Source organism: Sapajus apella, unplaced genomic scaffold (assembly GCF_009761245.1).
Source record: "Sapajus apella isolate SASKATOON/1434 unplaced genomic scaffold, GSC_monkey_1.0 scaffold11, whole genome shotgun sequence".
Lineage (NCBI taxonomy): Eukaryota > Metazoa > Chordata > Mammalia > Primates > Cebidae > Sapajus > Sapajus apella.
The window spans coordinates 34,519,198-34,587,234 of record NW_022436951.1 but is presented as its reverse complement, the minus strand read 5'-3'; the positions used below and the strand labels follow the sequence as shown (position 1 = coordinate 34,587,234).

The following is a 68,037-nucleotide window of genomic DNA, read 5'->3' as shown; positions in this document are numbered from 1 at the left end:
TCCCTTCCCCTCCGTTCCCTTCCCTTCCCTTCCCTTCCCTTCCCTTCTCTTTTTTCTTTTCTTTTCTTTTTTTCAGACAGAGTCTCACTGTGTTGCTCAGGCTGTAGTGCAGTGGCATGGTCTTGGCTCACTGCAACCTCTAACCTTCTAAGTTCAATCAGTCCTGCCTCAGCCTCCCAGGTAGCTGGGATTATAGGTGCATGCCACCACACCTAGCTAATATTTGTATTTTTAGTAGCGACAGGGTTTCACCATGTTGGCCAGGCTGCTTTGGAACTCATGACCTCAAGTGATCCACCACCTCAGCCTCCCAAACTGCTGCCATTACAGGCATGTGACATCACACTAGGCCTCACCTCAGTGTTTCTAATGACAACCTTTGTATTATGGGTTGTGCAACCTCCAAATCCCATTCCAGAATCACAAATTTACACAGGCTCTCGGAGCTGACAGTCTGTGAACCATTTTGCACCGCTCTGTTTAGGCTGACTGAGTGTGCCCTGGCCATGTACACAGCACAGCGATGCCCACCTGATGGGACTGCTGCTGCCTGCATCTCTCCAGTAGGTCATGTGAGCAATCCCTTGCAGGGGCGCTAGCCTATCAGCAAAGGAAAATAGTTCACAAGAGTTCAGGAGGTGCCGAGGCCACCCTGCAACTGAAATTCCCTGCCATTTCTCTTGACATCTGAACAAAACGGAAGCTTTTGAAGTGCTTTTCCTATTAATGTGAGGCAGGGAAGAAGAAACCAGTGAAGGCAGCTGTCATGTCCCATTAGCTGTGGCTTCACTACGCCTTGCATGGCGTATATGTTATATTTATACTGAGTTGACCTTAACCCATAGACTTTTCAAGCTGGGAAGACCCATCTAGTTCGTAGTGCTGTTGAGGAAACCAACATGAAGGGAGGATAAGTGACTTAGCACAGGTAACATCGCCAGTGGGTGCTCCTGCTGAAAGATGTACAAGTATCTCCAAAGTAGGGGCTGGTATGAGGGTTCTCAGACTACTCTGAGGCAGAACCATGGCCTGAAGGAAAGGATGCTTTAGCCGGTGACTCTCAGCCAGGCACCTATCCAGCTGGGAAACACAGCAACAGCCAGATTTCCTGCTTCACCCCACCTTGTAAACCTCTGTTAGCTGTGGTGGAACCAGGAGGGAAAGCAACCTGCGAATACATTAAAATACCACTGTCTCGCTACCTACCCCCGACCATTTAACTCTTCTGTTGATAATGTAGAGGTTTTAAACATAAGGTTAATGTCTCCATTTTAAATTTAAAAGCTTTTGCAATTATTTTATTTTAAAATTGCTCTGTAAACTCACTTAACGGTTCTACTGTAATTGGACTTTAATTTACAGGATCTAAAATATCTTAAAATAATTGGAGTAAGAATTCCTCTACATCTGGTATGTTACATGATGGTGGAGAGGAAGAGGGATGTAGAAACACAGGTTTGTAACTAGCTAGGAGGATGACTGCCCTCTATGTGTCTGTGATAGTTAATAATACTGAGTGTCCACCTGATTGAAGGATATGAAGTATTGATCCTGGGTGTGTCTGTGAGGGTGTTGCCAAAGGAGATTAACATTTGAGTCAGTGGGCTGGGAGAGGCAGACCCACCCTTAATCTGGTGGGTACCAGCTAGTCAGCTGCCAGTGAACATAAAGCAGGCAGAAAAATGTCAAAAGGCGAGACTGGCGTACTCTCAGCCTACATCTTTCTCCTGTGATGGATGCTTCCTGCCCTCAAACATCAGATTCCAAGTTCTTCAGTTCTGAGACTTGGACTGGCTCTCCTTTCTCCTCAAACTTGCAGACAGCCTATTGTGGGACCTTGTGACTGTGTAAGTTAATACTTAATAAACACCATATATATATATGGCATATATATAAAGGATATATATATTCTATTAGTTATATATGTTAGTTATATATTATCCTATTAGTTATACAGTATTATATAATACTTAATAAACATATAAACTATAAAAGCATTATATAATAAACTATGTATTATATGTTTAAATAAACTGTACAAGTATTATATAAGCAAACTATATATGCTTATATTATAAATAAACTATGTAAGTATATATATTATAACACTTAAACACATAAATAAAAGGAGATATATATATATATATATATATATATATCCTATTAGTTCTGTCCCTCTAGAAAACCCTGACTAATACAGTGTCCCAGAAATTTTTACACATTATGAATTCAAAGGCACAAGCCCAAATAACCTACTGGCATTGGTCTTTGTTGGTGCTATTTAACAGTGAGAATAATAGCATGACCCTGGCTCCTAAAGCAATGAAGCCATTGTCCATCCTGCAAAAGCATCTTAACTGCATCATAGGCTGGGGAAGCAGTATGTGGTGGGATTAAACAAGGGCTTTATTGGATGCCTCCTCCCTGGTAAAAAGACATAAATATCTTCAGGAGACTTAGAAAGCATGTTTAGCATTGGGTTTGCCCTGGAGACAGCTCAGCCAATTGATAAAGTCCCTATGGTGAGTAACTTTAAGGATCAAGCTTATGAATTGAAACTTACAAATAAAAACTTGATTTTGTTTTATTTACCTTACTGATGTTGAAATAAAAATGACCAAAATGTTACATCAAAACTACTGAAACTCTAGCAATGAGCGCCACTGCCCTGCAGGAACCAGGGTGCCTTAGAGAGAGGACTGATCCCAAGTCTAAGACCAGAAATGGATAAAGTGAGCTGGGACATCCTGTTCTGCAAAGAGAATACCAAAAACTAACATGACAAGGTCAAAAGGACAAAGGGGACAACCTGAAGGGTATCCCACTGTCCTAAAATGGAACAATCTAAGCATCAGGCAGAAGACTGCAGAGGACTGATGCATAAGAAATCCACAGAAGTTCCTGAGTTCACAAACATCCTAGAGCAAACACAAAGCTGACTAGACCACCAACCCCTTATTCTAAAAATGCATACAAAGAAGGAACTTTTTTTTCTGAATAAACCTTGATTTCAGGGTACACAAATAGTTAACGGGAGAAATTCCTTCCTTGTAGAAGACTACAAGCTAATACAAGTAGAATAATAGAGTTAGGAAATGGTTTTGTTTTGCTTTTTTTGTCTGTTTGTTTCATTCTGCAGCACCTAGTAAAATAATGGATCTTGACCACAAATGTCAGGAGAGAGGCTGTGGGGACCACACAGTGGAGGGATCAAGCTGACAACACAGGAAATCACTCATCCATCCTAAAGACCATCACTAACAAGAAATGATGGCAATGCAGAGGAAATACTCCGCACCCCTCTCAAGTATCATTCCCAAGTCATTCAAGCTGAAGTGAAGCAAGTCTCTGGACCTGCCCTTTGGTTTAATAGGAAATACAGCAGATAGATGGAGAAATGAGTTAGACACCACCAAATGTGTTGGTGGGATATTCTACAAGGCAATTGATCTAATTTCTCCAATAACTTAATGGCATGAAAACTAGGTGAGAAAGAGTGGCAGTTATAGAAATAAGAGACTACATTTAGTGGTGGAATCTCTAAAAGTCATATGTGGACTTTGGATCCTGATTCAAAAACATCAACAGTTAAAAACTATTTTTTAGACAGTACAGGAAATTTAGAATATAGACCGGACATTAAATGTTGACAGGGCATAATTATTAATTCTGTATTTGTAACAATGGCTGAATGATTCGCTAAAAAAAGAAAAAAATGCTTATCAGTTATAGATGGATACTGAAGTACTTAGGATAAAATCATATGATAGACTGGATTTCTCTAGAATCATTTCAGCAAAAAAAAAAAAGAAAAAGTTATAGACTAGATGAAACATGATTGGAAAATCATGATGATTTTTCATGCTGAATAGGGGGATTTGTGAACTTATTATGCTTTTTTTTTTTTTTTTAAATGAGATGGGGTTTTGCTCTGTTGCTCAGGCTGGAGAGCAGTGGCATGATCTTAGCTCCTGGCCTCAAGTAATCCTCCTGCCTTGGCCTCCCAAAGCACTGGGAATATAGGCATGAGCCACTGAACCAGCTTTTCTTTCAATTCTTATACTTTTCTTTAAATTCTTATGTGTGTTCAAAATTTCCTGTAATGCAAGCAAAAACATTAGGGTTATTAAAAGAGATTGTTTCTTGTAAACATTAGAACCCAAAATATCAGCTTAGCCCACACACACTGTGAGCACTCTGTATCGGAGACTGTGGGAGTGAGAGGGAGATGTGTGCTTTTTTCTGAGATGGGATTACAGTACTAGATGAAGGTAAAATTTCTTTTGATGGAGCCCAACACGGGGAGAACATCAACATGAAGTCAGGTTTCCTGACTGGTGCAGCAAGGGAGACTGCACACCCCAGGAGCCAAGAGACATGGAGCCAAACACAGGACCATATAGGGCTGTTATGGGGAGGGGTGAATTTAGGTAAAACTTAATGAAGCTGGGCTGGAGAGACTCAAGCACAGCCAGTTTGTGTGCCAAAGAGTTAGCAGTAAGCTTGGCCTATGAAGCTGATTCAGGTCCCTCAAAGGGAAGACAAATGTAGAATGCTGTTGCAAAATTCCCACATCTAGAGCTCTGCAATTGAGGGGGATATTGAAGCTACTTCTCCATTGGTCAGATTGGGTCATGTGGTTCAGTTCATATAGACAATAGTTTGATGTTCCAATTTATTGACTTGATTTCAAACAACAAAGTCTTTAGAGAACAAAGTTTCTTAGCACTATGTCCTTGATAATTAACAAAAGCAGTTGTCAAAGACTCACAGTGGCACTCCTGGAAGTCCTTATCAACAACTCAGCCATGTTCCTTCTTACAAACTGTGCCTTACATGAACCCTCACCATGAGCTGTGTGATAAAGTTTAACTGAGAATGAATGAATACACATGTACCAATAACAGTAATGGCACTCAATGTTCACTGTTTACTATTTTCCAGGAACTAGGCTAAACAGCTTACAAGACGTATCTCACGTCACTATCCACACCAAGTAATGGAGCTGGGTATAATCCCAGTTTAGGAGATCTCAGCCCTAAGGGGATAATTTGCCTACTTCCTCACTGAGCCAAGATTCCTCTTGGATTTGCACACAACATCATCTAGTAGGTATACCTTTGTTAGAAGGAACCGACTGCTTCCCTGTTTCCCCAGAATTCTATCAAATTGAGAATTTTGCTCCTTCCTGTATTTTCTTTCATGTAACAAATACTAAGTGTACCCATGTACCCAAGAGAAGCACATTTGTTACCTAGAGGAAGGTAAGGAAAAGTAAAGAAGACTGGCTGTTTCATTCAGGCAGAACTGTCAGCATGCTCTTCCACAGCTCCTGCCTGCTTACCATCTGCACACAGTCAGAGGATCCTCTTTTTCCTCCAGAGATCATCTAGTGTCAACCGCAGCAGTGCAATCAAAGTCCTGAGCTTTGCTGCCCTCTATTGATAGGTCCAAAGACTATCACTGTTGCTGCAAGACATGCTAGCAAGTAAAACAATTTTTCACTCATTTTTCTTGCTTTGCTTTACTTTTGAAAACAAATATAGCAAGTTTATGCAATTATTAAAAATACTGTCAAACATATATTTGCAACAGCCATCATATTGGATGTGTAATTGCAATGACATATCACTTTTGTTTGTACAGGTATAAGACATACAAATTCATCAGCATGAGAATTCAGTTTAAAAGGACTTGGCTTTATGATTTGACAAAGCTTGTCAAAAAAAATTCGCACGTTAGTGAAATCAGCAACCTTATGTATATCTATTAGCCTAAACTATTTTCATGTACTTTATCAGGATTAAAATTTGAACAGGGCCAGAGGCAAGTCTAGCCTCCCTCCCCAGCCAACCCTGTATGCTTTGCACTGGGTGTTCTAGCCATGGCAATTGCACCCCCAGACCCTCCTCTCTTCCTTCTAAAACTCAGCTTACAAATCACTCTGAGGCTCTCACTGCCCAGGCGGGCCTGCAGTCTTTGCTTTCCCAGAGCCTTGTCTGTGAGTCAGAGGTGCCGGAGGCCTCACCACTCCCATTGCCTGCTCATGAATCTGTTAATCTCACCCATTTCAAGTCCCCCACCAGGGCCAGGACTCTTTCCTACTTGGCCCTGGAGCTGGAGTATTGAGTGTGCCCAGTGTGATCAGAGCTGTGAGTGTCTGCTGAATGCATACACGAAGAGGGTTGGGGAGAGTCAAATGAGACAGGCTCAGCAAAGGCTGTAAGTGAAAACTGCAGAAGGAAGAGCAACTGATTCTCAGCAGGAAAAGGGTTGCAATGGATGAGATGGACTTAGGTCAACAGCACACGTGAAGAAATGTTCGGGCTGTATTTTTCTTCATAGCATTTATAACAGACTGTCATTACCTCTTCGTGTGGCTGTTAAGTTGGTTAAGTCCGTCTCTGCTCTTTAAACTGTATGCTTTTAACCTCACACCACATTTCTGGTTCGAGTCTCACACCAGGAATTAGCTGAGTCATGGGGAGAGTGTACAGCACAGTGAGGGTGGGCCAGAGGCCAGGGAGGGAACTGAGTTCACAAAATGCAGAAGACGACACAGGACTGGAGACTAGCTGCAAGGAGGTGTGAAAGGGATTTCTGAGGCCTGATGTGATCTGGAACAGATCTTAGGCTGTGTCAGGAACACCTGTTTTAAGTCATCTAACAGCTGTGAAAAAGTGTCAATCAGCTAATGACCTAGTTTCAGAGAGGTGTGACAATCCTTCCAAGCCAGGTCCCAAATGCGCAGCAAGGTCACCTAGGTATATGAATATATCAGAACCTACCTACCTCTCATTCAATCTCCATTTGCCTCCATTGTGTCAAGCTTTGTCACTGGAGACAAGAAGTGATCTCAGCTCATCTAGTCTCCATTTTCTATTATAATAGGCCCCCAAAGCTAAAGTGAAGTAAGAAGTATGATGGGGTGGACATTCAGACTAGTACTAGCTAACTGGCACTGTGTGCTTACTCTGCAGAAGGCACTTTGCTAAGTGTCTTATATAATTCTCATCTCAACATGTTACAGGTTCAGCATGATTGTGTCCCTTGTCCTTCCTTCAAAAAAGACATGGCAATCCTGACCCAGTATGTGAGAATGTCACCTTATTTGGACATAGGGACCTTAGAGATGTAATCAAGATAAGGCCACTAGAGTAAGCCTTCATCCAGTATGGCTGGCATCCCTGTAAAAGGGAAATTTGGACACAGCCAAACCAGAACACCATGTGAAGACAGAGACACGTGCACATTAACGGCCACGTGAAGACACAGGGACACACACACACACACACACACACACACACGGGAAGACGGCACGTGAAGATGGAAGACGGTTATGTTCCCACAAACTAAGGAATGTCTGTCGTCATCAGACGCTGGAAGCAGCAAGAAAGGCTCTCTCCTCAAGGTTTCATGTGGAGCACGACCCTACTGACACCTTGATTTTGGGTTTTTCAGCCTCCAGCAATGTGAGAGAGTAAATCTCTGTTGTTTTAAAACACACAGTTTGTGCCTTGCTGCAGAAGCCATAGGGCCGTGACAGAAATTCCATTCCAATATTAAGAGTAGCTCTCAGGAAACTGAAGCTCAAGGTCACAGTTAGTAGGCAATAAGACTGAAACTCAAACCCAAGCTGTAGGATTCCTGAACCTAAATTTTTAGCACTGTTTTATTGCTTCTTAGGGACAGATTCAAATCTGACATTCATCACTCATGATGAATGATCAGGTAGAACATTCACCATCTCTGAGCTGGCCCACTACTCTGTAAAATAGGAAAAGTACCTAAATTAGAAGGCATGTGAGAGCCACACAAGCGTCATGCTGAAGTGCTCAGCATGCGCTCAGCACAGTCGGTGAACGCTACACAGCAGCTGCTTGGTCCAAGGTCACAGCATGACTTGTGGTGAAGCCTGAGTGTCCAACCCCAAAGCTCTGCTACTCCAGTCGGCCTCATTGTCCTCTTCTCCCCTGAAACTGTAACCTGACTGTAAGGAGGCAATGAAGCCTCTGCAATGAACTACAATTTAATTCATTCTTGATCTAAAATTTAGAAGATCCTTCCTACAATCAAACACCTCCCCAAAAAACCTACCTAGATTGCTTTTCCACTTTTCTCTATTTTTATTAAAAAAAGTTCCCAAACTAATATATCGTATTAACTAAAGGATTGTTTCTGTGTAATTCCATAATATTTATATCCAAAGCACTGTACTCTGTTTTTCATTGCTCCCTTTCCTTATGGTACATCTCACTTCCACTCACAGAATACAGAGAGATAACTTTCTTACGTCTGCTAGAAAATAAAAGGTCTCTAAAGAGCAAACTATTTTCATTTAGCAGATAACTATGACAAAAGATTTTAAAATAAAATTTATTCACTGAATACCTTTATCGCACATGATCAATTGATGTATAAAAAGTATCTATGACGCCAGTATTAAATTAAAATTAAAATTTTACCACAACAAATGTACACATGGTATAAGGAAAACTACAGACCCTTCCAGATCACCAGTCTAGAACATATTCTGCAAAGTGGCTAATTCACATTATATTCTTTTTTTAATATTGAGTTCCATAAAAATGTAAGTTATTTCACTGTTTGAGTTCTGAAGCCAGTATTCCTTCTTGTCACCAATGAACAGTGTTTTGAGAAAATAGTTTTCTTTGTAAATATTCCACCACTTCGAGTCTTGTTGTTAGCATCTCAATCTCATGATAGGGCATCTGTAAAGGTAGAAAAGTAAAACTGGTTAAGATCTTTCAAATCTGAGGTTACTCTGGCTGTTGATTACCTTGTTTCCTATATGCTTCCCCACAGCAGAATGTAAGCTCCTGGAAGGCAAATTTCCCAACCACCTTCTTCATCCTGTATCCCCAGTGTCTAGAACATTGCCTGGCTATTTTCTCAAAACACTGTTCATTGGTGACAAGAAGGAATACTGGCTTCAGAACTCAAACAGTGAAATAACTTACATTTTTATGGAACTCAATATTAAAAAAAGAATATAATGTGAATTAGCCACTTTGCAGAATATGTTCTAGACTGGTGATCTGGAAGGGTCTGTAGTTTTCCTTATACCATGTGTACATTTGTTGTGGTAAAATTTTAATTTTAATTTAATACTGGCGTCATAGATACTTTTTATACATCAAACAATTGATCATGTGCGATAAAGGTATTCAGTGAATAAATTTTACGTTAAAATTTGTTCAAGCCTGGCACTGAGAAGGGGCTTGGTAAATATCTGCTAAATTAATATGTAGAATATGTAAATAAGAATTAAACATGATCCCTTGTTTTCCAGGAGCTTACAAGTGAGGTGACAAGTTAAATTACACAATAAATATGAAAAACAAGCTGTAGGTTGGTGATCTAGTGCTGACAGGGAGTGGGCATTTCATTAGCTAAGGGGGATGCTGATGAACCGCTGGAAAGTAAGTATTCAGAGAGCTGGTAGATGCAGCAGGGGCAAAGAAGGAATGAAGAGAGGGAGCAGGAGGCTCAGTAAAGAAGTGAGCTGCTCAGCTGGGAGCAGAGAGGCCGGCTAGTAACCACGTGTCAGGGGCCTGGCTGCAGGCTGACCACGGAGAGTTTGAATGTTAAAATGTAGAGAAGTTTTTACTTTATTCTGTAAGCAGTAAAGAAACAATGAAGTCTTCTGAGCACACACTGGCATGATTAGTTTTAGGAATACTCAGCTGGGGAGGTGCAAGATGGAGAAAACAGTCGGCAGATATGAAATCAGAGTGCTGCCCAGTATTGACAGCTTAGAGAATTAGGGCAGCTTCATTCATATGCACTGTTGAGCCCTCACATAAGACTTTATTACATTATCCACAGTGAAAACACTGAAGAGGTCTTAAATAGGAAGTGTTGGTGAAGCTCCTCGTTATAATAGATTATCTTGTCCATTATTATTTATTAAATCAAGAAGAAATTAAAACAGAACACATATTCCGACAATTGAGTAATTCTAAAAGCAGAGTTAAGCATATAATGAATATAGGTATGTGCCACTTTTGACAAATCAAAGCTCTGAAAATGCTGTATTTCAAAATATAAGACAAGAGATTTAAGCCGAATTAACAACGTTGCTATTTAAACGAGACATAAGATTGGTGGTCCACTGGGCTGGCAGGCCAGTTAGGACTGCTAAAGTAAATTAAAATGGAGCCTGTGCCTGAAAGATTTCTGAGCAGACCAAGCCAGTTAGGCCTTGGAAATAACCTTCATATTGTTTAAAGAGCAAATGTTAAACACAATTTAATTTGGGATATTTGTTGTAAAAGCTTATCCTAGAGAAAAATAGAACTTATGCTTAACCAATCAGAAGCATCTCACAAACTCATAATTACGTAACTACAAACTGTCCACAGAATAATTCAAACAAAGCAACAAGAATATATAACTGTAACCAATCAAGTCTATTCTTTGGGTCTTTGTGTTCTTTCTATAAAAGCCTCCCTCATGTGTTCGCAAGCCATTTCTGTGCTGTCCAATTCATTAACTGCTGTTTCATCAAATTCTTTAAAATGTTATTGTGGCTCAGTTTACTTTTTTTTTTGAGATGAGTCTCACACTCTGTCGCCAGGCTGGAGTGCAGTGGCATAATCTTGCCTCACTGCAACCTCCGCCTCTCAGGTTCAAGCGATTCTCCTGCCTCTGACTCTGGAGTAGCTGGGACTACAGGTGCATGCCACCACACCCAGTTAATTTTCGTATTGTTAGTAGAGGCAGGGTTTCAACATGTTGGCCAGGATGGTCTCAATCTCTTGACCTCGTGATCTGCCCAACTCGGCCACCCAAAGTGCTGGGATTACAAGCATGAGCTACTGTACCCAGCCTATTTATGATTTAACAGTCACCTGGAAAAAAACAAGTTTTAATTAGGATTTCCTTTTAGAAAAAAAAAAATAGGTGAAATTGTACCTGAACAACTTGATAACCGAGTAACCGTAGGTGTCTTTGTTTAACAGCTTCTTTTCCTAGTAAGTGTTTGCTATTAGAGCAAAATCTTTGTGGACCATCAATACACAGTGCTATCCTGAAAAATCAAAAATAAAGAAATTTAATTTTTAAAATAATCCAAAATATTTACTATATATTTTAGTTGCCAAAGTTTATTTGGGATTTGGCTATTACTATATGCCAACATTATTTTCAAATACCTCATGAATTTGATCTTATTAATATTAACGTTTATAAAATATTACAAGGAATTTCCAAAAATGACATTCTGAAAAGTAGTATTTTAATTTCCAGAATCGTATCTATTTTTTTCACCTTCTTGAGAAAAAGATACCACTGCTTATTAGCCTCAACAACACTTGTAATGTGAAAAACACAACATTTTTCTGTACCTTTTATGGACATCTTCATTAACTGTGAATGGCAATACAAATCCTTCTTCATCTAATTTAATTTCAACATCTGGTGAGAGAAGAAAGGAAAAATTCCTCTTGTGATACCCTCATAAACACTATCTTCCTGTATTCATTTCTTTGCTCTGTTTTGATTCCTTCCACATTGCATTGGTCAATTGGACTGAAGGCTGCAAAGTAATGACCACAACCACACAATGGTGAGAATTGTAATTTAATTGGCTTTTATGATCAATCAAGTCAGCCTTTAATTAAGAAGGCTCAACAATGCTAAACCACAGAACGTGTTCTGAAGTTACCTGGGGTATGACAAGAACCATGCATGTTTTATCTTTCCCCTTATAGCAGGGCAGAGATCCTTTGATCCAGACTGTGAAGAATACCCTTAAGCCGTTAGACACCTATGCAACTCAGAACTTCCATCATTCCAGCTCACAGTGCCTCCACGGTAGGTAAAGAAAGTGTGCTGTACCCGGACACCTGGTGTTCGAGCATGGAGGGCTTCCCTGTCCTTCCCCTCTGGTAAACTGCAGTTCCCTTTGTAAAGAGAAGTGACCATCTGAAGCCTGTGAACTCATGTCCTTTATGAGACAGCTTTCTTCTACTCAACGATTTAGGAGAATTGTAAGGACAGAGAACTGGGAGTGCTGTCCAGGAGAAATTTCTGGGATGTGGAAATCTTTGTAATGGCGCTGTCCAATCTGGTAGCCATGAGCCACACATATGGCTACTGGGCACTTGAAATGTAACTGAGGAATTTTTTTAAACTTTTAATAATTTAAATAGCCACATAGTTTAGTGGCTACTATAGTTGGACAGTGCAGGCCTGGGTTTTAGTAGTAGCTAACAATTAGTGAGCATTTCCTATGTTCCAGGTGCTACTTTAGACCTTAAATAAGACTTTGAAGTCACTATTACTCTTATTTTACAGAGGAAAAAGCAAGCAGAAAAAGGTTAAATATTCTGCCCAGGACATTTTGCTATGTGGCTAACATGTGAGACTTAAACCCAGACAGTCTTGACTCTACAGTTCTGCTGCTAACCACCTGCTTCAAATTGCCTTCAGGGAGGGGACCATTCCATTTTGCATTTCCAGAGAACTTCTATTGCTTCTAGGTCCCATATATCTCCAAAATCGAACAGGATGCTTAGGTTTAAAACAACAAAACTCCTTATACTACTTACCTATTGTATAACAATAGGGTGTCAACACTTTTGAAGCAAAATATAATCTTGCTCCTAAAAGGTCAATCAGCCCAATCTTCACAGAGCTATAAAGATGAAAATCCATAGGGGTCTCCATGGAACAGCATGGGGTAAGAAATGATTTCACTTGATATTTAGGAAGGAGTTTTGGACCCTAAAAATCATATGTGCAAACATGAGAAAGAAAAATGAGATATAAAACCAGAGAATAAACTGAAGATTACCTAGGTAGAAAAGTTTGATATAACATTACCTTACAGGCATGATACTTTTCCAGGAACTGGGACAGGCATCTCTCTCAAAATGACGACGCAAACTTCTATTGTTACAGTTCAAGTCTAATAGTTCAAAATATCTTTTATATGTGTTTTTAAAGTAGTCACCATAAATAGAAAGAAAAGTAAAGAAGGAAGGTAAAAAGGAATGGGGAGGGAGCAAGAATAAACTGGATTTCAAATTTTTGAATTAGGGATGCTGAACTGGTAAATATTATGAGAATATTTTAAAATATGAAAAAAGCTGAAAGCTGAAACACTTCTGGTTCCAAGCATTTTAGATAAGGGATACTCAATCTGTAGTGGAAAAATGTGATAAAAGTGGCATTCCAACTTAGAACGAAAAGGATAGCAATATAATAAACAATGCTGAAAAACTGGTTATCTATATGGAAAACAGATTTGGAAAAGAACTAAATTAAAATCCTGTCATCCATTACAGACTCTAATAAATTCCAGGTGGTACAACATGCTGACTACGGTTAATAAGAATGTATTGTGTTCTTGAAAATGGCTGAGTACTTTCTTTTTTTTCAGACAGTTTCACTCTTGTTGCCCAGGCTAGAGTGCAATGGTACGACTTCAGCTCACTGCAATCTCCACCTTCTAGGTTCAAGCGATTCTCCTGCCTCAGCTTCCAGAGTAGCTGGGACTACAGGCATGTGCCACCAGGTCCAGCAAATTTTTTGTATTTTAGTAGACGTGTGGTTTTACCATGTTGGTAAGGCTTGTCTGGAACTCCTGACCTTGGCCTTCTAAAGTGCTGAGATTACAGGCATGACCCACAATGCCCAGCGAGAGTACATTTTAAATATTCTCACCACAAAATAAAATGATAGGTATGGAGGTGATGCACATGTTAATTGGTTTGATATAACCATTCTACAATGTGTACATATTTCAAAACATGAACACAATAAGTATATACAATTTTATTTTATTTGTTAATTAGAATACGTATATAAATAGTAAAAATAAATTCGATTTTTAGATCAAAGATCTAAATAAAATTTTAACTAGATTATTTTAAAAAATGTTGTAAAATATTCATGCTCTTAAGTGAGACAGGAAAATCAGAAGTCATAAAAGACAGATTCGACTACAGAACATTTAAAAAGACATCATAAGTAATATTAAAAAGTAATATGAGTACAAATTAGGGGAAAATAAGTACAACATTCATAATAGTTAATATCTGTTTTACAAGGAGTCCTTATAAAAAAGACAAATCATCCAACAGAAATAAATTAAGGTGTAGAAAGGCAATTCAAAAGAAATGCAAATGGCCAACATATATTTGAAAATATGCTAAACTTCATTAATGCTCATTAAAATGCAATTTACATATATGGTACGATACCCTCTTTCATTTAGTCGAGGAACACAAACGAAAGAGACTACTAACACACTGTAATAGAAGTGGCGGAGACATGGCCACCTTCATTCATTGCTGAGGGAATGTGACATCTATAGCTATTAGTGAAAAAAAATCTGCCAGTATCTATCAAAAATTAATCCAGTAACCCCATCTTTAGGAATCTAGTTTATATATGAAAAAAACCAAAAGGGCTCCAGTATGACAGGATTTGCAAGAATGTTTATTACAGCATTCCTGATGGAGACAATGTTGGGGAAAAACCTTAAAGTGCATCAATAGTGGAATAGTGGAATAAACACCATGAAATCTCATGGTTTTCTAAAAAGAATGCATGTGACCTGTGTGCACTGGTCTCAAGGAATGTCCATGATATACTGGGCACAAAAGCAAACTGTACTTTGATTAGTCAGTCTCATTCCTTGACAAGAGAAAAAATAGACAGTGTTTATGCACCTGTATATATTTGGGCATAGAAACCGCTTCTAATACTGTTCCTTTAGCGATGGTAAGAGATTGGGGTTAACTATTATTTATCTTTATATAACTTAGGACTGTCTAAGCTGTTTAAAAAGGGGGTATTTTTCCATTCTTATACCTTATTTCAAAAATCAGATACTCTATGATTCAGAATCAAGTATAGAGAAGCAGAGAAAGAATGACAGAGTCTGGTGTGCTATTTCTGATCCCACATAAGGAATGTGATAGATATTAGAATGAATCTTTATAGTACTTTATGGGAAGAACAAACTCTAGGTAAACTAAACTCTATTAGATAAAAGTGAAACTTCTGGCTTGGCTTAAAAATGTACTGCCCTTGCAAATAATTTAGGTATTTGTTCAGTCCAGACATTCATACTTTGATAACAAACAGCTATGGGAAAGCTAGTACTAAACCTAGTACTAAAACCCTATAAAACCTTCAGAGAGAGTGGAGAAATACTATAACACACATGCCTGCAGCACCTGATACAACCTCCTAAGAAATCTTACATAGAGAAAATTGTTCCTTCCAGAACAAGAACACAAAAATGGGGTCAATTTATCAAAGAAAAGCCTATCTGGGGGCAACTAGCTCCAAGTAAAGGAAATTCTGCTTTTTCATGATGTTATTGAGACAGATAAAAAGTAAAGGAACTTAAAAAGTTTCAGGGCAGACAAAAGGAAACTGCACCCATAAAGAAATAAAGCCACACACAGTTCATACTTTTACCTTATAGAAAGGGCATTCTAGGATTGAGGTTAAAAAAAGTTGGGTCAGTTGTGCCCGACTCAATCTGTCCAAATGAGATTCTTCATCTGAAACAGAAAGCATCCCAGTTATAGTTATGTCTGAATTGAGGTATAGTTATGTCTGAATTATAAATATGTACGCGAACATCATGAATATTGAATATCGCCTTATACACGCTAGATAGAAGTATTATACTTTTAAATGACACTATGAAATTAACTTGTTAGAATTAACCATGCCCCCTCTCTTGCCACAGATGAAACTGACTTCTAAGAACCCAAGTTCCTCGCTACAGAATACAATTAAAAGAGATAAAAAATGTTCAGAGAATTAGCGAAAATTTCCTTTAACTATGGAGTGCCGGAAATTTGACATACTTGGGTGGCCTTGAATTCAGATGAAAAAAAAGATACAGTTGCTCATTCATCAAAAGTTCTAACATGTTAATGTGGCTAGTTCCACTGCCATCAGCTCACCATATCTCATAAGAATGCTGCAATTTCTCAGCTAAGGCAAAAGTCACTTTATCTGAGACAGCTTTCCTCCCTCTATGCAACATCCTAGCATGCTGTGTTTACGCCAGCATCTGTTAACTTCAGATCTTATCACTATGGAAGAAAAAATAAAAGCAAGGCATTGCCTCTTTAAGAGACTTGAAACCACCGCCAGTACAAAGGTTAATTTTTTCCTACTGTCAGAAGTTATAACCAACTCACCTTGTAGCCGTTGAAGGAAAAAGGGGTGGAATATTTTTGCCATAAAGTTGACTGGATGGCATTCAATAAGTGAACATGAATGAAGAAGTTTCAATAGTGCTTTGGGTGGAAAATAATTGAAATGAGTGAATAGCATACTTTCCAGCTTTCGAAATAAAGCAGAGGCATTTGGTGGCAAATAATTGAGCTTTCCAAATGGTTCCATTAATGTAGAAATCTGACTAGGTGAAAATTTTTCTGATTGGCAAACAAAAGTTTCTGCCACTGCATTGAGGATGGGTTTTGAAAGAATCAGTTTTCTACTGCAGTACTCCATGATTCTGCTGACAACTTCAGGATCCAGCGTGAGATGGAGTGCAGCTACATGCTGCTCTAGGGCTTTTGTCAAAAATCTGTCATGGTGCCCAAAATATATGAACGCCTCCAAGACTCTCCCAAGCTCCTTGTGAGTGAAATGTGGGATATGCCTCACGACATATTTGCCCAGTTTTATAATCAGAGGAAGTGCTTGACTTTGATCAAGAACCATCAGGGCAGTGAGCATTTGGCTCATCAGTTTAGGACTCAGGTTGGAAACTATTGCAAGGGAAAAGTTGTTTATCTTATTTAAAAATGGCTGGTGTTCATCCACTTTTTCAACACATGCCTGCAAGATTCTATAAAGGGCCACAATATCCTCTGGGGTAAATGTTTCCAATTTTTCACCTTGCAGTTGACTTATAATCAGTTCTAGTGTCACACAACCTGGACCGTACAGTCTAATCAGACTTTCCCCAAGGATACAAAGATTGTGAACTTCCAGGTCACCTTTTTTGAGACGATTTTGGCATTCTGCCACCAGGTTCAGTAACAGGCTACTTTGAGGATCCACATGCAACAGAATCAGAGCTTGCAAAGCAGTCACCAAACTTCTGTTTGACAGCTCTGAGGGTTCCTGTTCAAACTGAAAGCATAAAGCTTGAAAGATGCTATTCTCCAGTATTTCTTTTGGCAGCCCTTGATCACCATCTTTTTTTTCCACTTCACAGATTCGTTGTAAAGCTCCTGCTGCCACAGTGTCAGGCAAGGTTTTCATCGTGCTTATAAAACTTAACACTTCTTCCGATGAAGTCAAGTTGCTTAATCTCTTGTAAAACCTCTGACTGTCCTCATTTTTAATATTTTGGTCAAGCCTGTCCCAGTCAGATACTTGAGAGAATACTGGCCCACTGAGTGGATGAAGGTCATTTCCATTTTCCAAATGAAAGTTTTTACAACGGGCATGATGGAACCTGACCTTGAAAGGCTCAGGTTGCCATGAACAGAACCAAGGGCACAGATGGTCCTTGACTACCTTGTGAACATGCGTTGGAGGCTGATTTTTTAAAGTAGCCAGAGTTCCATGCATCCGAAAATCAGATAAACGATAAAGGTTCTTCCTCAAGATGATTAAAGCCATGCCATCCGATTCTCAATTTGATAACTAAACAATTTAAAAAGACATGGTTACATACATTGAGAACATGATTGACCCAACATCAATGTTTATGAAACTACAAACGAGTACCCGAAAAAAAAGTGGATGAATAACATATGAATACCAGAGGAGCAAGGTCTCTGCATCCTAGAGTTAGAAAGTGGCTGACATCTAACAATCACTACCACTTGCTAAGCACTGTTGTAGGTATTCTATTAACCTACACAGATTAAGTACATTTACCATCTTTTTACGCAAAGAAGTTGAAGCACAAAGTCACTTTGCCCAGTTTATGCAGGTGGTTAAGTGGCAGAGCTAGGGTTCAAACTCAGGCAGTGCAGCTCTTAAGGGTGGCTCTTAAACGTTGGTTGAAGGAAGGAATTACATTTCGATAAAAATCAAACAAACCAAGAACAGGTAAAGTAGGCAAAATGAGGGGAGGTTAGGGCAGGGCAAGGGTAAAAACGCGTGGACTGGCCAACATGGTGAAACCTCGTCTCTATTAAAAATAAAAAATTAGCCGGATGTGGTGGCATCGCCTGTAGTCCCAGCTACTCGGGAGGCTAAAGTAGGAGAATCGCTTGAACCCAGGACGCGGGGGCTGAGGTGAGCGCAGACTGCGCCGCCGCACTCCACCCTGGGCGACAGAGCGAGACTCCGTCTGAAAACAAACGCGCTGGAAAGGCCCTAGGCTGTCGATTTCCCCTCGGTGATTGGAGACGGTCAGGGTTGAAGAAACAGCTTACTCAGGCAATCGAAAAAAGGTAGGAAAAGCAAAAGCAAAACACAGATCTATGAAGGGAGAAGGTGAGGCAGCCAGTCCAGACCTAGAGACGCCGCGGGGGGATCTGGGATCAGGAGCGTGCAGGACAGACAGGTGGGGAGCCCCGGGGCGCGTCCTCCCAGAATTGAAAGGGATTCGTGGGCCAAGCACACCCAAACCCAGGGCCCCGGGGACCTGCGCTGAGGCACGGGCCGGGCGGCGCAGCCTGAGGAGAAAGCTGGCGAGGTCTGTGACACCCAGCTTGGCCAACCACGCCGAGAGCCCGCGGGGACACCTACCGCGCACTGCCCGCCAATCACTCCAGGTGGCCGCAGAGCTTCCCAGGGCCTCGTGGGCCTCCGTAGCAAACGCGGGGCGGGGCGGAAGCACGGCTCCCGGCTCACGGCGGAGCAATATGATTGGTCCAGGTCCCCTGCGGAACTTCCCATTGGTCCTAGGTACCGAGCAGGGCGCTACGTCAGTGTGCTCGGGCTCAAGGTTGGTGGAAATCGCGCTGTGTTGTTTAGTCCTAGGCTGGCGGGGCGCAGGTGAGCGTTTCTGGTGGCTACAGTTCTCGGATTCCGGCCGCCGGCCAGCCCTGCACTAACGCCGAGAGAGAGTCGGCCCGGGTTGGGGAGCGTGCGCCCGTGGTTCCTTCGGTCCTCAGGTTCTGGGGGTCGCCGCAGGCGTCGGGCGCGGGCTTGGCTTTGGTGCCCCTGGGAGCGCGTGCCTGGCCCCCTGTCGGCCTCTGCTCGGGGAGGTCCCTGGGGGGTGTGGGGCCCTCCGCCTGTTCTGCCTTTGGTTCTAAGCGCTACAGGCCTAGGGAAACCGCACTCGGAGACGTGGGGAACGGGGGGCGTGCCGGGGAGGGGCGTCCGCTAGGGACGTTCCGAGCGCCTACCCTGCGGGATGCGGCTGTGAGCTCTGCCTACGGCCTCTGCGCCGCCCCTGGGTTTGCTGGGGCCCCGGCCTCTGCTGAGAGTCGTGGGAATGCGGTTCCAGGCTGTGGGCCAGTAGCAGGGGTGAGGGGTTGATTGATCCTGGGAAGCCCTTAGGATGTGTGTGTTTCATGGGAAGTGACAGAAATTTTAGCTGTAGTAAGGTTTACATTATCGTTCCCACCATTTTCTGTAAGCTGTAAATGTGTAGTGTTTTTATATTGTTTGTTCAAATGACTTATCGAGTATCTGTTTTATGCCCGGTGCTGTTCTTGACGGTTCATTCACCAAAAACTAAGATTTTGGTTTGGTTTTCAGTTTAAATCTGTCTCTACAAATTGACAGCTCTCCAGTTTTAGCCGTTAGATGAGTATGGGGAAAAAAAATCTGTTTGTGTTGTTTTACTACTGTTAATCTCTTCAGTAAAAACGTGTTAGTAAAATGTTTAAGTGGATTGGAAATATTTATTCTTTATGTGCGCTTGTATGTGTATATTGTACTGAAGCGAGCATAGAAAGTCAACGCCAAGACAAAAGTATGCCAAATTGCAGGGCCTTTATTGCTGGCAGCCACAGAGGACTCCTGTCTCTCCAACCCGTGGTCCAGAAAGGAGGGTGTCAAGACCTTTTATACCTGTAAACCACCTCGGGGGGTGGGGGTGAGGGGCTTCAGACATTCTGAGGGCCAGTGGATTCTGTAGATCACCTCCTGGCAGAGATGAGGGTGAGGACTCAGGACATTCCAAGGGCCAGGGGATTTAGGACATTCCAATTGTTACTTAAGTGGTTCACAGAAGTCAAGATAAGCGTTAGTTTACACATTGCCTGGGTAGGGTGGAAATCACAAACCTTAGTTACTTATTACAAGCCGCAGGGGCCAAAATGGCGTGGGTTTGGACTGCTTGCCTGTCACATCAGGGTTACAGAGAGCAGTTTCAACGGAAAGCCGAGGTATGGTTGAGGTGTGCAGTTTTATGGGGCTTTTACCATGTCACACTTATACGCCCATACACTCACATATTTTTGATTTGCATTAAGTAACAAAGGAAAATACGTGCATCAGTTACCTTTAGTACTTTGATTAGTTTAATGTTAGGATCAAATAGGAACCAAGAATCCTGTCATTTGAATATAATTTTTACTTTTTTTTTTTAAAAAAAGAGGCAACAGATATTTAAGACTGGTGAGCGATACGGTGGCCTAAGCTTTTTTCAGGTTGTTGGCCTGTGTTGCATCCTTTTTCAGGTAGATGGTAATAGTCCCATTTTTTGGGTAAAGGGGCTGTGGTAAAGATCATTTGGGGAGCTTGCCTTAATGGGTTGCACTTAACGAACCACAGATTCAAGCCCAAGTAATTCCGAGCTGGTAATCTGATTTTGAGCCATGGAATTAAGAGTTTCATTCCTATATTCCTTAATTTGATGAATTCTTATTTAGGCTCATTTAAGATTCGTGCTAAAAACAAATTTAGAAAAGACTTGCATACCCGTATGTATGTGTATTGTTGCAGTTTCTTAAAGATTGAGGGAGAATTAATAACTTCAGGTTGTTACTACTTCATTAAAAAGATGATCTCTCTTTTTTCCCTCATTTTTCAGTTTCTCTGTTACATGTCTTGGAGTTATGAGGAGGTTTCTGTTATTATATGCCACACAGCAGGGACAGGCAAAGGCCATAGCAGAAGAAATATGTGAGCAAGCAGTGACACATGGATTTTCTGCAGATCTTCACTGCATTAGTGAGTCCAACAAGGTGAGAGCCGTTACTCTGGGTTTTACTGTTTTGTGCTTTGAAGAATTTTGGTTGGGAAGTGATGATTATGAAAAGGACACTAAATACCACCAGATAATCTTTGTTTTTTTAACAAATTTATTTGTTCAATAGTATGGTAAGATTTCAGCAGCTTTTTTTTTTTTTAAATTTAGAAGTGTGCAATTGAATTAAACTAAATGGCCTCAAAAATGGAAGCAAGTAGAAACTCCTTAACTATAAATGGCAGAAGTAGCATATGCCTTGTTTATTTCACAGAGTGGCTGTTGAGAACAAGTGAGATGTGTGAGTGCTCAGATGTGCTTTCTGTCTCATGAACCTTAGTGCCCCACTTTTTTCCCCAAAAGAAAGGCCTTGCCATTCCTGTTAGAGTTCCTCCTAATGAAAGACTGCCTAGATTCTTTTGTGAAATAGAATTTAAAGCAGTAGTGTTGGGATCTAGATGAAACTCTTCTTCAGGGACTGGTTGTTTAAGTTCAGTCTCTGCAGAAATTCCTACCTTAGGGTATATGCAACTTTACAATCCTGTGTTCTTTTATTTAGGTTGCCACCTCCAGATTACACTATTTCAGACAATTCAGGTGTTAACAGTTAGCAGGGGCTTTATACCACAAGATGATGTGCCAACCACTAAGCAGTTCATATCACTTCAATACTTCAGAGATGTTGGGTACTGGCCCCAACCCCGTACGTGGGTGCCCTTAGTCCCTGTGGTGAGGAGGAATTGAGGAAATACAGACAGACATAAGAGTAGAATTTACAGCATAGGTCTAGGGGATCAATGCAGCAGTGGGAAATGCCTTGGCCCCAGCTCTGGGCTCGAAACACTTTTATTATGGGCATAATCTCATTGATCTTATGGGCATAGAAAGGGAGGGTGAAGGGGTAGGTAAGTGGCGGGGAGCACTTGTGATCCTTGTAAGACATTCTAAACTAGTGCTCTGAGCATTTAACAGCACTTGAGATTCTTCTAAGACATGCTAAACTAGTACTCTGAGTTTATCACTGATTATTACCAGGGTGCATCTACATCAGAAGTATAGCCTATGAGGAGCCACCCAGTCTGACCACACCCGATGCATCAGGAGCTTTTGTCTCCCTAGCTTTGAGGACATAGAGCAATTAAAATCACTCCATATTCCCAGAACCTAGGCAGAGCCTGAGGCATTCCGTAATCTCTGCCCTGCAGGGCTTTTCTCCTCCTTGCCAGCCCCCATCTGCAAAGACCCTCCCAGATCTTGTGAGCAAATGTTGCCTCCCTTCTCAGAGATCTTTGCATAAGCCCTCTTTATGAGACTCTCATGCAGTCTCCATGTTGAGATGGCATTCATGGGACCAGAGCAGTATTGCCTGCTCTGCAACCACTCCTCGGTGTTCCCAGGTGTTAGTGCTCTCAGATTGTCTTCACCGTAGGCCTTCTGTTACTGCTCGATTTCTAATTAACTGCACCAATAATATAGTTTAGTTTGGTATACAAACTTCAGTGTACTCTGAACCAAGCAAGCTTATAATTTAGCTAGAATTAATATAGGTCTCCCCCTGGCCATCTTGACCCACAAGAGACTGCCCTGCCGGTATTCTGACTCAAGTACACAACCCCCTCTGGCCTTTCCTGAAACTCTAGTTCAGAATGCTAGACTGTGTGCAGCTGAAGTGAATTAAACCCAGCTCATAGGAGGCTCACCCAGTTCCTTTATGCAGCCCTGCCATGGTGACTCTGGAGGTAGACAGTAGAGAAAAGGGAGCTTCCTGGACGAGACCACCAGTCAGCAGGCCCTGTCATTCTACAGTAACTTAAATTCACATCGCAGTGCCACATGATGAAATGTAATCTGAATCTGTTACTTTGGACAGAACCAAGGTCATCAGTATCAAAACTACCCCTGATTTGGCCCCTTGTGGTTGACCTCGGTAAGTTGATCAGCAGGTGTTTGACAGTCAGTTGAACAGTGAAATTTTTTTTTAACACCAAGTTAGTCATGCTGTTTGTTCTCCCTGACTGAATGGTTTCTCTAGCTGTTTATGATCTAATCTCCTTCCTAGTTCACATAGTCCTTTTTAAAGGGACCGACATTACTTATACAAACTTTATGCATACAGAGTTTAACACAGAACTGTGTAGACTCTTGGAAGCATTAAATGCCTTGGTAAAAAGTTAGCTCAAGTTGTTAACTCTATTACCAGCATGAAAAATAAAGTGAATTATTTGGAGCCAAATTAGATAGCGTTCATGGGCAGCAGAGCTTGTGAAGTCTTTGTAAGTAGGACAGGGAAGTGCTTTATTTGAAATATTTAAATTTAACATGAGAATAAGAATAAAGAAACATGATTTGTAAGAGTTTATAACCAGACTTATAGCTAATTATATTCTCAGCTCTCTAGAAACCTGAGAGAATAAGGAGCGGTTCTTGATAGCCAAGTCCCTGATTTAGAAGGGGTAACACTTTTAATTTCCCAGCTTTAAAATGCCCTCTTGTCCCTCTGCCTTAGTGTCACATGCAGTACACGTGGCTGGTTTTATGTTTTGCTGAAGATTTCAGAGCTGGTGTGTTTTTATGGCTGCCTTTCTTTACCACAGTATCCTGTTTGTTACCTCCATGTCTTGCCATGTTAATCCTGAATGCTTATGTATCTGTTCTGTTTATCTCTGAGTCTCCCTATCCCCATTTTAACATCTCTTTCCCTGCTTTTTTTTTTTTTTTTTTTTTTGCTTTCTTATGAAAAGATGTTTACACTCTGTTAGCTGCTGCTCTTCCTTGGCAGCTCATCACAGTGCCTAGCTGCCTGATAATTGGCTCTTAGCAGGGCTGGTTTGCTTTGCATATTAGAGCTCATGTTAATATTTGGCCAATGACTTAGTTGCAAAGAGTTGACTATATCCTGTTTCCTCTGATTTTTCTAAAAATGAAAGACTAGACTAGATGGAAACCTGGGATGGGTCCTGTCTCTGCCTTTCTGGTCTCTGCCTCTGGTATATCACATAAGAGAAAGACCTGTTAATCCTCCCAACCTCTTGATGATTGAGCAACAAATCAGATGCATGGTTTCCTTGAATGAAATCCTGCATTAGGAAACTTGATTAAGCTGAGAGCACCTAGTCATTGGGTTGGTCACTCTGGCATACATCTCAAAAAACCTGGCAAGGAGGAAAATTGAAATACAAGACAGGAAACTAAGGTAATTGCTTTGCTGCTGTGTTAAATCAAAAACGCCTGTAGCGTTAGGTCCTTGACTTGATATCCTTGTTTTGTAGTATGACCTAAAAACCGAAACAGCTCCTCTTGTTGTTGTGGTTTCCACCACGGGCACCGGAGACCCACCAGACACAGCCCGCAAGTTTGTTAAGGAAATACAGAACAAAACACTGCCGGTTGATTTCTTTGCTCACCTGCGGTATGGGTTATTGGGTAATGGACTCTCTCTTCTGATCTTACTATACTATTATTATCTCTGGTATCTGGATTATTTTTCAAAACTATGAAGTGTGATTATATAGGTTTTCTTTTTAATGTAGATATTGTATATATAGTATATATAAATGCATATAATATACTACCTTTTATGACTCTTTCCCCAGAGCCACACCTCTGCAGAACCTCTTGAGCAGCATTTTAATTAAAGCTACACTTCAGATGCAGCCATGAACATTTTCAGAATAGTAGTGGCTGGGCCTCATCCTACTCCTACTAAAGCAGTCTGTGAAGGGGCAACCCCTCATGCCATTTCTTTGTTTAGAAAAACAAAACAAAACAAAAAACTCCCAAGTGATTTTGATAATTTCTTTAAGAACCTAGAATGGTGATTTTCATCCTCCAGCTACGCATCAGGATTAGCTAGGGAAGTTTTTATTAAATTCTATTACTTAAGCCCACCTCCAGTGATTCTGATGTCATTATTTCAAGGTAGGGGTCTGGCATCATTATTTTTAAAAGCTCTCAGGTGATTCTAACATGTATCCCAGGTTAAGAAAAACAGACCTAGGACTCTGAAGCACAGTTTAAAAACGTTAAAGGATCAAAAGGATCAGATCAGCACAATATGATAGCAGAGGGGAATTGAGGGTCCGCATTCCTGACTTGTGACCTGTATTGGCCTATCTTTGAGGATTATTTTTTGGAGAGGGTAAGAGAGAATACATACTTGTTTGAAAATCTCTCAAAAAGAGTATAAAGAAAAGACAGAAGCCTATCCCTCTGTTCTAGTCAATGTTAGGCCCATGTATGGAACCACTCATTTCTCACCCTGTTGTAGAGAAAGAACATGGAGATGACTAAACGACTGAGGAATTTAAGTTTATTTTTTATCATAAGACATAGAAGCAATTCCTAATTTCCCCAACACAGAAACATTATAGCACATTGTTATTATGATTATTTATATGACAGGTGTACCTCTCTGTATCAGGAGTCAGTAAACTCTATCTATAAAGGGCCAGATAGTAAATAAATGTAGGCTTTGCAGGCCTGCTCAAGTCTGCTGTTATAAATAATATGTACACAAATAGACTTGACAGTCTTTTAATAAATCTTTATTTACAAATAAAGGCAGTGGGTGTGATTTGACCCAGAAGCTGTGGTTGGCAGACCCTTGCTCAGTATCAGAAAAATGCACAGATAACAGAATTGTGGTTTTGCAACCTGTCCAATCCTGGTTTTAAGATTTCCGTATTTTTACACATAGTCATGAAGATGAAAATGTGAAGTCTTTTCTTCCAACAGTGGCCAATAAGTATTTTGTTTCATTATGTCTGGTACTTTTATGTTGTAAAATAAAAGAAAATTGTCTGCATGCATGGTATTAATCAAGGAGAATAAAAGTGAAGCTGTATGTTATTAATTCCATCCATAAGAACATGGAATAGTATTGTTTTAGATATTTTATTTACCTATTCTTTATGTCCTTAAATTTAAACCTTATTGTGCAGTAATTATGTATTTGGACTCTAGGTCTCGGGAATTCAGAATACACCTACTTTTGCAATGGGGGAAAAATAATTGATAAACGATTTCAAGAGCTTGGAGCCCGGCATTTCTATGACACTGGACATGCAGATGACTCTGTAGGGTAAGGGCTGTGTTCTCTGTTTCTTCCAGTAAACCATCTACACGATGAAAGTTTGTTAATTTATAAAACATGTTGGCTTTTCATTTAACACTGAAATTTTCCTCGTGTTTTACTATCGTTAGCTGTTTTAGCTTTAGGACCCATGAGTGTCAGCCAGAGCTTGATTTAACTATTTTGCTGATTTTCTTTTGTGCCTGTTTCATCCTTCTCAGTATATGCTAATGGCAAGAGTTAGAAAAGGTGCTAGTACAGTTATCTTTAAACAGTGTAGGTATTTGCAGAAATTACCACGTTTTTTAGGGACTTTAGTAGTGCATGCACTTCTCTCTGCTGTACACACGGAGCCATTAGATTGGTGTCTTCACATGGAGGGAGCCTGGCGAGCCTCTCTTTGCTGTTAGAGAACACGGGTCTGTGGGCCTTCGCTGCAGACTGCATTGCTTGGCGCACTCTTACCCTCTGAATGGCCATTTGCCATCATGCCAGTCAGACATATACAGACATTTACTTTGTCTTCATTACTTTTGTTACTGTTTTTACAATTCAGTATTTCACCTGGTGTGCCACTTTCAAATCATCCTGATGTGTTTATTCAGTGGTCTTACAGATACTGTCCTATAACATATTTATCCTTTAACTATTTTAGCCAGATAACAGCACACACCCTTGAATTTTTTTCCACTAGGTGCGTGTATTAATTTTCACTCACTGTGTTGAATAATCTGTTTATGAGAAAATGACAAATTCAGCAAATGTCTTGCTTTGTGGCATGCTGTATTTCCACTGAACTTACCCCTGTGCCCACTTATTCCATCTTTCCCTTCAGCTGTGATGCTGTGGGTTTTTTCCATATCCCAGCACACGTATTCTTGTTTGTGACAAAACTCTGTGACATTTCCTTGTGAATTCACTTTTAGCTTTGTACCTTTATATTGAGCTTTTTTCTTCTGCCAGAAGCTCAGTGACATTAAATGCTTAGTCTTGTATGAGCTATCTTTAACTATTAATGTAATGCTTATGTCACCCGTTAGGCCCATCCCTCATCTATATTTCACTTCTCTTCAAAGGCTTTCATTTTCTCTGTTGATTTATTGGTGTAGGTATTAAAATTCTTGACCGTATATTTCAGTAGACTACATTGCTTAGATTTTTCAGCCTAACTACCTTACCTGAATTTTGCTTTTTCTGAAATGGAGATATTTTCAAGACATTCTTGCTTGATGTACCACCATATTACATGGGGTTATGAATGCACACTTGAGTCCAATACCTGGGTTCAAATCCTTGATCCCCCACTTACTAACTGAGACCTCGGTCAAATTACTTAAGCTTTTTGTTCCTTGATTTTTGCCTCTATGCAATAGATAACAGTAATCTATTTACTGTGTAAGCTTCATAGGAGGATCAAATCAATTAATACATGTCCTTTTAGAACAGTGCCCGTCATGTAGTAAATGACATTCATTTATTTACTACATAAAAGTTGCTAAGGTTCACTCAGTGAATGCTAGCTCTGTGAATGGTTATGCATATTATCACCTTAATATTTCTGAGTTATGAGAGGGGCATTTTAAATGTAGCTGTTATTATTGAACCTATAATTTTATAAACTTGTCTTCACAAAGGCTCCTCAGGACAGATGTAATGTATAACCAAATTTTGAGCTGTGCACCACATGAGCACTTACTGAGCATGATGAAATTACAGCGTGAGTCATGAGACACAGGTCTGAACTCTGCCTCCTCTTGATACTCATTATCTTTATGAATTAGAATTTAATTGATACCTCCTTTGAGTTGTGATTAAAAGTGATGTTATTTCCACTGCCCTGACACGGTCTTATCCACTGACTCTACTTAAACTTGTCTGTTCAGGGAATGCTGTTGTTATCATACTTAGCAGGTGGACTGCCACATTTAAGAAATGTATTTAATGATGAATTCAACTTTCCCAAACGATGATTACTTTTTTTTTCTTCTGTGGTCAGCCTCCCTGGGAATTTTACCAAAAAAGAAAAAAATTGTTTAGGACTGAGAGAAAGGCTTTAACTGTTGATTTAACCAAGAACTTGGCATTAATCCATAGTGATTTCTTGCTGATAATTGAATCTGTAGGAAAAATATCAGTAAATTGACTAGGCAAAAAAAAAAAATGGTGTATTTGATTGATGGAATGATCATTTGCAGTATTATGGTAGCCTTGGATTTTGGTTAAGTTTTGTTAGCATTATCAGAATTTAGCATGCCTGTTTAAAATTATATCTTCTTAAAGTTTACCAATTCTAAGACATGAAGAGAAATTCTGTCCTTATCATCTTATTACTAGAATGTCTTCATACCCCTCTTCATTTCTTTTACCTGTGTACATATTCATAGGTTTTCAGCTACATTGCTAATGAACACATAATATATCCAGCTTTTAAAAGCTTAATCATAAAGCATGTTTTGTAGTCCTAATGGTCTTCATGGCGTTTCTAACAAGTGCATACTTAGCCAGATGGACAGACTGCCATTCTCCTGTTCTGCATTCAGATGGAGAACTTAGGCTTTTGTTTTGTTTTTCCTCTGTTACTACTGTCCAGTTTAGAACTTGTGGTGGAGCCATGGATTGCTGGACTCTGGCCGGCCCTCAGAGAGCATTTTAGACAAGAGCAGATAAGTGGAGCACTCCCGATGGCGTCACATGCCTCCTCAAGGACAGACCTTGTGAAGTCAGAGCTGCTACATGTTGAATCAGAAATCGAGCTTCTGAGATTGGATGATTCAGGAAGAAAGGATCCTGAGGTTTTGAGGCAAAATGTAGTGAACAGCAATCAATCCAGTGTTTCAGTTGAAGACTTTGAGTCCTCTCTTACCCGTTCAGTATCCCCACTCTCACAAGCCTCTCTGAATATTCCTGCCTTACCCCCAGAATATTTACAGGTACAACTGCAGGAGTCTCTTGGGAAGGTAAGCATTTTTTTTTTTTTTTTTTTTTAATGCTATGGATGTTATTTAATCATGGATGTTTGCTTTGGGTTTATTATTATTACCACATTAGAAGAGAGGTCAACAAACTATTGCTTACTGGCCAAATGTGGCCCATCTCCTTTCTTTTGTAAATAGATTTTACTGGAATACAGCCATACCTATTCATGTAGGTAGTGTCTGTGACCTCTTTTGAGCTACAGTGGCAGAGTTAGTGGTTATTGCAGTTACCTCACTTAAACGATTTACAAAATAATGAAGAACGAAGCCTAAGGCATTTGGCCCCTTTCAGACAAAATTTTCCCGCTCAGGTATTACAAAAGGTCTTGTATTATTATTTCTGTATTTGATGAAGTAAATAGTTAAGAGCTTAGTTTCATCATTGTTTTGAAAAAAATAACAACTTGGTTTCTCGTTTTGGATGAGTCTTAACAGCGGTAAGTTGTCTGGGCAGTGAGTTGGGTATCAAGTTGCACAATAGCTAACTTCTCCCCATAGTCAGTGTATGGTACCCTGAAATCTTTCCTAACTTACTTCAAATAAATTTTCAGAGCAGCCAATCTTTTAATGCAGGTCTAAGCCCTCTTTCTGTTGAGGGGCTGTTTGGAGTTCCACATGGACTTTTCTTACAAAAACTACACCCTTGCTGCAGCTATTACTGTGTTTAGTTTCTTGTTTTCTTTTTTTTAACGAAGACAGATTTGGACATTTAAGAAATAATTTGGATGCAGCATCTTTCTAGTATATTAGCACTATTTGTAAACACCTAGTATGATAGCAGTTTTTTTTTTAGCATTTATGGTGTCTTTCTAAAGCTTTCATGTAAGTGTGATTTTGTGTATAAACAACTGTAGGCTATTGTTTTTGCACTTGTACTTCATTATTTTGTGAATTGTTTAAGTGAAATAATTGCAGTAAGTGTATCTCAGTCTAGTTTGGGAACAGACACAACGTGTGCCTGGACTGGTGGGAGCGGAGTGCAGTGACGCACCAGCGAGTAGCCCCATCTGGGAGCCACACACAGGGTCAGCTGACGGCAGTAGGGTTAGAGAGTACTCAATTTGACTAGTAGTTTTAAGTTAGGAGGAAGATCTGTTTAGAGTTTGTGTGTTTTTTTCTTAATAGAAAGTGTCATTAAATAGGCTTGAGTTGTCAGTAATGTAGTTAAAAGGCTTAACAAATCTCAAGTATTTAAGGGAGACAGTATAAACATAAAATAATGTACAGAGTAAAGGATGGGGAAAAAAAGAATGTTTTGTGGGGCATCCTCTTGGGACCATCGCCTTGGGGCACAGAGGGGATGGAAGCAGGGTTGGGCATGGTGAGAAGCTGAGCTGCGACGCAGTCTCTGCAGAGGCCTCAGTCAGCCCCTCCCTGTGGCATCTTTCTCCCATGTGGAAGTATTCCCTCCAATAACCAGAGGGTCTTCTGTGTTGTGCGGTACAGGGGCAGGACCTGTTACTGATCACCGTCTCTGCGACCTACTGTAGAGCCCTCTTCTGCTCTGGGCCCCACGCAAAGCTGGTAGCCTTTTCTGTCGGATGTCCTGACGTGCACCAAACTGTTTGAACCCTAAATATTTTCCTGACACTCAGGCCCTTTAATTGCATAGGGCATGGGTCTTACCAGAGACTCTACTGTTCTGGCCACTCCTCATTGCTCATTCGGTCTGGATAACACAGTGCCCCGATAGAGCAGGCTAGTGTGGTGCTTTGCAGGTGTTCCACATTTATTCAGACTCTTATAAGAGCAGGCAGCACTTATTATACCCCTGGGGCATAATTGTCTGTTCCAACTCCAAGTGAACTGTTTCTGGTCTTCTTTCGGGATAGGGTTGGGAAGCAGCACTTTGACTAAACCGTTGTCCATGTACCTGAGGCCATGTCAGTCTACTCTGTCATGGAAAACCAGCTTGTGTGGAGGTACAGCGGACCTGTTACTTGTTTGAGTCTCCAGTAGTTGAGTGTCATTCCTCAGGATTTGTATGATTTTTGCAGAGATCAAACTGGTAAATTCAGTGAAGATATGATAGAGACCATCCCCTGTGTCTCAGCTTTTTGAGTATGCCTTTTCTCTCAGGATGCTTTTTTTTTTTTTTTTTTTTTTTTTTTTTTTTTTTTGAGGAAGAACGAGAGAAAGAAAAAGAATAAAGAAAAAAAATAAAGGAAAGGAATAAAGAGGAAGAGGAAGAGGGAGAGAGAATAGGGGTGTTGCTTTATTGCCTGGGCTAGAATGCAGTCTAAAACTGGGTATGCCTGTAATTGTGTTTACTAATAGAGACATAAAAAAAAAAAAAACGAGGGAAAAAATAATTAACAAGCAGCCAACCAATATTTCATTTAAACCTGTAAATGCGTGTGATGTAGTACTGGTAAGAGTGTATATTTTGTGTATTTAAAGTGGAGAGTTCTGTGAATGTTAATGAAGTCTACTTGTTCCGGATCTGAGTTCAAGTCCTAAATATCGATGTTAACTTTCTGTCTCATTGATCTATCTAATATTGATGTTGAAGTCTCCCACTATTATTGTGTGGGAGTCCAAGTCTCTTTATAAGTCTTATATATCTGGGTATTTCTGTATTGGGTGCATATATGTTTAGGATCTTTAGCTCTTCTTGTTACATTGATCCTTTTATCTTTATGTAATATCCTTCTTTGCTTCTTTTGATCTTTGTTGCTTTGAAATCTATTTTATCAGCAACAATTGCAACTCCTGCTTTCTATTTATTTATTTTAGCTCTCCATTTGGTTGATAAATTTTTCTCCATCCCTTTGTTTTGAGTCTTTGTGTATCCTTGCATGTGAGATGGATCTGGATGTAGCATACCAATGGGTCTTGGCTTTTTTTGCCTGCCTGTGTCTTTGGATTGGGGGATTTAGTTGATTTAAATTTAAAATTAATAACAATATATGTGTTTGATACTGTCATTTAATGTTAGCTGGCTGTTTTGCCCATTAGTTGATGCAATTTCTTAATTATGTTGATGTTCTTTATTTTTTGGTATTTTTTAGAAAGGCTGATACTGGTTGTTCCTTTCTATTTGTAGTGGTTCTTTCAGAAGCTCTTGTAAAGCAGGCCTGGTGGTGATGAAATCTCTGAGTGCTTGCTTGTTCACAAAAGATTTTATTTTTCCGTCACTTATGAAGCTTAGTTTGGCTGGATGTAAAATTCTGGGTTGAAAGTTCTTTTCTTTAAGGATGTTGAATATTGGCCCCCATTCTCTTCTGTCTTGTACGGTTTCTGCTGAGAGATCTGCTGTGAGTCTGATGGGCTTCCCTTTATGGGTAACCCGACCTTTCTCTCTGGCTGCCCTCAGTATTTTCTCTTTCATTTCAGCCCTGGTGAATCTGGCGATTATGTGCCTTGAGGTTGGTCTTCTTGAGGAATATTTTTGTGGTGTTCTCTGTATTACCTGGAGTTGAATATTGTCCTGCCTTGCTAGGTTGGGAAAGTTTTCCTGAATAATATCCTGAAGCGTATTTTCCAGCTTGGATTGATTCTCTTCGTCACATTCAGGTACACCTATCTAACGTAGATTAGGTCTTTTCAAATAGTCCCATATTTCTTGGAGACTTTGCTCATTCTTTTTTATCCTTTTTTCTCTAATCTTGTCTTTTTGTTTTATTTCATGAAGTTGGTCTTCGACCTCTGATATCTTTTCTTCTGCTTGATCAATTCAGCTGTTAAAACTTGTGCATAGTTCGCGAAGTTCTCGTGTTATATTTTTCAGCTCCATTAATTCACTTATATTCCTCTCTAAATTGTGTGTTATTGTTAACATTTCGTCAAACCTTTTTTCAAAGTTCTTAGTTTCTTTGCATTGGGTTAGAACAAGTTCTTTTAATTCCCAGAAATTTCTTATGATCCTCTTTTTAAAGCCAGCTTCTGCTAATGGAACACAGTCTTTCTCCATCAGGTCTTGCTCTGTTGCTGATGAGGAACTGCGATCCCCTGTAGAGGGAGAGGCATTCTGATTTTGGGTATTCTCAGCCTTTTTAGGCTGGTTTCTTCCCTTCGTTATAAATTTATCCATCTGTGGTCTTTATAATTACCGTCTTTATAGTTGGGTTTCTGAATGGACGTCCAACTTGTTGATTCCCGGCACTAGAATCTGAGCAACCCAGTATGCCGGCCAAAACAGCAGCTTTAAGATTGATGGTGCTTTTCTGACTGCACCAAGAACCGCCACACCAAGGCAGCGGCAAAACCGCTTCACCGGCCTCAAGAGTCGCTCTGGCGACACGTGGGGCTCCTCCGCTGGGAATCTCCTGGTGCGTGAGCAACAAAAATTGATCTGAAAGTGTGGCATCCTCTCGTTCTCTGCTCTTTCAGTGGGAGCTGCAATCCTGAGCTGCTAGTGATCAGCCATCTTGGATCTCTCTCCAGGATGCTATTTTGTTTCTCATGTTCTGTCTTGGTGGTTGGGGAGGAGGATGGCATCAGATTCAGAATCTTCTTGGCCTTCCTCACTATGATAGGTCTTACCTCATAGGCCAAGAATTCAGTGTTGCCTTGTGCCAGCTGCTGAGTGGCCACTGGAGGTCCTGGACCAGGAGTCCATTTACTACCCAGCCCCCATGTGCCTTGCTGTCATAGATGAGCTGTCCTGACGCCTTGGGTCCTTGGGTAACAACATTCATTTGAACCTCTTCTTAACAGACCCTGAAATGTCTGAGTGTTCCCCTTAGCCCAGTGTCCATTTCCACTTTGGGAGAAGGGCTGCCAAAGCCATTACCAAGAACAGTTTCTAGTGTCGCATAGTCCCTCCCCTAGGGACCTCTTCTCTCCTACAGTCAGTGGGTCACAGGTCTGGAGACAGGGCAGAGGATCATTTTTATTGGAGCAGCTGCCTACAGCTCCCTTGACATGCCTCCTTGATTTCTTTTCATTGTAAGGATTGATCCAGTGCCTTTGTGGGCTACCCATTTATTACATCTGTGTCCTGCCCTCTTCAGTCTAGGACCTCAGCTGTCTGTCGTGTGCATACTCTCCTGGCTCCCGTGGGGGCATGGTGTTTGTCATATACTTTCTTAGGGGTTAGCCCCTTACCTTTAGCTGGCCCAGTGCTTCAGTGGCTGAGTGTGTCGTGACAACCCCAGTTGTCAGTCTAGCAACCAGGAGAGGGGATGGGGTGTGACGGGAGCTAAAGGATATGTTGTGGGCAGACATCATCCAGGTGTAAGAAGGGGATTCCTACTCTTAATGGGAAGGACTGGCCACAGCTGCAGGCTCAAAGAGTTAAGGGAATCTGGGTATTCAGTATTTTATTCCTGGTTAGTCCTTGGCTTTCTCTGCCTTTGGTGTTGTGGGCTGCATGAGATGACTGCATTTTCTATGCTCCGGAGGATGTCCCCTGGCTTTTATACTTAATTCTTAATTGTTGACTTCATCATTTAAGCTTTTTGCATTTTTTTTCAAGGGTGAGTGAAGTTTAGCAGTAGCCCCCAAAGTCCCACCAGTCTTCTCTTCTATTTCTGCATAGTTCTCAAGCATCTGATGAATCTTGCAAGCTAATGCGTTTGCTTCCACTGGCTCTCCCTGCTACTTACAGTTGCATTGTTGCTGTGTGCCAGTGCTGTCTGTCTGCTCTCTCTCTGGTGTGATGTTCTCATTGTCAACCAGGAAGATGATCCAGCTCCAGACTCCATTTTAGCACCTTTCTCAGGCTACCTGGGCACTGGCTGTCCTAGGCTGGTTCCCAGGAGTGAAACAGTGAGATGTTTTTAGGGCATCCTCTTGATGGCAGCATCTTTGGACTGGAGAGATGGAAGCAGGATTGGGCACAGTGAGAAGGTACACTCCTATGCAGCCTCAGCAAAGGCCTAACAATCCCACAGGGTTCTCTGGAGCTGGTGGCTATTCGGAGTTATCCTGAGTTGGAACAAAGAGGCTGGGCCTTTGTAGTCATTGATTAGATATTGGATGTGGGCTGCCTCTGAAGGAGGTGTGGTCAGGGCAAGGTGTGACCTGAAAATGCTGAGGTGGTTCTTGCAGGTGGCAGACTTAGTCAGCACTGCCACAGCCTTTGCAGAAGGCAGTCTTCTTAGGGGTGCATCTCAGTGCCCCCACATTATGGTTCCCAGACACCCAGAACTGACCCTCATTCCCAGCTTTCCCATACGGCCACTTAACAACAATAAATTAACTGATAAAATATTGATAAAATATTTTCTGTTTTTAAACTTAGGAATATTAAGGTAGAAAAGGAATAGGGAGTAGTATAAAGAGTTGATATTTTTGCAGTTTTCCAAGATCTGCTGTATCCGGTACAGGGGCTGCTAGCCACATATAGCTACTTAAATTTAAATTAATGAACATTTGTTAAAACTAAGAATTGGGTTTCTTAGTGACACTAGCCACATTTCAATTGCTCAGCAGCCATATGAACAGCGTTGCCCCACACTAGGGGGTTCCTATGACCATCTACACACACATGTTGCAACCTTAAACACCTGTCATTTCCTTTAAGCTCTCCTTCCTGAAACATTTGCGTATATACTGTTTGCCTTTACATAGTTTGTTAGGAAAAATACTAGATCTTTACATGAAAATGCTAGTATTTTGTATTTTCTATGTGTATTTCAGAAATTGTAATGTCCAATAGACAAAGGGTTTGAAATGGTATTGAGCTTCTCTTCTGAAAAGCTAGCTCCATATGTCTGTACTCATTTACTTTGGAAATGAATACTAAGTAGCCAGGAAGTTTTGTAAGACCCTATGGATCTTGCATAGTCACTAAGTGAAAGAAGGGGATAATTGAAAATTGCACTTATATTTTGTCACATGTTTCTCAAATAGGAAAGCCAAGCATCTGTGATTTCAGCAGATCCAATTTTTCAAGTTCCAATTTCAAAGGCAGTTCAGCTTACTACGAATGATGCCATAAAAACCACTCTGCTGGTAGAATTGGACATTTCAGTAAGTTGCAAAATTTATTTCTCAACACAGTCATATTGTCAAGATGTGCAGAAAGAGTTGTGTGATGCTTGGTTATATATGCTCAGAAGGATGAGAGGTCTCTGACAGGACATCTCGCCATTTTATTCCTGACCCATCATTTTTTTCTTTCCACCCCTATTTTCTTTTCCACTTCAAGGAAGGGCTAGGATGAGGAATAGCTAGGGGAGATTCAGCCTGAGAAGATATTCTGCCTTACTCAATAAGCCATGAAAGAATAATGGGATCAGAACAGCATTTTATATATACAAAGTCCAGGAAAGGAAGCTGTTCACCTAAGGTCAGCCACATAATTAGAAATAGAGCCTAAGGCCCAGCGAGGTGGCTCTCCCTGTAATCCCAGCACTTTGGGAGGCCGAAGGCAGTCACTTGAGCCCAAGAGCTCTAGATCAGCCAGGGTAACATGGCAAGACCTTGTCTCTACAAAAAAATACAATGGTAGCTGGGCATGGTGGCATGCATCTGTAGCCCGGGCTACTTGGGAGGCTGAGATGGGAGGATTGCTTGAGCATAGGAGGTTGAGGCTATAGTGGGTTGTGATTATGCCACTGCACTCCAGCGTGGGTGACAGAGTGAGACCCTGTCTCAGTTTTTTAAAAAAAGAAAAGAAAAATAGAACCTAGGCAGTCAGATTAGGGTTAATTCCTCAGAGCAGTAGCTTTGATTTCTTTGAGAATCTAGAAAAAATTATGGACTCTCCTGAAAAATAATTACACTTCTCCTTCAGTATCTTCAAAAGATTTGTTCCAGGACCTCTTTCAGTTACCAAAATCCTCAAAGCTCAAGTCCCTTATGTAAAATGTTACAGTATTTGTATATAATTTGTGTACATCCTCCCCTACACTTTATCTCTGGATTACTTACAGTCTAACACAGTGTAAGTAGTTTCTATACTGTGTTTTAAATTTTACATTATTTTTGTTGTTATTTTTTACTGTTTTTTCCCTCCCAAATATTTTCCATCCAAGGTTGGTTGAGTCTGAGGATGGAGAACCTAAGGATATGGAGGGCCAACTGTATTATGGAAACATTTGCATACAGTTTTAGTGTGAGGTGTGCCTCTGTGTGCCCCGTCCGTGGGCCCCCTTCCCACCCTGGCCACCCTGCTGTTAAGAAACTGATTGATAATCCTAAAACTAGTGCTTGAGTACCTCTTCAAAGATATTTAGCTCAAACCCTTTATTTTATGAAAGTCTTGAGAGGTTAAGTGGGTTGTTTATTCAGAAAAGCAAAGGCACATTAAGGCTGTCTGTGTAGATTTAATTGAACTTCCTAACAGAGAAAAATACAATGTGTCAAAAATAGATGGTTTTGCATCCATAAGTATTAATACTATGTAGACTAAAATATTTTTTATTCTGGTATTTTACATTTTTGTCATAAAGAGGCAAGGGTTGGTCTGTGCTTAGTCCAGTTTGTCTCCCTTGCCAGTAAGAAATGTGAGCTTGTGTCGTGAGAGGCTTCTTCCCAGGGCCGTAGCCTGCATCTGTGTCGCCCTGAGGCTTGGAGGCAATGGGCCTGGGAATAGACTTGACTTGGGAAGTGGTGGCTTTTCCAGCCCACGTTTGCTTACAACCAATATCAAGCCAGATGGTGTAATGTTTTATACTTCAGGGAAAAAGATCCTTTCCTACCCCCTCAAGGAAAAGAGGAAAGTAAGGAGAAGAAAATTGAAAGCCAATCATTTTATCATGATTAGTTTCATTCAGTCATAATGTATGTTCTTGTGTGTGTGCACATGTATGTTTTTGTAAGATGGATTTTTATATTTACATGGGTTATTGAAAACACCATAGGCCCTTACTTTGTGAGAACGAGGAAGTCCGACTTCCATTTATTAAGCATGCAATGATAAAAGGCAAAACACTGGATAACTACTGGATTTCTTTTTAATAGTACTTATAATGAAAGTACATTCATTTGGTTAGTTGGGCTTATTTATTAAAACAAAGTTTTTTTTTGGAATTAGAATTATTTTCTTTCTGAGTTCATATATTAAACTCATAATATAACGTAAACTATATTTTTGTTACCCTACAGCTTAAAGTATGTAACACATATAATGGAGTTGTTGGGTTTTTTCATTTTGGTTCTTCTCTAGAAAACAGATTTTTCCTATCAGCCTGGAGATGCCTTCAGCGTGATATGTCCTAACAGTGATTCTGAGGTACAAAGCCTACTCCAAAGACTGCAGCTTGAAGATAAAAGAGAGCACTGTGTCCTTTTGAAAGTAAAGGCAGACACAAAGAAGAAAGGTACAGCCCTGATGCTGTGACATCTGGGTGTTATGGGCCAGAGGACTGGAACTTATGGTGAGAGTGTGCCGCTAAGGATCAGTGTCCTGTGTGGTGGCCACACAGATGGCTGGGGCTCAGCTGTGCCTCAGGGTCCAGGAACACAGGTGTGCACTGGTATTGCTGGTTTCTTAACTTTTATGTTAATTACACTGAATACAAAGATAATGGATATTGTGATTATTGGACATTTGTGGACATGAAAAGTAAGTGTAAATGTAGATTTTGAGAAGCATTGGACCAGGTTCTTTTATAAAATTTTCCTGTTATGTTTACGTCTCATAGTATATTTCTTACTGCAATTATTTATTACATAAAATAATTGCTTTGTCCATAATTGAGAAGTTATTTTTCAAAATATAAATATATTAGTTATTTGCTTAGAATCTTGACCCTAAATGTTTTTTTGAGAATAATGCTAATGGAGCTCTGCTGTCATTTTAGCTTTTTGTTCCTTAATTTTCAGTAATTTTCCTTTCTTTTATTTGGCTTATCTTGAATTTATATTATTTTTATCTTTTTTATAAGGTAGAGTTTTTTTACTATATTCATTTCGGGAAATTTTTTTGGCTGAATAAGCATTGCCAACAATTGTATTGCAATTTGATGCGCTGTAAAGTACTATGGTAATTGTGTTTTGGGGAGTGTAAAACATTTTATTCTTTATCTTCTATGTCATGGACCCCTTTCCTGTCTTTACCTGAAAAGGAGCTGCCTTACCCCAGCATATACCTGCGAGATGTTCTCTCCAGTTCATTTTTACCTGGTGTCTTGAAATACGAGCAATTCCTAAAAAGGTATTTTTTTTCTGTCTTCTTCAGGTAACTATTTTAAAATATGCTTATTAGCTTTGTTTAGGATTGATTAAATAAATCTAGAATCTGCCCTTTGCAGTGTTAAAAAATATGATCTTCGTAGCATGTTTTTAATATTAGTTCCGAAGGGTGTGTGCTATCATAACTGTCATACACAAATCTTTTTATGTTGTATTTGCATTAAAATTTTTGTTTTCTATTGAAATGAGATTGTTGAAATAGGGCTTTTTCTTAGTCTTATTTTTACTAGTCATTAACTGTGTAGCACATTCCATAGTGATGGAGGTGACTGCGGTTGACCTTGTGTTACCCAGGTACACGTCACTGCTGCGGCTTTAATTGGTGACAGAAAGCTAATGAGAGCTTAGGATTCTCCCCACCACCACTTGCCACTTGCCACAGTTGTTAAGATCTCCTTTGTGTAATACTACATAACTATTTATTGCTGTAACAGAATGCTTCAGGAGAAATGGACGGGTTTTGGTAGGTAAAAATCAATTTTTACATGAACTTGGAGGTAGAACAATCCACTAGATGTCAGTATTGTACCAGAAACTGTTTTTTAAAACTACTTGTAAACTGATGTCTTCTAACCAGTTCCCTGAAGTGGCTATTAGTGGATAAAATTTTTCACTTGTGCCTTGCCACACTTGTATTGATATGAGCAGAAGAGTGTTGTAATTAGACCATCATCTCCCCAGTGTGATTTTGGTATCATTTTATTAATATGTTTATTGTATTTCTAGTCTTGGGTGAGTAAACTGCTTTAGAGAGAGACTCAGCTCTCCCTAAATACACATAGACACACATAATTTTTTTTCCATCTTCCTTTCCTGGTAATCAGCTAGAGATGTAATTTGAGTAAATTTAGAATTAATTTACTTTGATGAGATTTTTGGTTCAGCTCTGCTTTAAAATTTGTGTAAAGTGTGTGTGTGTGTATGTGTCTTTTTTCTTTCTTTCTTTTTTTTTTTTTTTTAAAATAGTAGCTCATTGGAAACATTCTGGATATAGAAATAAATAACCCAGGAAACCAAAGTATTTTATAATCAAACTCTCAGAGTTGACACTTGAATTTTGTTTTCCGGAGGAAAAAACTGGGGGCCCGTGTTACATGTGTTGTTCTATAACTTGCCCTTTTTATTTAACAAATCAAGTATCTGTATATTTCAGGATGGAAAGAGTTTTAATGGTTACTATAGATATGCCATAATTTGTTGATGTAATTATGGACAATTGAGTCATTTTTGCTTTTTCAACTATTAAGAAAGCGAGGCAGACATTCTTGTACTGTATTAATCTTTGCACACTTACTTGAAATATGTTTGTAAAACAAAAATTCCTTGGAGTAGAATTGCTGTTTTAAAAATATTTACGGTTTAAGTTGTAGTAATGTTTGTCAGGTTTGTCAGCTTGTTCTCCAAAAATAGTGCAGTATTTCCTGTTTTAGTACTATAAAGTTTTTGTTGTTCTAGAGTGAATAAAGCAAGCGTTTAAAACTGTCACTGTTTTAGCTTTTAATATAGGAGATTGTATTAGCTTTAGAATTTACAAAGCGTTATTGGTAGATTTTTTATTATCTTGCCAAAGGTCTATGCAGAGATTTGGGGTGTGCTTTCAGCAGCCTTTCCTGAGTTCTCGTTTTTGTTCAACATTGAGTTTGGCACTTGGAGGAACACGTGTCATTTGTTAGTGTCTAGGTATTTTAGACAGATTCTTCAGCAAAGCCTTCGGAAACCTGTGACTCCTTTGGGAACAGTGATTTTGTCTGCCTGTTAAGGCAATCCAGGACACAATCATCTGAGCCAAGAATTTACAGTAGCAATACCCATTAGCATTTCATGTAACATTTGATGCAGATAATTACTGAAGTGCTTTGTTCTTAAAGAGCCCTTGAGAAATAAGCTATGTATGCATGTAATTAATAGCTTGTAATTGCATTGAAATAAAACGTTTTTATTAGCAAGTTTGATGTTTTGTCCAGGAGTTTGGACTTTGAGAATTAGAATTCAGAATTTTATTATTTTTATTTATTGTGGAATTTTTCCAACAGGTTAACATTAAAGCAAATGGTAAATTAAATTCCTTCCTCCTGACAACAACTTCTAGTGGCTTTCTCATTTTTTTTTGGGTAATTGGGTGCATCCCCAGGTGGATACTTGACTGAGTATTCTAATAGCTCTGCCCACAGAGTGTGTCATGATTTAAGGTGTCCTCCTTTTTGTAGGCATTTTTGCGAGCCCTTGTGGACTATACCAGCGACAGTGCTGAAAAGCGCAGGCTCCAGGAACTGTGCAGTAAACAAGGGGCAGCCGATTATAACCGCTTTGTGCGCAACGCCTGTGCCTGCTTGTTGGATCTCCTCCTCACTTTCCCTTCTTGCCAGCCACCGCTCAGTCTCCTCCTCGGTGAGTAGTCACTTTCACAAGCACCGTGGTGGCTGTCTTGCACTGGTAGGTGAACCACCTTTCTGTAGTAAAGAAAATTTACTGCTCTTATCTTACCCTTTGTATTCTGTGCATAGTGAGAATGCATCTAAATGAATGGTGTTGATTGGTAAGTAAACATCTTAGGGCACTGTGACATCTGTGCTGCCTCTGGAAGTCACAGAATTCCACTTCCAAACTTTTGATTTCGTCTTCTGTCTTCCAGCAGTGTCACTATCGTTTTCTCTCTTAATATAGTTGTAATTATTTTTTTTGGCTCAGGATTGACCATCTTTTCTAATTTAACGTTTTTTTCAGAAGGCTTGTTTAGCTAAATGTCTAAAAATGAGCTTTTCATTAAAAAGCTATCTTTTTCAAAGATAAGGAACATCATATTTAATTGATAGAGGTTGATGCAGTCTGTACTCTATATGCAGAAATGCCCCCATCTGAGCAAGTCCAGATCAAGGGTCCTTCAGGAGCAAAAGGGGATTGTGTCATACCAGTACAAGTTGACATACTCAGGGTACTGCCAGGCAGAGAACCATCACATTTCAGATGAAAGGTAACCCCCTTTTTTTTGCCCAGACTGACTCTTCTAGTTCTCATACTCCAACAGAAAAGACTTCAGCATTGTCCCTGAGTAGTCAGTGTCACGGGGCCTTTCTGCCTCTCAGGAAAGGATTGAAAATGCTTGCTAGGGGCGAAGACTGAGAGTTTTGTAGGACTTTGAAGCCTTTATTACTTTCCTGTGCTTGTAATTTTATCATCTTTCCCATAGTGATAAGTAGTCATGCCTTTAACATTTGCATTTGTCTTTGGTGACACCAAATTGTGTATTGTCCATTTTACTGTTAGGCCAGCAAGATCCTTTTTTATACCCAGTACAGTTATAGGCACCCTCCTTTGCAAGCCAGGTCCTGATTTCTCCTCCTTTTTCTTAGTGTTCTTTCCACGTAGGACCTCCCCAAAATGATAAGACTGTGTTGCTGAGTGAGGCTGCTCTTCTCGCCATCCTGTCCTTAGGCTGGTCCTCTCTCCTTCTTCAGTGAAGTTTCCGAGAACTGTCAGCAGGATTAGGATGACAGAACACAGGGTGGGGAGTTCTAAGTAGTATTGGAAAGTTCTTATCATATACTAATTCAGTTCAATTATTTTGTAGATTTTTTTGTTACCTTTTAGTATGTTTGTAACAATACCACTTATTACATAGTTGTATAAAAAAATTAAAGTCATTGGGATTTATAAAGAATTATATTATTTTTTAATTTCTTCAAGAAAAATAAAAATATCTAAAGTTGAATATTAAGTCAAACACCCTACTACACGTTATTTTGATGTTTATTGAAACTCTAAGCCATTATAGATAGATTTTTTCAAATTTTCAATCAAATAACTGCTAAAAATAAAACATACCAAAACGTAAACATTTCAAAGTTTATTAGTGGACAGTTAGATATTTAAATATAGATTCCTTAACCTGCTTTTGAAAGAATACCTATGTATTTTTAAATCACTGAATGTTTTGATAATTTTTAAAAACCAAACACTTTAATTATATAAATGTAAGATGGAAAATATTTCAAGCTAAGTATTTTCAGTAATTCATAAAAGAATAGCCTTTATTGTTTTTGGGATCATGACTTTATTTTAAATCTGAAAAGTGGACACCTTCCTGTAGAAAACTGCACAAACCAAATAAGGGCTTACTCATGGACCTGTTACTAGGAGCCTTAGCTTTAAAAATCTAGCATATGAGTAGAAATCCTGATTTAGGAGTAAGGAAATGCATCATATCTGGTTTTTAACTTGTGGAATTGAAGGAAAAAAATAGTAATATTTTACTTGAACACATATAGTTTATACATGCTCTTAAATCATATTTAAAACTAGGACATGTTTTAAGTGTTCTAAATAAGACATGGATAAATTTAGGCCTTTGGATTATTACTGTTTTTTTTTATCTTTTAGGTAAGGTTATGTTCAGTAGTAGTGAACTAATAGTTGCTTCTTTTATTTTTTTTCTAGAACATCTTCCTAAACTCCAACCCAGACCATATTCATGTGCAAGGTACTAATATTTATTCAGATAATATTTAGCGTCATTTCTCTAAAATCTTAGGGCACTCAAGCTTCCAAATCCTTAGTTTACTAATTTATTCAGTGAAAACTTACCTGATTTATGGAAGACAGTACCAGGCGTAATGAAGCGGAAGAAGAATCACAGAGCTCCTGTCCTCTGGGACTTCATAGATTTTAACATCTTGGGTGGCTCCCCACGGCCCAGCACCGTGTTTCCCCACTAAGGAGAGTCTCAGGCTCCTCCACATGCTTCTGTGTTGATGTGCCCAGCCACCTTCACCGAGCAGCTGTGGAAGAGAGGGGAGACAGAAAAGTTCCACTGTAAAACATTTGATGAGCACTGGCTTATAGGATTCTCCCGCTGGCCTTTGTTTCATTGCAAAGCCTCTACCATTTTCCCATTTGGCTCTCTGTTTTGTCTTTCAGTAATAATACAAGAAGGTGAACTATTCTTTTGGTTGAAAAAGGAATTAAGAATGAATTTGAGATCTTTTGCATTATTTACCCTGTCATGTGAAAAGAAATATGTTTTTGTAGGAATGTCTTTTAAAGATGCTTTTACTTTGAATTTTTAGTTTTCTCTTTTCTGGGTGTATACTTCAGTTACTTTAAAGTTTTATCATCTTACCAGTAGATAATATATGGATATTTGTTAGAATTTATCCCTATTCCTTCACCTGGTAAAAAGTTTATAATAAATATTGAGTGAATGAGTGTTTTACATGAAGATCATTAGAACATATTAGTTTTTATAAATCTTATTTAGTCCTAGTGCAAGCAAATAAAATTGGAAACTTTCTCGAATGATACCACAAAATGTGAGGGTATGAGGGTTGGGGGGCAGGTTTTAATTACATAGTAATGGCTTTCCTCTGTGAGGATTTGGAAGGTAGATTAGAGCCTGTGAGGAAATATTTCTAAATTGAGTAAAAAAAGGTTTAGTTTGACCCGTATGTGTAGTAGTACTGATACCAAGTTCAAAACTTGTCTGTCTGTCTTTGCAGCTCAAGTTTATTTCACCCAGGGAAGCTTCATTTTGTCTTCAACATTGTGGAATTTCTATCTACTGCCACAGCAGAGGTTGTGCGGAAGGGAGTGTGTACAGGCTGGCTGGCCTCGTTGGTTGCCTCAATTCTTCAGCCAGACACATATGCGTCCCATGAAGACAGCAGGCAAGTCCTGGCTCCTAAGGTACTAGCACCTTAACTTCAGCATTGTGAACTCATACTCTTTGATTAGAAAAACCAATGTTGCCTCGCCCACATCTTTCATTACTGTCATAAGAAAATGTATTCTATTCTTGAATTTTAAAATCTCTGTTGGAAGAGCAGAAAACTGTTTACTTCCATATACTCTTTAATTAGTGTGTGTATTTTTTGAATGTGTAAAGCATGAATTTTATATAGTACGGTCTTTGCTTGTCCTGTTCATGGAAAAGACCTTTTCTGTAGATATTCTTGGTACATTGGCCAAGGGAGGAGTGGAGAAGAGTCCAGCAAGTATTTAAGGGGGTGAGGAGAGACAATCTCATTTTATGTTGAAGCTGTATCCTGCCTCTCAAATAAGTAGTCCTACATTGGGAGGCTGATGGCAACTAAAGATTAATTTTATATTGTCCAGTTTTAGCTAGTAGGATTCCCGTATCCCTGTTTCTCTGCTTTTTTATCTGTGGTGTGTGATATCTGAATTTGTGCTATTACTGAGAAGACATTATGGTGGTAAATACTTTTACAGCACCTAGGAGTAAAGGGCTATGTGATTTTTTGAACAGATTATGGACACATTTACACCGGGACTTACTGACACCTTTTTATGTTTTGATACAGCACTCAGCAGAATTTCAAGACCACGTGTATAGGAAACAATTTAAAGTTGTACCTTCTTGCCCACAGAATGGTTGAAATAAAGCAACATTTCAGGCTTTATCATAAAGGCCTCTTTCTTCATGGTAATGAAGAAATCAGTGATTCACTTGGAGTGTTGGCTTAGGTCCAGTTTGGTTTTTTAAAGCTATTAGAATTGAAAAGCTCCTGGGATATACTTGAGAGGTTAAGGGATGATTGCTGCTTGAAATTGCCCTTTAACTTGATATTTTTCAAATCTGCTGCCTGGAACAGAGAAATACTTTACTGTGTTCATTAAACTTCATATATTTATTATACATAAAAATATTAGGAACCTTACAGAAGCTGTTTCTTTTTTGAGAAGAAGTATTATAGTACTGATATAAAAGTCTATGTCACTTGGTGATTGTATAAAGATAGCAGATGATCTTCAGAACATTAAAAACAATGTGTGTTTATCATGTATCATAAACACTAAGCATGAGTGCCTTTCACTTGCTCCGTCTTTCGTCCCTCCCTCTTTTCCTCCTTCCTTCCCATTTTAACAGATTTTTATTGACTATCCCATCTGTATGCACTAGAAGTGCAGATATCAAGAATACAATTTAAAACTATATGAAATTGCCTGTGTTTAGTTGTACCATGATTTATTACAAATTATAGAGAATGTTGACCTTTGCAAGACCTATCACACGCCCTGCCCTACTGTGGCAGATAGTACAGTTGTTCACAGATTAACTCTGCCACTGATGTTCAGCCTGGCTGTGTGCATCTGCCACATCTGAGCTGGAGCACTGTCCCTGCTGGCATGGCATAGCTTGGCTCTCTTCCTCTTCCCATCTGCCATGATGCTCTTTCCACATAGACCCCAAGTGAAGCAGCACCACAGCCAGCCCGCAGCCTTCGAGGAAGAAAGCCCCAGTACCTAGAAAGTGTGCTGTTGTCTCAGGATCTTTGCACATGTTTTTTCTTTTCTGCCAGAGCATGCTCTGGCGTGGCTAACTCATTTGATTCAGATCGTGGTCAAAGGTCTCATGGTAGACATGGGCCTTCTTTGACATTGGTGTTTGAATGAGCAGCTCACTGCCACACTCGTCATTTCCTTACCCTCTGTAATTTTGCTTCCTAACACATTAGGAAGTCATTACCTATCATTCTCTGGATATACATGATAATGTGTGTGTTTATTTTCTTTCCTGTCACTAGAATGTAAGTTCCATAAAGACAGGAGTGTTGTTGTGTTCATTTCTGTATCCCTAATGCCTGTCACAGTAAATACTTTCAGTAAATCTGTTAAATGAATGAAGCAAATAAGGCTAATGTAATGTTAACTAATTTCATTCCCAAGTAAGAGCAGTAATGAGACACAGCTCTGCCATTCCTTCATTTAAAAGGTATGGTGTTCAAGCTCTTATTACTTCCTACAGTTGTCCTTGAATTAACAGTTAAAATGTATACAGTTACACCACCATGCAAGGTGGAGGGGAGTCCTGTCATTCTTAAACCTTATATCACTCAGTATGACTTTTGCATATGACAGTGAAACTGGAATTTTTTAACATTTTGTTAAAGATTTTATTTAGTTATAACAAAGATAATTATTGGTAATATTGGACCCAGAATAGCAAATACAACACCATTATTTAGAATATTTGGAGCAGCCCCTTAATTTCTTTTTAAGGTGCCTGATATTTATTTAAAAATTTTCAACCTCATTGTGATACTAATCTTTATTGGCCTTCATCTACAAACATGAAGAATCATATATTCATATTTAGAGTGCATCTCTCCATAATATGTACTATTGGCTGCCCACTAGAAAGCAAATCTTACCCATGGACCAAGAAACTTGGTTTGATTATTACCTATGTAGTGTTCTACTTACAGACATGATACCTGTCGTTTTTTTAAAGCATTTTTTATTTTAATAAAAAAGAAAAATTTGCAAGACAAATTTCTTTTTGTAGTGACAAATGTTCTCATGGTTTCAATAAAATCAAATGCTGCTATTTAGTGATGTTTTTTTGATGGGAATTTGCCCTTTCTTGATTTATTTAGCAAAGATCATCTTGGTTATTTGCTCTTGCCTCAGTTTTCTTTCATACTTACACATTTGGTTTAATATTTCAGATCTCCATCTGTCTTCGAAAAACAAATTCTTTCCACTTGCCAAATGACCCCTCAATCCCCATCATAATGGTGGGCCCAGGAACCGGCATAGCACCGTTTATTGGGTTCCTACAACATAGGTATGTTCTTTTTTTGGCTAATGGGAAAATGCATTCCTGAGTAGCCTTTTCTTGTTGTTCATTTAGTCATTTTTAGGATAATCGGACTTTGACTGTAAAATTTTTATTTAAAAGATTATTATTCCATGTGTGATAACATAATTTGTCACCATGGAAAAAGTAAACATATAATATAGAGGTTTTGCTTTGTCCAGAACTCCCTTTTTTCCTGTGGCACTTTGAGTTTTTATTTTTTCAGCTACACTATGGTTTATAGCATATATAGTTGGGGACAAATGTTGGGCATGCCTTCGTACTGTGATGATATACACAGCTGTTGTATCTATCCCTTAATTGGATAAAATTGGTAGTGACAGATCCAATTATAGTAAAAGTTTCAACATTAAACTCAAACATCAGTAAGTTCCAACAGAATATTAATAAGTGTAACTTTGTATCAGAAGTATTTGATATGAAATAAGTAAATAAAATCACACTTCCGTTTATATTTGTGAAGTAATGAGCAAGTCTAAGGTACTGTTCCTCAGGTAGCAGAGTCCTGTCCTTCGGACAGTTATTTTGTTTCATTTTAATTTTTTCCTTAAGGAAGCAAAAGCATAGTTACAGACGAGTGTGTTCATCATTTCATAGACACTTTGTACATTCTACCAGCCCTGTGCCACTTTTCCATGTTAAGAATTTATTTATTCATTAAATTGCTATTAACATTATTGAATGTAGAACTCTCTCTGGATTTCACAGTGTGATACTTTGAATTGTCCTCATTTCTTGTGTGTCTTATGTAGCCACTTCTCCACACACTTGCCTAGTGTGGTGTCTGCTGGAGTGGCCATGACTGCCTGTGGAGAGTAAAATGTGAATTAAATGACTGAATGTTCAGCTGCAGAGATGTATTTTACAAATGTGTCTGAGTTTTTCGGTGGTAGTTCCTAATGAAAGAGATTGGTTTTACATATTTCTTATATCACACACCTAAACTTTTTTTTCCACTTAGAGAGAAACTCCAAGAAGAACACCCAGATGGAAATTTTGGAGCAATGTGGTTGTTTTTTGGCTGCCGGCATAAGGATAGGGATTATCTATTCAGGTACTGTACAGTTCCAGTATTGTACTCAACCACTGAGTGTACAGTTTTAATTCTCAGACTTTTTCAACTTGACAACTTTTTAGTGATCTGTTATATATTATATTTCAGAAAAGAACTCAGACATTTCCTTAAGCATGGGATCTTAACTCATCTAAAAGTTTCCTTCTCACGAGATGCTCCTGTTGGGGAGGAGGAAGCCCCAGCAAAGTACGTGCAAGACAACATCCAGCTTCATGGCAAGCAGGTGGCGAGAATCCTCCTCCATGAGAATGGCTGTATTTATGTGTGTGGGTGAGTAGTCATCTTGCTGCCCAGGTCGGGTAGGAGAGGGCCACTGGTGATGTCTGTAGAAGAAACAAAAGACTGAGAAGCCAGTAATCTACATATGCAGGGAAAAGACATGATTCTTCAATACAGGAATAGACATAGAAGTTCTGAAATTATTTTGACATATTTAATAGCCCAGAAGTTGTTATTATCAGGGAAATAGTGGTGAAAGTTAATGCTTGCATTGTACACTCTCAGTACCATTTTACGTACCTGTTTCTAACCTCTGAAGAATTAAGATATAGAAGCACTTCAAAAGGACCTGGCACATACTAACTCCTCAGTAAAGTTGTCTGTTACTAACTCTATGTGTATAAAGACCTAGAAGCATACGAGAGATCTGGTTCCCTTCAGGAGTATGAGTCCACTGTGTGCCTTGAGAGTGGAGGGCAGGAAATGAGGGGCAAGCCAGCAGGTGAGCAGGAGTGAGGTGGGGCCTTAGATGCTTCCCTGACACCTAGGAAATCCTTGGCCTGCTCTGAGGACCCGGAGCCTGTGGAGGATTGGGAGATGTGAAACCGTGTGGTCAGCTCTGCCTCTTAGAGCAGACAACGTAGACGAAGGCCTGGGCTGGGAGTGAATGAGGCTGGGAGGTCTGTGTGAGATATCCTGAGAAGAGGGAGGGAAGAACTGTGGTGGTAGAGTCAAAGGAAATGAGAAACTTGGGAATTAAGGAGGATTTGATAAAAATTCCTGTTTGTAAACAATAATCTTATTATTTTCTTTTCTAGAGATGCTAAGAATATGGCCAAGGATGTAAATGATGCCCTTGTGGAAATAATAAGCAAAGAGGCTGGAGGTGACAAACTAGAAGCGATGAAAACCCTGGCCACTTTAAAAGAAGAAAAACGCTATCTTCAGGATATTTGGTCATAGAGCCAGAAATTTAAAGAAGAGAATTAAGCTCTTTTTTCTGAAAATACTAAAAGTTGGTTTTATCAGTGCCAAGACACTAAATGTTCAAAAAAATTTTTTCTTTTAACATTTTTTGGAGGAGATGGACTGGGGATTGGATCATTTAACAATATAACAACACTTACTGATTTGATTTTACGTACCTTCCCTCTATGCCCTTCTTGTGTCTGTGACCTTCCCCAAGCTGCCCTGTTGCCTGTGAGCTCTCCTGAGCTGAGAGGCAGCCTTTGCTCCCCATCAGCGCCTCCTTTGCTTCCCAGAGAACTTCACAGACTGTCCTGACATGCAGAGGCTTCCTGAAATAGGGAGATTCACTGAGTAGCAAATTTTTGTGAAATTACAGTGACAGTGCCAACATTTAAAAAAAATATATAAAAATGATTTATTTTTATATGATGTATATCCATAAAGAAGTCTCATATTAATATACTTAAACTATACATGTAGAGCATATCTGTTACATGTTTATGTAATTATCAAATGGTTATTTATTACCCAAGCTGTATTTCTGATGAATATTTTAGGATAGGTCTCTTACAAAGGGATTTACTTTTATGATGCTAGAAATATGAAATGTATTTTAAAATTTCACTCTAGCATATGATTTATCTATCACTGTTACTTTTTTTATATTACAATTTCAGAATTTGGGGATATTTGCATTGAATTTACAGGTACCAGTATGCATATATTTTAGTAAATAGATACAACCTTGTTCCTCTCTCATCTTTTATTTTTGCTTCTTGGCACATTTTTTCGTTTTCCCACGTTATTTATCTCCATGATACCACTCAAGCTGTGTCCTGGGCCTGTAACACTGACTTTAGTTCGTATCCTTGTAATTTTAGATGCCCAATGTTTAATTCTGTTAAAATTTGCCTAAACAAAACAAAATATAAAGGGTTATGATAATTTTTTTCACTGTTTTATACTGTAGTATATATTATATTTTTATTTGATAGCTTGGCATTTAAAAAAAAATCTATTTGTTGAAGACTTCTGACCCTTTTGAGAAATAAAGATCTGAAAGAAATGGCATCTTAAAATTTGGTAAGTTTTTGTGGCTATTTAATCTCATATTTTATTTTCATTGTGTATTTTATAATAGAAACCAATCTAAAAATAAGGGATAGGAAAATATACTAAGCAAATACTATGTAACATACATAATTATATGTGTAGTTTGTATGTTGCAACCAAGATACACTTAAGGTGAAATCATTAAAAGAGACAGCAAAAATAAGATACAACGAGCAAGAACTTGTGTCTGCCTGCCAATACTATCTATAATTACATGACCCAAAATTTTTATCTGTAAAAAGAAACTGACAAATAGTCAGTCATAAATTGGTATTGGAAACTGACCTAAACCCATTTTGTTTATTCACAGCATCCAGGTTTTTTCTAGATAATTGCTAGGTAAGTTTTAGGTGAGCATCATTCAGCTATTCCCTGCAGCCTTACCAGCTAGTGATAGTGAAAATAGATATCATTATAAATGCTGCTGTGCATACAGACATTTATTAAACATACATTTATTAGTAATCAGGCACCAAACAGTTGTAACAACCTAGTTTCTAAGCTTAATGAAGTTCTAGCTTTCTCTTTTGGCACTCCACCACCCCTTGCAGGAAGAGTTTACTCACGGTTTGAGTAGTCACAAGGTGGTTGTGACTACTCTAGGGGCAAGATTTTGTTATCATCATGAACCATCTTCTAACCTGGAGAGGGGAGGTGCTATTTTACAGGTAAGCCTGAGGCATCACCTAGGGCCTTGCTAGATAAAGTCTTTAACCTTGGTTATGTAAGGGTAGGGAGTAGTCTCAGTTCTGTCCTGATTCCCTGTCTTGAATACCACTGGTGTTAGCAGTGAGGGACATTTTCTAACCTGTTATTCTAACAAGCCATTATTGCATTCATTATTTTCAGTTACCAGTCTTCATGCTAATTAGTAGTAAAAATAAAGAGCTTGTAGTAGGCAGTTCTGCAATGTGACTTTTCTGATTAGAATGCTCACTGCACCTAGAGGATTCCTTTCTGTGATTCAGACTTAACAGTGTTTGTGGATTATTCTAAAGTGAGTTACACTGTTATACTGAAACAAGCGTCCTATGTAATCATAAACTCTCAGATAAAAAAGGAATTTGGATTTCACAGCAAACTATATAATGTATATGCTACACCCAACAAACTGGGCACCCATGTTGATTTCAAATACACTTGAACAATTTTAAAACTGACCATGGACTAAGCCATAAAGAAAGACTCAACAAATTACATAAAATAAAACATTGTTCACTGACTCTAATATAATAAAAAAGCAACTACAAAACCCACAGAGGCCACAATGAAAAATTTTAAACACATGCAGATGATTCATAGCTTAAATTATTAAATGTACACATGGAATTCAGGTGAATTTCACGGGGAGGATTCAATCATCTGTTTCACAAAGTACTGTGCACCCAGTGACTAAAATAGTTAAAACATTTTTGATCTCAGGGATCTTTATGTTGAGAGACAAAACATAATAAATCCATAAATTGCATGGGGTCTGAGAAGGTGATATAGGCTATGGAGGATGACAAGTCAGAGTAAAGGGATGTGTGGCCTGCAATCATGGAGGGTTGGGGTGACTTTATAGTCAGGGAGTCTCTGAAGGTAGACTTGAAAAAGACAAGGGACCAGCCATCGTGAGTAACTTGTGGAGGGAAAAGTCAGAATGAAGGCCCTGAGATAGAATGGTTACAGGGAATGTGTCTTAATACAGACCCCAGGAGAGAGTTCTTGGATCCCGCACCAGAAAGAATTCGGGGTGAGTCCATAGAGTAAGGTGAGAAATAAGTTTATTAGAGAAGTAAAGAATGGCGATTCCGTAGAGCAGCCCAAAGAACTGCCAAATGACTATTTGCGGTTATTTCTTGATAATATGCTAGGGCAGATTATTCATGAGTTTTCCCAGGAAGAGGTGGGGATTTCCCCAGAACTGAGGGTTCCTCCCCATTTTAGACCATATAGGATAACTTCTGGATGTTGCCATGGCATTTGTAAACTGTCATGGTGCTGCTAATCCATTATAATTAGCATATAATGAGCAGTAAGGACTACCAGAGGTCACTTGTCGCCATCTTAATTTGGGCAGGTTTTGGCTGGTTTATTTCCAGCATCCTGTTTTATCAGCAGGGTCTTTACCACCTGTATCTTGTGATACCAATCCTGCTGACCTCCTATCATACTGTGATTAAGAATACCTAACTTCCTGGGAATGCAGCCCAGCAGGCCTTAGCCTCATTTTACCCAGCCTCTACTCAAGATGGAGTCACTCTAGTTCAAATGCTTGTGACAGAACTGCCCTTCAAGTTGGAACAGCAAGGAGGGCATTGGTTATTGAGCAGAGTGACAAAGGGAGAAACTAATAAGTGATGACTACAGAAGAGAAATGGGGAGGTCTGATAATGGTTTCAGATGATCATAGGAGTTTGGCTTTTACTCTAAATGAATAGAAAGCCATTTGGTCAAAGTGTTAACAGTAGAAGGTATTTGAGTTACCAGCAGCGAACCTGTATGGGTCTGCAGCAACCTCAGTTCTTGCCTTCTCTGAAGAAAGAATTCAGCTGAGGGACATAAGGCAGAAAAAGACTGAGGCAAGTTTTAGAGCAGGAGTGGAAGTTTATTTAAAAGGCTTTAGAGCAGGGAAGAAAGAAGAGTGTGCTTGGAAGAGACCCAAGCTGGCACCAAGGTCAAGTGCTCTGTTTAACAATGATGCTAGAACTTTATAGGCTGGCCCTTTTCCCATGATTCTTCCCTTAGGGTGGGCTGCCCGCACGCGCAGTGCCCCCCTTACCCTTGAGAAGTGAGCACCCGCAGTGTTTAGGGAGCTGTATACAAGCCCATCTGAGGCTTTCTTCCCTTTTCCTGTGGAGTGCCCTGAAGGTCAGTCTCTGCAATTTTGTCACTTAATGCGCATGCCCAGGAAGTGGCTTCTTCCTAGTGTCTGTATTCAATTACTGCTTTAGTGCAGCAGGTGCAGACCATCAGGAAATGGCCTCTCCCTAGCACTGGCTGCCAGTTTCTCACTTTTAGAGAGGCATTGTGATCATGCCTGAACTCAACATTTCTAATGGGTGGGAGAGCCCTCTTCTGCCCTGCTCATGCCTGACTACCTGTAACAAGAGGAGTAACATGGCCTAGCTTACACTCTAAAGGGATTATTGTGGTTGTGGTTGAAGCAGGCAACCACAAAAGATCAGATTATCAAATCAGACATATGAGTCAGAGATGTTAACCATCATCAAGCTTGACTAATAGCAAAGGTACAGGTAATTTTCTAGGACTGCCTGTCCCATTCCCCAAGTTCTTACTTGCCACAGCAGGCCCTTCCTAACTGAGATTTACCACGTGATGCCTACATTGCTTATGGGGTATGACTTATTTAAAAAGGAGCTATTTAGGTCAAGAAATGTCTATATTTTATACCAAATATTGCTGCATTATATGCCAAAATTTAGACAGCTGATACAACATTTTCTGGACAGCTATGTCCCATAAATCTATACCTCTCACATTTATTTACAGTGGGCACCCTATGCAAACCAAGTACATGTTGCTAAAAGCATGTGGTAATTATGTTACATTTAATTGTACTAAACAATTCAAGTGAAAGATTATTAAGCAAACCTACCAATATGTTGTTGAGAAGAGACACATTTTAAGATTAAGAAAGTTTGCAAATTTGGAAAAGGATATACCATGCAAACAAGAAAGTAGATGTAGTTATCACAGAAAGGGACAAAATATTTCCCTGAGGTTGGGAGTTCCAGACCAGCCTGACCAACGTGGTGAAACCACACCTCTACTAAAAGTAAAAAATTAGCCGAGCTTGATGATGAATGCCTGTAATCCCAGCTACTTGGGAGGTTGAGGAAGCAGAATTGATTGAACTAAAAATCTATTTTAAGTTCACACAAAGCAATAGTAATGAGATATAAAAGCAATAGTACTAGAGATATTTTTCACAGTGACTGTAAGTCAATTGAAGACATGCAAATTCTATGTATGCAGTTAATAGCAAAGCTTCAAAATATATAAAGCAGAAGTTGTCAGTACTAAAAGGAGAAAAAGGCAAACCTAAATTAAAACTGGGAAATTTAACATACCACTATTAGTAGCAGAAAGGAAAAGCAGATAAAATTATCTGGAAGCCTTCAAAAGATTTTTAACAATATAATTAGCCAATTGAACCTATTTGACATATATAACTCTAAAGCCAACAAGTTCAGAATAGAAATTATAGTTTATACTGAATAATCACTAGCATAGACCAACTTTCGAAAAGATAGATTACAACTGTACAGTGCATGTTTTCTGAGAATTAAACCAGAAGTCAGTAACTAAATGGAACTAAAAATAATCACCAAATATTTAGAAAAGAAGCAATACACAGAACAATTTTCCATTAGTCAAAGAAAAATCACAAGGGAAATTAGAAAATATTTTGATGAAGAATAAAAGGAGATACCAAAATTTGAATGATGCAGCTAGAGCAGTGCTTGAAGGGAAATTTATAGGTGTACATGCTTATATCATAAAATTTTAAAAGCTTAAAAGTCAGTGATCAAAGATCCCGTCTTGGGAAGCTAGAAAAGGACCAGCAAATTAAGCACCAGGGATAGAGAAGTATATAAAGATGAAAGAAGAATCCAGTGAAATAGAAAAAACAAAAAATACAATAGAGAAAACCAGCAAAACAAAAGTTGGTTAAGATTAATACAATTGATATACTCCTAGCAAAAAATAAACCAGAAAAAAAGGGCCCATTTCCAATATCAGGAATGAAATAAGAAACATTTTGACACATCCTGCAGACTTGTTAAAAATCGGGAGAAAACATAATCAACATTCTTATGTCAATTATTTGAAAATTTAGATAAATTGGACAAATTCTCTGAAAAAATTCACCTTACCAAAACTGATAGACAAAACAGAAAAACAATACTTTTAATTTTTATACCTATTTAAAAATTAAATCTTGAATTTAAAACCTTCCAAACAAAGCCTTGGGTCAGATGGCTTCACTGGTGGTCTCCAAACATTTAGGAAAGGAAGAGAACTGGTCTTGTTAAACCCTTCCATAAAATTTTTTTAAAAACAATTGCAAACTCATTTTAATGAGGCTAGCATAACAATTATATCAAAATTTACAGATGAGGTACCACAATGTATACATATATCAAAACATGTTATATACTATAAATATATATGATTTTTACTTGTCATTAAAAAAACATTTAGACATTACAAGAAAAGAAAAATATGGGACATTTACTATTCCTTATAACAGAAATGCAAAAATCCTAATCTAATATTAGCAAATTCAGTCAAGTAGCAGATAAAAAGATACTGCATATGATTAATTGAGGTTTTTCTTGGTATGCAAGGTTGACTTAACACTTAAAAATCAATTGATGTAATGATACACATTTACAGAATAAAGAGAAAAAATACCCTTTAATTCATAGGTAATGAACTTTCTGTAAAGGGATGGAGAGTAAATAAATCTAGTAAATAAATTTAATTTAGCGTCACTTATACTGACATTAAATCAATTCTAGGCTTTCAGGTATGTTTTATTTAATGTTAACGTTTTGCTTTTTAAATGTGGTTGGTTGACATTTTGTGGAAATCCAAATACTGATTTTGGCATCCATTAAATTTTTATGACTAGAGGTTCTGATGTGTGTGTGTGTGTGTGTGTGTGTGTGTGTGTGTGTGTGTGTGTGTGTTTTAGGTTAGGACAATTTTTATTTATAAATGTATTCTTTTAGTGTGAGAGAGAATGTGAAACTGGATTTGACTGAAGTAGATTGAATGTATTTTATCATCTGCTCAGTTTTTCTTACAGTATTTATTTATTATGTTGAGTGTTCTGGTGTGTGTAAATGACCATTCTAAGGAGTGGCACAGTTAAATAATAAGCTCAGTTCAGAAGCAGGGACTTCACTGGGTCTGCCCACTTCCACCATGCTCATTCCTTATCAAAGGAGTTAAACACAATGTCAGAAGAAAATTTTTCCAGGTCTGATAGAGTCATAACTAAAGTTTCATGAGATGCGTCATTATTCTTAGTTTCCAGATGAGGCAATTGAGGCTTAGGAGGTTTAACTGTCTTTTCCAGGGTCATGGGGAGTAAATGTCATAGCCAGGCTTTCAAATCCAGATCTATTGAACTCCCAAGTCCATGATATTTTATTTAAAAAAAACGTGTCATACTATTTTATTCATAAAATGCATATGTGTAAATACACATCTATGTAACAAATGTTACATATGTACAAATATATGTAACAAATGTTAGTTATTACTCTATTCTAAAATGACACCATAAACTTAGAAAGCCTTATTTTTCTTCTAAAGGCTTGTCTTGGCTATTCTTATAAACACCATTCTACTCTCTACCTCCTGGAGATCAACTATTTTAGCTACCACATATGAGAAAGTACATGCTATGCGATATTTGTCTTTCTGCTCCTGGCGTTTTTTACTTAAAACAATGTCTTCCAGTTCCATCCTTGTTGCTGCAAGTGATGGGATATCATTCTCTTTTATATCTGAGTAATATTCCATTGTACCACATTTTGTTTATCCATTCATCTGCTAATGCTGACAGACACTTAAGTTGATTCTGTATTTTGGCTCTTATGAATAGTGCTGCAGTAGACATGGGAGTATAGATGTATCTTTAACATATTCATTTCTTTTCTTTAGGAATACCCAGCAGTGGGATTGCTGTATCACATGGTAGTTCTCATTTTGTTTATCCATTCATCTGCTAATGCTGACAGACACTTAGGTTGATTCTGTATTTTGGCTCTTATGAATAGTGCTGCAATAAACATGGGAGAATAGATGTTTCTTTAACATATTCGTTTCTTTTCTTAGGAATACCCAGGAGTGGGATTGCTGTATCACATGGTAGTTCTATTTTTAGTTGTTTGAGGAAACTTTACACAGTTTTCCATAGTGGCTGTACTAATTTATCATCACTAACAGTGAAAGAGGTCTCCACATCCTCAGCAGCATCTGTTATTTTCTTTTGGATAAAACACATTTTAATTGGGGTGAAATGATATTGTGGTTTTGATTTGCATTTCACTGATGATTAGTAATGTTGAGCATTTTTTGTATACCTGTTGGTCATTTGTATGTCTTCTTTTAGGAAATTTATTCAAATCATTTGCACATTTTAAATTGGATTATTTATTTTTTGTGTGGTTGAGTTGTTTGAGTTCCTTATATCTTCTGGTTATCAATACCTTGGAGGGCTAGTTTGTAAATATTTTCTCTCATTCTGCAGGTTGTCTCTTCATTCTGCTAATTGTTTCTTGTGCTGCACAGAAGTTTTTTACCTTCATGTAATCCCTCCCATTTGTCTATTTTCCCTTTGATTGCCTGTGCTTTTGAGGTCTTTCACAAAAATTCTTTGCCCAGACCAATATCCTGGAGGATTTCCCCAATGTTTTTTCTAGTAGTTTCATAGTTTCTGGTCTTAGAGTCAAGACTTTAATTCATTTTGATTTGATTTTTGTATATGGTGAAAGGGAGTCTAATTTCATTCTGCAAATGGATATCCCTGTTTTCCCAGCACTTTTTCTTAAAGAGACTTTCCTTTCTTTAGGGTATGTTCTGGGTGTTAGTCAAAAACAAGTTGGCTGTAAGTGTGTGGATTTATTTCTGCGTTTTCTCTTCTTTTTGATTAGTCTGTGTGTGTTTTTACGTCAATATCATGTTGTTTTGGTTACTATAACTTTGTAGTATACTTTGAAGTCAGGCAGTGTGATGCTTTGATCTTTTTGCTGAGGATTACTTTGGTTATCTGGCATCTTTTATGGTTTTATATAGATTTTTTAAGATTGTTTTTCTATTTCTGTGAATAATTTCATTGGTATTCAGATTGCATTGAATTTGTAGATTCCTTTGAGTAGTATGGAGTACGCTGGTTATTCATGGGTTGCAATTATTTTTTACAAATTTTAGAGTCAGCTTTTCAAGTTCATTAAGCCACGTTGATGAGATCTTTAAGTTGGAATTGCCTGGAATCAATATACTTGGAAGAATTGAAATTTTTGCAATATTGTGGCTTGCTATCCATAAAAACAGTATTGCTCTCCATTTCATTAAATCTTTCGTAATGTTCTCTAATACAATTTTATAATCTTATCCATACAGGGTTTGCACATCTTTTTAAATTTTATTATTGCAAGCACAAGGTATTTTCTGATTCCTAAGTTACTTTTGAAATTTAAAAAATGAGTTTATAGGACTTGAAAATCTGCTTTGAAAATATGATTTGAGTAAGATTAATCATGAGAATTTAGCTGAATTATCAAATAATAATTTACTAAACCACACAATCATAATATTGTTGTAGAACTAATTTCGATGGGATTTTACAAAGCTAAACCCCAGGCTTTATTCTGGCTTCACTTTTCCCACTAACATTTTTCTGTTCCAGAATTTCATCCAGGACATCACATTGCACTGTTTTGCACATTTAACTGTTTTGCCTCCTTAGTCTTCTCCAGTCTGGGATAGTTTCTCATCTTTTGTTGTTTTTCATGAACTTGAAAAGCCCTGGTCAGGTATTTTGCAGGAGATTCCTCAGTTGGGTTTGCCTGAGGTTTATGCATGATTACATTGGGGTTCTGGGTTTTGAGAAGAGCACACTAGCAGTTTTTGTTTTCTCATCGTTTTATATCATGGAATATATGGCACAATGTGATTACTCACTAGAGAGCTTAACCCTGATCTCTTGATTGAGGTGGTATCTGCCAGTTTCTCTCCTATGACGTCTATTGCCCTTTTCATTGTTTGGAAATAAGTCAATAAGTTCAGCCCACATTCAAAGCAGAGAAATTAAGCTCTAAAGGCTGGCAGGGTTAGTATATGCATATACAATTTGTAATTCTTTTGTAAGGAAAAGCTGTTTCTTCTCCAAATTTATTTATTTATTTTATCATGTATTTCTCGAAATGTGGACTCATGGATATTTATTTAATGCTTTAGATTATAGTACAATACTATATTACTTATTTTGTCTTATCATATTTGGCTACTGTGATGCCCCTCAGAGTAACTGTTGTGTTCCTTTGCCATGCTCTCCTTTTTTGTTGGGGAGAAGGGCCAAGGCATTTTATTAAGGGAAATGGAAAGGGAAACAAAGAAGCCCTGACAACAATGAGATCTCACATCCTTGGCTGGACCAGAATCTTAAAGGCTTTGCAGTTGCAGAACTATTTTTGTTTTTTAAAGTTTTATATATATATGATGTATATTATATGTAATATATATATTATATATATAAAATATATATAATATATATGAAACTTAAAAAATCAAAATATATATAAAGTATATATATTTAATTATATATATACTTTATATATATGTAATATATATATACACACACACAGAGACACATTTTTAACTTGTCATTTTAATTCTATTAAGGCTTTATTGACAAAATTATATATACTTATTGTGTACAACATGATGTTTTGAGAAATGTATATTTTGTTTCATTTTTTTTTCAGCACTTTGTTTTTTTGATAGTCTAAGATGCCCCAGGTTGCCCTTGTTTTTCACCTGTCCCAGTGTTAACAATCAACCATTTCTCCAGTACGTCATAATTCCCTTTATCAGAGAACCCCTGACAACCACTTAACTATTTTCCATGCCTATAGTTTTGCCTTTCCAGATTGTGATGTGACTGGAATTATACAACATTGGGATTTTGGGGTCAGACTTATTTCACTTAATGAAATATATTTAAGGTCAATCCATGTTGTTGAGGGAATTAATATCTGGTTCCTTTTTATTGCTCAGCACTATTCTGTTGTATGGATGTACATTAGTTTATTGAAGGAAATCTTGGTTGCCTACAGTTTATGACAATTAAGATTAAGCTGCTGTAAACATTTGTATACAGATTTCTGCATGAACGTAAGTTTTAAATTTACTTGGGTAGATACGAGTGGGATTTCTGGGTCATATGCTAAGTTTTTCTTTTAATTTCTAAAAAACTGTCAAAATGTTTTTCAATATATCTGTCTCATTTTATATTCCCATGAGCAATGAATGAGAGTTCATGGATTTGTTTTTGAGAGTACATTTTTAAGTATTTGCTTTGGTGCAGTCCGTGTCTCCAGTCCCTGTGCATTTAAACAGTAGATTCAAAATTAAAGTGATAGCATCAAAATTATAAACAACACAAAGAAATACAAATGGAGTTACTTTAGTTCCATTATTGTGTGTGTGACCACTTGAAGCTTTCCTCATGATGACTTTTGTGTAAACATTTGGAAAACATTTATTTCTTTCAGTCTCACCTCATAGATGCTTCAGAATATAGTTACAACTGTGAAAATACTGTGCCTGATGTTATGATATGCTCACTATGAAGCTTTGCACGCACTACAGACAAATGTTGGAAAGCCTGTCTCAACTTCAAGGGCAGTGAATTCTGAAAGTTAATGTGGACATAAGTGTTTCTCCTCAGATTTTCTCCTCTGCTGCACTTTTTAAAAGCTATCTTCTTTTCTGGTATGAAATTGTAAATCAAGTAAGTCAGATATAAAAATATTTGCAAACAGCCAAAATTAACTCTAAAAATGATACAGTGGATCTCAAACCTTAAAATTGTTCCTTGAGCAGCACAAAAAAGTTGTGGAGAAAATTGTTAACTATGCAAAAACAACAAAGAAGTCAATACCATTTAGATGGAAAAAAAACATTTCTGGGAAGAATATTAGGGAAAAAGAACAAAAACTACTGGCCTTGCAGTAGCAGAAGGAATTGTAGGATGTGTTGAGTATTTCTATTATTTCTACCAGGAACTAGGTAGTTCTAAAGCAGTAGATTAAGCATTCTTATGTTCATTAATGTTAGGTCATTTTCACATATTCTTTTAGCAGAGAAGAAAAAGTTTAGAAATTTTCACCCAATATAAAAGAAACTTGTGATTAACTTTCTGGTGAAAATATCTTAGGGGAATTTCTTCAGTTGCACAGAGGGGTTTGAAAACTATTATAATCCATTCTGAAGAGAGAAAGAAATGAACAGTATTTCAATTTCTGGAGCTTATTGTAAAATGTGATTTTTATGAATCTCTGAAAAACTAACTCATCCTCATACTTAAGATTTTTTCCAACTCTTCATATATCTATGACTCTATGTGAAAAAAACTTCAAAATTAAAATTTAAGAAGTAAGTTTTTCAATTTAATTTGAGTGATGAGAGCTGATAAATCTTATATATCCATAGAACATGAATATATAAAAATTAGTTTTCATAAATATGCAGAAGTTACAGATCAAAAGCAGACACTGTAATGTAATTCACAAAGGTGTAAGACCAATATGTATTGTGTAAGCTTCCCTTGTTTTTCCAAAAACACATTAGTGTAATTAAAAAGAATTTATGGCTTTTTATCCTTAAAATTTTTTAAATTTATCCAAATAAATGTACACTTTGGAGGGTACATCTGCTAATTTAATACATTCATATAGTTTGTAAAGATCAATCACTGTAACTGGAAATTCCATCACCTTAAATATTGCTCTTTTCTTTATGCTAGAAATATTCAAATTATTCTCTTTTGGCTATTTTGAAATATTTAATAGATTATTGTAACTATGCCAACCCTGCTGTTCTATCAATCACGAGGTCTTATTTATTCTAACAAATTGTATACTATTTGTCCCCATTAATCAACCTTTCTTCATCCTCCTCTTCCCTCTACCCTTCCCAGACTCTAGTAATCACCAATCTACTCTATATCTTCATGAGATCTACTTTTTTTTAGGCTCCCATATATGAGTGAGACTATGCAATATTGGTCTTTCTGTTTCTGAAAATGACAAGATTTCACTGTTTATGGCTGAATAATATTTCATTTTGTATATATACTATATTTTCTTCATTCATCCATTGATGAATACTTTGTTAATTCTGTATTTTGGCTATTGTGAATAGTGCTACAACAAACATGGGAGGGCAGATAGCTCTTTGATATATTAATTTCCTTTCTTTAGGATTACCCAGCAGTGGGCTTGCTGGATCACATGGTAGTTCTATTTTTACTTTTTTTGAGGAAACTCCATACAGATTTCCATCATGGTTGTACTAATTTACATTTCTATCAACAGTGTAGGAGACTCCTCTTTCTCCACATTCTCATCAGCATCCATTATTCCAACTTTTTGATAAAAGCCATTTTAACTGGAATGAGATGGTGTCTCCCTGTGATTTTAATTTGATTTCTCTGATGATTAGTGATGTTGATTTTCTCACATGACCATTTGTATGTCTTCTTTTGAGAAATGTCCATAAGATTTTTTTGGTCCATTTTTAAATTAATTTTGTTGTTGTTGTTGTTGAATTGTTTAAGTTGTTTATGTATTCTGGCTATTAGTCTCTTGTCAGTTGAGTGGTTTGCAAATATTTTATCTCATTCCACAGTTGTCTCTTCATTTTGTTAATTGTTTCCTGTCCTGTGCAGAAGCTTTTTACCTTGATGTAGTTTACTTTGTCTATTTTTGCCTATGTTTTTGAGGTTTTACACAAAAAATCTTTGCCTGGACCCATGTTTTGGGGCATTTTCCCAAAGTTTTCTTCTAGTAGTTTTATAGTTTCTGGTTTCTGGTTTTAGATTCAAATCTTTAATCCAATTTGATTTGATTTTCGTTTGTGGTGACAGACAGGGTTCTAGTTTTATTCTCTGCGTATGGCTATCAAATATTTCCAGTACCACTGATTGAGAAGACTGTCCTTTCTTCAGCATATGTTTTTGTTGCCTTTGTAAAAAATGAAATGACTATAAATGCATAAATTATTCCAATCTACAAGCATGGGCTATCTAATATCCTTTTATATTTTTGTCTCTTCTTCAATTACTTTCATCAGTGTTTTATAGTTTTCTTTGTATAAATCTTTCTTGTCTTTAGTTAAACTGACTTCTAGATATTTTATCCTCCTCATAGCTATTGTAAATGGAATTGCTTTCCTGATTTCTTTCTCATATTGCTTTCTTTTGGCTTGTATAAATGCTACTAATTTTTGTATGCTGATATTGTATCTTGCAACTTTACACTAAATTTATTAGTTCTAACAGTTTTTTGGTTGAATTTAAGTTATTCTACATATAAGATTATGTCATCTGCAAAAAAGACTAATCTGACTTCTTTATTTTCAATTTGTTAGCCCTATATTTTTTTCACTTGCCTAATTTCTGTGGTCAGAACTTACAGTATTATGTCAAATAGAAGTGGTGAAAGTGAGCATACTTGTCTTAGAGAAAAGCTTTGTTTTTTTTTCCCCATTGAGTATGTTTTCTGTGGGCTTGTCATAAATGGCCTTTATTATTTTGAGGTATATTTCTTCTATACCTACTTTGTTGAGAATTTTTTTCATAAAGGGATGTTAAATTATATTGAATACTTTTTATTGTCTATGGAGATGACTATATGGTTTTTGTTCTTGCTTCTGTTAATGTGATGTATTGCATTTATTAATTTGCATATGTTGAACCATCCTTGTATTCTTGGGTTGTATCCCACCTGATCATAAAGAATGATCTTTTTAAATGTGTTGGTGATTTTGGTTTACTAGTATTTTGTTGAAGATTTTTGTAACTACGTTTTATTAGTCTGTTTTCATACTGCTATAAAGAACTACCTGATACTGGCTAATTCATAATGAAAAATGTTTAATTGACTCTCAGTTCTGTATGACTAGAGAGGCCTCAGGAAACTTACAATCACAGCAGAAAGTGAAGAGAAGGCAAAGCATGTATTGCATGGCAGCAGGAAAGAGATAGAGTGAGGTGGGAAGTACCATACTTTTAAACCATTAGATCTTGTGAGAACTCACCACTGGATCATTAGCTCTTATGAGAACATCATGAGGAATATCCACCCCCATGATCCAATCACCTTCCTCCAGGTCCCTCCCTTGATGTAGGGATTACAATTTGAGATGAGATTTGGATGGGGACACAGAGCCAAACCATATCATTCTGCCCCTGGCTACTCCCAAATATCAGTTCCTTTTCACATTCCAAAACCAATCATGACTTTTTAATAGTCCCCTAAAGTCTTAACTCATTCCAGCATTAACTCAAAAGTCCAAGTCCAAAGTCTTATCTGAGTGAGACAAGGCAAATTCCTTCTGCCTATGAGCCAGTGAAACTCGCAATTATGGCAAAAGGCAATGAGGAAGTGAGGCACATCTTACATGGCAGCAGCAGAGAAGAGAGATGTTTTATACTTTTAGACCATCATGAGAACTCACTATCATGAGAAGAGCATAAGGAAAATCTGCCCCCATTATCCAGTCATCTCAAACCATGTCCCTTCCTTGACGTGGGATTACAATTTGAGATAAGACTTGGGTGGGCACACATAGCCAAACCATATCATATGTTCAGCAGTGATATTGGCCTGTAGTTTTATTTTTTGTTGTTGTGTTTCTGTCTGATTTTGAGCTATGAGAGTATTGCTGACCTCATAGAATGAGTTTAGAAGTATTTCCTCCTCTTAAGTATTTTTGAAGAGTTTGAGTAGAATTGGTATTAGTTCTTCAAATGTTTGGTAGAATTCAGCAGTTAAAACTTCAGATCCTGGGCTTTTCTTTGATGGGAACATTTTTCTTATGGCTTCGATCTTATTACTCATTGGTTTGTTGACATGTTCTATTTCTTCATAGTTTAATCCTCGTAGGTTGCATGTGTCCAGGAATTTATTCATTTATTTTAGGTTTTCATTTATTTTATTTGTTGTCATATAGTTGTTCATAATAGTCTCCAAAGATTATTTGTACTTCTGTGGCCTCAGTTGCTGTGTCTCCTTTTCAGTTTCTGATTTCATTTATTTGGATCTTCTCTCTCTCTCTCCTTTCTGTTTTAGCTAAAGGTTTTCCAATTTTATTATTTTTAAAAAACCAGCTTTTAATTTTTTGATTTTCTATATTGTTTTTTAGTCTCCATTTCATTTATTTTTGCTTATAAATTTATTATTTCTTTTTTGCTACTAATTTTTGGTTTGATTTGTTCTTGCTTTCCTGGTTCCTTTAGATTCATCTTTAGGTTGTTTACTAGAAGTAATTCTACTTTTTTGATATAGGTGTATATTGCTATAAATTTCCCTGTTATTACTGCTTTTTCTGTAACCTATGGCTTTTGGTTTGTTTTATTTCCATTTTCATTTGTCGCAAACCATTTTTTAATTTCCTTCTTAATTTCTTCATAGACCTATTGGTCATTCAGAACCATATTGTTTAACTTTCATGTGTTTGTGTGTTTTTCAAAGTTTTCTTTTTTTTGTGCTATTAATTTTTAGTTTTATTCTATTGTGGTCAGAAGAGACACTTGATATGATTCTACATTTTTGAATTTGTTGATACGTTTTCTGTGTCTATTCTGGATTTTTTGGGTCTATTCTGGACCTATATAAGCTGATAAGAATGTGTTTTCTACAGTAGTAGGAAGAAATGTTCTGTAAATTTTAGTTAGGCCTAGTTGGTGTTAATGTTTCTTTTTTTTTTTTCTGCCTAGATGATTTTTTCCTTACTGTAGGAGGAGTGTTGAAGCCCCTACTATTATTGTATTACAGTCTATTTCCCCCCTTTGGGTTTATTAACATTTGCTGTATATACTTGGGAACTCCAGTGTTGGGTGCATAGATATTTATAATTGTCATATTATTGTATTACTTTATTTTCATGTTTCTGATAAAGACATACCTGAAACTGGGAAGAAAAAGAGGTTTAATTGGACTTATAGTTCCACATGTCTGGGGAGCTCTCAGAATCATGGTGGTAACTCAAAGGCACTTCTTACATGTCAGCAGCAAGAGAGCATGAGGAAGAAGCAAAAGCATAAACCCCTCATATCTCATGAGACTAATTCACTATAAAGAGAATAGCAAGGGAAAGACGGGCCTTGTAATTCAATTACCTCCCCTTAGGTCCATCCCACAACATGTGGAAATTCTGGGAGACACAATTCAAGTTGAGATTTTGGTGGGGACACAACCAAACCATATCAATTATCTTGCTGATTTGACCCCTTTATCTTTGTATAGTGACCATCTTTGTCTCTTTTTTACAGCCTCCTATTTGTAGTTTATTTTATCTTATATAAGTATAGCTACTCCTGCTCCCATTTGGTTTCAAGATTGCATGGAATATGTTTTTTCACTCCTTTATTTGCAGTCTATGTATGTCTTTATAGGTGTAGTAGATTTCTTGTATGCAGCATGCAGTTCAGTCTGTTTCTTTAGCTGCTCAGCCATTCTATGCTTTTTGATTGGAGAATTTGGTTCACTAACATTCCTTGCTATCATTGTTAAGTAAGGACTTACTACCGACATTTTTCCCTATTTTCGGTTTTTTTTTTTGTAACTCTTTTCTTTCTTTTTAAAAACTCTCTTCCATTGTGGTTGAATGACTTTCTCTGTTAGTATGTTTTAATTTATAGATTTTTTAAAAATGTAGAGACAGGGCCTCACCCTGGCACCCAGGCTGGACTGCAGTAATACAATCATAGCTCACTGCAGCCTTGAACTTTTGGGCTCAGGCAAACCTCCCACTTTAGCCTCCTGAGCACCTAAAAGTACAGGTGCATGCAACCATTCCTGGCTAATTTTTAAAATTTTTATAGAAATGGGGTCTAAATATGTTTTCCAGGCTTGTCTTGAACTCCTGACCTCAAATAGTTCTCTTGTCTCAGCCTCCCAAAGTGCTTGGATTATAGGTGTGAGCCACTGCATCTAGCCAGTGTTTTTATTTTTATGAATCTATTATAGATTTTGCACTGTTATTACTATGTGGCTTACA

General features: G+C 38.1%; 2 protein-coding genes across 5 annotated transcripts; one reads left to right on the top strand and one right to left on the bottom strand.

The window, feature by feature from the left end:
• Positions 1 to 8,362: 8,362 nt before the first annotated feature.
• FASTKD3 (FAST kinase domains 3) lies at positions 8,363 to 18,798 on the bottom strand. 2 transcript variants are annotated; one of them, XM_032279121.1, is made up of 7 exons: positions 18,715 to 18,798; positions 16,197 to 17,658; positions 15,460 to 15,545; positions 12,576 to 12,750; positions 11,370 to 11,439; positions 10,939 to 11,053; positions 8,363 to 8,732 (listed from the first exon to the last, which is right to left on the bottom strand). In XM_032279121.1, exons 2-7 carry the CDS (start codon positions 17,632 to 17,634, stop codon positions 8,637 to 8,639), a joined length of 1,980 nt encoding a protein of 659 aa, XP_032135012.1. In that variant the 5' UTR covers positions 17,635 to 17,658; positions 18,715 to 18,798; the 3' UTR covers positions 8,363 to 8,636. The 2 variants fall into 2 exon arrangements, 1 of the variants encoding a protein (XP_032135012.1); XR_004269363.1 differs by having other exon boundaries at positions 8,443 to 8,732; positions 11,370 to 11,560.
• On the top strand, positions 18,301 to 51,186 carry MTRR (5-methyltetrahydrofolate-homocysteine methyltransferase reductase). Of its 3 annotated transcripts, none has more exons than XM_032279120.1 (15): positions 18,301 to 18,416; positions 20,951 to 21,104; positions 24,376 to 24,529; positions 26,069 to 26,186; positions 28,768 to 29,134; positions 35,951 to 36,070; positions 38,211 to 38,364; positions 39,112 to 39,200; positions 41,446 to 41,626; positions 43,673 to 43,715; positions 44,731 to 44,917; positions 47,701 to 47,819; positions 48,814 to 48,906; positions 49,015 to 49,197; positions 49,965 to 51,186. In XM_032279120.1, exons 2-15 carry the CDS (start codon positions 20,976 to 20,978, stop codon positions 50,107 to 50,109), a joined length of 2,082 nt encoding a protein of 693 aa, XP_032135011.1. In that variant the 5' UTR covers positions 18,301 to 18,416; positions 20,951 to 20,975; the 3' UTR covers positions 50,110 to 51,186. The 3 variants fall into 3 exon arrangements, with proteins under 3 accessions (XP_032135011.1, XP_032135009.1, XP_032135010.1); XM_032279118.1 differs by lacking the exon at positions 18,301 to 18,416 and adding an exon at positions 18,873 to 18,913; XM_032279119.1 differs by lacking the exon at positions 18,301 to 18,416 and adding an exon at positions 18,881 to 18,963.
• The last annotated feature ends 16,851 nt before the right edge of the window (positions 51,187 to 68,037 follow it).

Bases quoted from the DNA above. Each gene is read 5' to 3' on its own strand.
- MTRR (XM_032279120.1), top strand. From the start codon at position 20,976: ATGAGGAGGTTTCTGTTATTATATGCCACACAGCAGGGACAGGCAAAG. The intron at 26,187-28,767 runs GTAAGGGCTGTG...ACTACTGTCCAG, and splicing joins CATGCAGATGACTCTGTAGG to TTTAGAACTTGTGGTGGAGC. The intron at 41,627-43,672 runs GTGAGTAGTCAC...TTTTTTTTCTAG, and splicing joins ACCGCTCAGTCTCCTCCTCG to AACATCTTCCTAAACTCCAA.
- FASTKD3 (XM_032279121.1), bottom strand. From the start codon at position 17,634: ATGGCTTTAATCATCTTGAGGAAGAACCTTTATCGTTTATCTGATTTT. The intron at 11,054-11,369 runs GTACAGAAAAAT...TTGATTTTTCAG, and splicing joins AATGAAGATGTCCATAAAAG to GATAGCACTGTGTATTGATG. The intron at 8,733-10,938 runs GTACAATTTCAC...CTACCTTTACAG, and splicing joins TCGGTTATCAAGTTGTTCAG to ATGCCCTATCATGAGATTGA.